Genomic DNA, 60,948 nt, shown 5'->3' on the forward strand with positions numbered 1-60,948 from the left:
CAAGCCAACATCTTACTCCACCCATATTTCAAAAGGTAAAATTTGTAAACTTTGACTAGTAACAATCCAAACTATGAAATGATCAAAGCTACGAGTTTACAACAAGGTTGTTTAAAGAACAGATGCCTAAATTTGACTGTTTCACTATGTTTTATCATCCAACAGAAAAAACAATGTTTAGGTCTTAATCTCAACCGGACTGGGTCAGTTCATGAATCTAAGATTTTATCTCCAGCAATTATTGATAAAAAAAAAATTGTTCCTACATTCACTTCTATAGTTCTATCAAGTGCTAAAACATGTTACAGTATCCAAAAACATACTGTTGTTTTCAATATTGCATAAACTGTTAATTGTCTAAGTTGATCAAAGAACAAACCAATTTCGATGCGATGCAAAAAAAATTAACAATACTAAACAATACAAATATACTGAACTGTCCTGATACTACAATTCCACAAATACTGTCAAACTAAAATTCATAGCGTTTGTAGCCACCACATTAATCAGGACATATATGGAGTATAGATCAGCCACATAAACAAGAGGATACGATGAAGAAAATAAAGGTGTAAAGCAACACGAGTTGAGGAACACCATACCAGAAGCAATTCTCATTAGGATTTCATGAGCCATGAGCATCTACATCAGCCAGCTTAGAACATTAATCACGTTGGTTGTATGATTAACTCATTTTAGCTGAATTTTGGAAACACTTAGCCATTTCTTCCACTCGAAAGCGACAGCTTAAAATTTAAATCAGGCAGCCAACTTATCAGCACTACACCCTGGCTCCACCACACAACAACATCAAGGCGGTCACGACTCGTGCAACGTCACCATCAGGGTCTAACCAACTCCTTCCCAACCTCTTAATGAGTTAATGAGGCTTCAATATAGCTCATCAGATTTGATGGGCACATACGTACAGTACAGTAACACTACAGGGGTGATCAATCCTATCTTCCCAATTAAGTTGATTTGTCTTTCTCCAATGAGGCCCCCCTCCTTGTACAATCTTCCTAAGATAGTAATGTTACTTATTATCTTGTCCATTTCAAAAAGCATCAATAACACCATTTCTTTTATCTCGAAATTGAGTGTTACGAATGTATCATCATTGTCAAAGCAGGACTCTGCTTGAATCCAGATTAGTCCGAGTCTATCAACAAGATAGTAAGAACTAAGAAGCTCATTTTCCTTGGATTTTATGGAAATTTAAAAGCCAGTTCTCAACAAATGGCATAACCCTTGTTAGAATTCTGCTAACCAACAACATTCCCCATGTGGGTACACAAGCATTTTACCCCATGCTGCTCAATTGCTCAAATTTTAGTTCAGGCAATTCATCGAACACTTTGTGGGCATGATTGGGTATAGAAGAATTTACCCCATACTGTTCAATCGTTCAAATTTTAGTTCAGCCAATTCATCAAACACCTTATGGGCATATGAAGTGGGTATAGAAGAATTTTTACACCATACTGTTCGAGCAATTTTAATTCAGCCAATTTATCAAACACCTCGTGGGCATGAATGGGTATAGAAGAACTTTTACACCATACTGTTCGATCGCTCAAATTTTAATTCAGGCAATTCATCGAACACCTTCTAGGCATGAATTGAATATAGAAGCATTTTAACCCAGGCTTTGATTCGCTCAAATTCTGGTTCAGGCAATTTATCGAACACCTTGTGGGCATGAATTGACATGCCGAAAGTAACCACTTAAATTTGTTGTTTCTGGGACAAGAAGAACAACGTGGGGTTCGATATTTCTCTTTCATGGCGTCAAATCCGGTTACTGGGTTGGTGATAGTTTTGACTTTAACTGGTTTTGTACATAGTTGACCAAGCACCGAGAGGCCATGATTGATACTCCGTAGTCCGTACAACATTTGATTGTTTTCGGACTTTTCAACCATAGAGAATGTACTGAACTACTGATGTACAAATCCATTCTATTAATATGATACGGGCAAAATCTGACACCACACGGTAATGAGAGTATATGACACGAGTTGGTTAAAAAACGAGTTAGGATTTACAATATTTTTAATTACACAATTTCACACTAGATAAAAAAAAATTGGGTTAGGGTCAAGGGTACCACATAAATTTAATTAAATGGCCAATGCAACACGACACGATATGTTTTATTAAACATGTTGGATTAGGGTTGAGGTTTTCCAACCTAATCATTTCGACACGAACACAAGTCAACACGTCTGCCAGCTTTAGGCTAGACCATGATAGTCGAACACATAGGGCTTTGAATGGGTCAACTATCTCAGTCAAACCTATCATCTTTAAGGATCATCCTAAGCTGAGGAACTCTATGTCAAAAGTGGCTTGTGTCCAAAATGAGTAAGTGACTCGTATTAATACTGATTATTTTAATATTGGTACTGAATTAATGTGTTATTAATATATTAACATGCTACTAATTAGTATCAATGAGAGTCACTTGTGTTATTGTTACTTCAATACTTAAAAGAGGTTGTATTAGGTGACTTATGTCCAATATGATCACAAGCACTTTATCATTTAGAAACCTTCATCCTAACTCCTCCTCTAGGAACGAACCGTTCTTGTCATGACTCTCACGAAAGGTGGCATCTATATAGAAATGGTTTAGTACTTTAGTGTGTTACCAACTTACCATCGAACTATCGATTCTTAATTAATTTATACCATGTACTTCCTGCGTTCATTTTTACTCGTAACGCTTGTCACTTTCACGCATGTCAATGCAAAACTTTGATCATTAATATATGTAATTCTCTTTAAGAAAAAATTATAAAAAGTTGATATTTTGAAAATACACTTTAAGATGTATCTAACAAGATCCCACATAACTATGTTTTATCTTACATATAAATTACCAACAATAATCAAAGTCGAATATGTGAATAGTGTACAAAGTTCGAACGTTACGAGTATTTCTAAACGGATGAAGTAGTTGGTATAAGCATGTAGGCGATATAGCTAATATTAACAATAGATCACTTGAATGTTAAATATGATCTAGACTATAATAAAAATGATCAATTTGAATGACACCTAACAAAAAGAAAATAAGTATACATGTCGAATTCTCGGCTCTATAATTGTAGATTGTAGTAGTGTCATACTACAAATTGTACAAAGTAGCCCATATTTATTACTCTAGTATACGTAGCAAAACTATCCACGGCAAATTAAAAGAAATCACATGTTAAAGCTAGAGAGGCCCGCTTGTCACGAAGATTTTGATAATAGACCATGTGATCCAATGTAGTAAGCTGTAAAGTTAAGAGTATGTTACGTTGAGGAACGTTAAAGCTTTAGTGGCTTCAATTGACACCAAATCCAACCATTTTTATTATCAGTATATTATATGACAGTATCGAAAACACAAATAAGTTGTATTGATACTTCTTAGTAATGTATTGGTATACTAATTAGTTAGTGTTTCGGACGATGTTTCAGATAGTAGAAATATGGATTAATTAGATTATTATATAACTCGTTTGTCTAATTTAATTTTTACATTATAATATATCTTGCTTTGAGTATGCTTTAATAAATTTTAAGGATTAGTAACTTGTAAAAGTAATGACTAATTAGTGATGGGAGACTATTAAAAAATGATTCAGGCCATGTTTCTAATTATATTGAGTTAATATAATTTTAAACGTATAAGAAATATCAAAATGATTTGTGGCATAGTGCTTAAAATATGTGTTTACCAAATGAGAGGCCATAAGTTCAAAACCTAAAACTATCATTTTTTCATGATCAAGAAAATTACATGAGATGACATATAAAAGTTGACAATATGTGAAGCGACATATGGCGAGATGACATTTTTTTTTTGAAGGTAAGATGAAGTGCCCTACCGAGTCGAAACCCCGCACGGGTCAACCCGCTCGGGTTAGCAGGATAGACACTTTGAGAGTGGGGGGATGATAAGGGGAACCCACCACAAAGTGCCCCTATTGGGGATCGAACCCCCAACCTTTTGGTTGGAAGGTGAAATCTTTTCCACTAGGCCAAGGCATTATATTGCTTGGTACGAGATGACATTTCTTGCCTTGGAGTTTTAACAATAGTATAGATGTCATACTAGTTTCAATACCAATAAAAAGTTAATGTGTACAAATACGAGCCACTCGTGTCCATTATGTCCACATGGACACAAAACACTCGACAGTACTTAGAGTTCCTCATGCTATGTTAGAGCATCTCCAATGGTTGTAGCCTTGTAGGCTTGTAGCTAGGGACTAGCTTGAAATTTATAAAAGTTTCAAGCTAATAGCTAAACCATTAGAGTGCAAATATTAAATTAGTTTGGCCAAGTAAATTAGCTTGTTTAAGCTAATTTGCTTGACAACTAGCTCCCAAAGTTGTCAAATAATTAATTGACAAGTGGGACAAGTGAAACTAATTTAATTAACAAGCTAGTTATTATCCATTATAGCACAAATTAACTAAATAGTAAAATAGCTTAAATTCTTTTGTGACATAATAAGTTAATTGTCAAATTAACTTACTATTGAAGATGCTCTTAGTCACCAATTTACCATACGACACATGTAAAATCGTAATCGATGAGCTGCTCTTAATTTGCTTGTAATGCTTTGAATCTTTGATATTTACGGAATTACGGTATATGCATAACCTACTTCATTTGTTTGTATATAAGGGAAAACATTTTATGTACGTGATACCATTATTTGATTTGTCTAATGGTGAAACTTATTACCTTCTTTTTAAAATGATCTTTATACTTTTTATTTTAATTAGTTTTATAATGCTTTTTATATTTTATTATGTCCATCCACTTTTGTCTTAGTACTTATGCCAATAGTAACTATAAACGAAAATGATAAAAGTCGCAACATGCGACCTTTAAGCCGTGTCACAATGATGACATGACATGCTTAGGTGTTAGATTTAAATTGAAAATTAAAATATTTAACTTATATAACCTATTATACATGTTGTAAAAAAATGTAGGAAAGTCTTAATATTCTAATTTGTTTCCTTCTTTATATCGACTACCTTATGTACATATTTTCATAGTAAAATTATTGCATTGATAGTAAAAATATTCTGATGACAAATATCCTACGTGGCGCCTATATGTACCAATTAAACTCCGACACGTAAGATTGCGACAACTAAATGTTGTCAGAACTTGCAACCTTTATACTAAACTGAATAATAATTGTTACTCATAAATGAGATGTGCCCCATAAACAGAAAAGGAATAGAAATTAGCAACTTACGTGGTATTGTATAAGCAGGGCGTTAGTTCGTGGTGGGGTGGACTCGGATCCCAGGCCGAAAAATTTTATAGTGTATTTTTAATTACGATCCCCCTAAAATATGTGTATGATTGTATAATTACATAGTGTATTGTTTATTTTTTTTCTACCGGGCCCCTCGTAAAATTGTTCAAGATCCGCCACTGTGTATAAGCTTGACTATAAAAGAGATTGAATAGAATATCATGCATAGGTTGGAGGCTTGGAGCAATAACTTGTGCGTATGATGTACTCCGTACAAGTTTAGTGCTCACCTCTAACTCATTGGATTCGGACCAAGTAAGTGTCGGAGTTTTAGTCCACCATCTTTAATTTATATTTGTTGCCTAATATGCCCCGTCTACCCATGCTTAATTATTAGGTGTCTCAGCCATTTTCATGGTCCATTACAATGTTACGTTATCATGGCCCCATCCAGAAAGGCTCCTGAGTCGATTTTCCAACAATCCACCTGCGCCAGCTCGGTTTATTAGTTAGTCGATTCTGACCCGATATCAACCCAGACTTGATACAACTCCGCTTTGAATAAGGGTTGTGCCCGGCAAAATTTTTATCCCATGCATCCGGTCAACCCCGCCTCAACCCAATCCGATATAGCCAATCCATGCACAGCTCAGCACAGCCAAAACTGTAAACCAACCCAAGCAACCCTTAACACATGGCTCATAAAAAAAACTTTACACAATAGGCATCCTTGAGTTCTTAACCAAATGACATTCCCATCAAAAATAGGTTGAGCAAGGGGCCCCAACGGTTCGAAGGGGTTAAGCTCTATTCCAATTAACTTATTTCCTCTTATTTCATGAAAATGATACGCCCATCTATCAAATTAGCAATTGGAAAATTCATTTTTTTTTGTATGGAATCCCGGTAGTCACAATTCACTTAAGAACTGAATGTAAAATGTGCAGAAGAGTTGATAAAGTAGGTCCATGGAGAGATAGAAAGAGAGCAAGTATGAAAACTTGCCGCTTAAGATAGGGAGCAATATCAAATCAACACCCTGAAGAAAAATATTCGAAGATCAAATAGGAACATAGGAGCAGATTGCATATTGTGAGTCTGTACAGACGTACTCAAGTATTCGTTAATTTAACCAATATAATCCTTCAAAAATTGTTTCACACTAATGATCACTAAAAGTTACCGAGGATCCAAAACAGTTTATTTCTTGTACCAGAAATGTTGAACTACATTGACCAGCCCCAGACTCCTCCGATCCGCATGCACCAGGCATGAAAAAATGAGTGGTGTAGGCGTTGGTAGCGCATCACCACTAAGCGGCAACCACTGATGTCATTCTTAGCCTTCTCGCGACATCTTCATGGATGCACAACAGACCAATGTGGATGCACTTTTACGCCTCCTCGCATAAGAACGCATTTTCAATTGCATTATCTACTAATTCCATTGCAATCTCCTCGTTCTAAATCCTACATGCCTACAACGGTCACATATATACTATTTTAGAATGTCTGTACAGTTCGAAAATGTGACAACTAATTCTAGACAAATAGAGCGTGAGGTATTTCAGGAAAAAATAAGTGAAAATCAGGTGAATATATAATGCGGACTCTGAAGAAATGTAAGCCAGAGTTTAGAACTTACACGGTGTAATAGTGACTCTCCATCTTCACTATCTGGTCTACCAGACTTGTTCCTCTGGCCACTTATGATCTCCAACACTATTGTGCCGAAACTTAAAAAATGAGTTGCGCCACAGCAAAGAAAGAGAATAAAAAATACTAACTTTACGTAGTAATGTATAAGCTTGACGAGTACTACGTATGAAATAATGAATGAATAGAACATCATGCATAGGTTGGAGCAATAACGTGTGCGTATGTGGTCACCTCTAACTCATTGGATCCGACCCAAGTAAATTCGGACTTTCAGTCCACCATCTTTAATTATATTTGTTGCTTAATGGCCCGTCTCCTCATGCTTAAGTATTAGGTGGATGAGCCTTTTTTCTATTGGTCCATTACAATGTTAGGTTACCATGGCCCCATCCATAATGGCCCCTCGGGTCAGTTTACCCACAATCCACCTGCACCAGCTCAGTTTATTGGTTAATCGACTCTGACCCGGTATCAACCCATCATGGACTTGACACAACTCTGCTCCAGAGATGGATTGTGTTGCTTGTGCCCGGGCCAAAAATATAACTCATGCTTTCATGCTTCCGGTCAACCCCATCTCAAGACTCTAAACCTAGTCCAACTGAACCAATCCATGCACAACCCAGGCCAGCCCATCCAAAAATGTAAACCAACTCAAGCAGCCCCTTAACACCATGCTGGTAAAAAAAAATTCCACAAGACATCCTTAACTCCTTAAGTCCTTAACCAATTTACATTCCTAACCAAAATATTGGGCTATCAAATTGGTTAATCGGCTGGTTATAGGCTGGGTCTAATCGATTTCGTTATAATTGGATAATGTTTTAATCGGGGTCATTGTACTCATACGAATTGATTGTGCAAAAAAATTTCGTGTCTCTTCACTCTTCAGTATTTGTCGGATGTATGTCGGATAATTCCTTTCATTTATTAAAGAAAAACAGTTTTAAAAAGCAAGGAATTATTAGGGTGTTACAAAGTGGTTTTGCAGAGTATAGCTCTAAGTTGTATTATTTTGTAGTAACTCATATTACAAAGTGATACAATAGAGTGCAAGTTATTGATTCCTAGTTTGATGTTGATGTTAATCGCTATTATGTAAAAAAAATTAATTTGTCATTAATGTAAATTTTTCTTATAGTATACCAAAGGGAACAATCACCAAGTAAAACACGATGTTCATGAACAATGACACGACCATGCATAGGTCGTATATCTTCTCATTGCTCTGCATCTTAATTGGAGTAATGCACTATCTTGAATAGGTCGCGCAAGTTAGGCAGAACAACGTGAAGGAAATAATGCCCTTGGTCCAAGTATGCATTTAATGTTAAGTCTAATAAATGCGGTTCAGTATTAATTAACAAGTTAATAATTCAGTGAGATCAAGTGAGCTGAATGCCTAGTTAGAGGCCGCTTCAGTTCAAGTGGAATTAATGATATTAATCCACAGCTTACTCTTGACTGAACCCGTAGGGTCACACAAATAGTACGTAAACGGATCAAGTATTTAATGGCATTAAATACTCCATCTATGAATATTCGGAATCGACGGATGTTGGATTCAGGGGGAGCTAAGATCGTCAAAGGCAAGTAAATGAATACTCCGGAAACGATGATATTGCCGGAAACAGAAATATGGATCGTATCGGAAATATAAATATTATCCAAGTCGTAGATGTTGCCGGAAACGGAAACATGGTACGTATCGGAAAATATTATCGGAAATGGAAATATTGCCGGAATCGGAAATATTGCCGGAAACGGAAATATTGTCAGAATCGGAAATATTATCGGAATCGGAAAATAATTCCGGAAACGGAAATATTAAATATTTGTTCGAAACGGAAATTAAATCCAGAACCGGAAATGATAAATATTGTTCGTATCGGAAATGAATTCCTGAATCGGGAATTTAATCGGAAGCGCATCGTACGAATTAGCATCGGACGAGACTTGCTAGACGAAGGCCCAACACGAAGCCAGGCCCGCGTCCAGCAAGCCCAAGCGCCCAACACACACGCTGCCAAAGCCTCACCAGGCCCAGCGCAAGGCCAGGCCCAGCAAGGCATGGCGCACGCGCTCGTGGGCTGCGAGCTACGCATGCTCGTGTGGGCTGCAAGGCCTGCGCGGGTCGTGTGGTAGGCTCGTGTTCGTACGACGTTTGTGTTCGATACGAATCCTAAATCTATTAGAATTCGTTCTATGATTAAATCCTAATCCTAATAGATAGAATTAGTTTAAATAGAGTTTTAATAGAATTCTAAATTAAACTAATTGGTATCCTAATAGGATTCTAAATCCTTTTCCATGACTCTATAAATATGTGCCTAGGTTCACAATTTATGGACACGAATTCAAGTATTCAAAGCTAAGATTTTTAAGCAAAAATTCAACCAAAACACTTGCCCTATTAGCCGAAAATAAGTAGTACCTTAAGAGCGATTCTAGTTGGTCAATCTTAAGGCGGATCCGGACGTGCTGTGGACTTTCTACGAAGGGACGACACTTGGAGTCCTAAAGACTTGTTCTTGTTCGGTTCGGGCGCAGCTAGGGAGGGCACGCTACAAAGTGTATGCATCCTAGACTAATTATATGATTATGTGCAATTAATATGATTCCTGGCATATAGGTTTTTCCGCATGATTTATGTTGTTCATATGTATCATAACCTAACAGTGGTATCACGAGCCTCTTATTAATTGCATGATCAATTAATTGCTTAACATGGTTAAATTTTACAAATTTGCAAAGAATTAAAAGGGGTGATTAATTTTCGTAATTGTTAATTAATTGCAAATTGCGTTTATTTAATTATATGTACGCAGGTTTTCGGCAGTTTACTCGTTACTCAACCAAATCGAGTGATTTTTATGTCAATTCCGCATGTAAAAGGCATTCTAAAATTTTGACAAAAAAATTATTTTTTTGCCGAACCCGGAATTCCCAAATTCGAAGCCTAACTATGACTTTTCGGAGGTTTTAGTTTTTCGAACGCAAAAGTTTGTAATTTTAAGATGTTAAATTGAATATTTGCGATTCTTGTTGTTAAATCTTGAATTTTGATTGACCTACTGTATATGTTTAACAATTTTGAATGCCTAGCTTGTTAATTATACAACCTAATTTGTAATTATAATTAATTTGTTGAAATTCGAATAATTTAGAATTTGTTTTGATTTTCATAATTAATTGACGATTTAATTAGGTATCCATGATTAAAAACCACCATAAAAATTGTTAACTTGTGATAAATTTTAAATTTTTATGACCTAGATTTGAATCCATGTTAATCGGAAATTAATTTATTAATAAATTTTCGATTTTTAGCCCTAAAATTATGAAATTAATATGATTTATTAATTTGTCGTTAATTTTAGATTAAAAATTTTAAATTTTTATGAAAATCGCTCATGAATGTTGCACGCACAAAGCAATGGTCGCTACGTGTTACCCTAAAGGGGTGTTGTATAGTGCGGGCACGCGACGACGAGCAAGGGAGCTCGTCGCCCGTGCGGTACGAATGCAGCGAGCAACATAGCATGGCGCGCGCGCGAGGCATAGGTGCTGGCCGTGTGTGCTATGCGATGGGCGAGGGCGACGATGCAAGGCACGAGCGACGAGCAAGACGCGTGTGGGCAGCGATGGTGCTGCGCCACAGCGCGCCTGGCTCGCCCAAGCAAAGCAGCAGCAGACGCGACACAACACAGGGCTGCGCGCAGCGTGGCCAGCAATGGCTGCGTGTGCGTGTGGCGTGTGGCTGCGTGTGGCGTATGGCTGCGTGTGCCTTGTGCAACGATCGATCGAACGGGGTGCACAACCTCGTGGCTTGATGAGGCTTGGGCGCAAGCCCAAGTGCTTCGTCTTGCGACGATTGATACGTTTTGATTTTAATTTGAGATTTTCAGTTCGGAAATAATTTTAATTAACTTTAAAATTAATAATTTAAATTGTTTTCTCGGAATTTAATTTTGAATATTATAATTATTATAAATTTTAATTTATACTAATTATTTTACTAAAATTAAACCTTGAATTAATTTAAATTCGTTTAATTCAACTGAAAACAAATTAAATGGATTCGATTATAATTTTATATGAGCTTTAAATTTTAATTAAAATTGTATGTTTCCGGTTAGACTAGAAATACATTTTCATGTTTAAAATTAGTAAAGCATATAAAGTTATTGGTTTAAGTGGGAGCATTTTTAGTCATAAACTCTTGATTAGGTCTACAATCCTTTAAGGTTAAAACAACTTGATTAGAATTAATAAGGACTGAATAATTGGTAGATTATTGGTGCCCTTGATTAATTGCTGCAAATATTTATGTGATGCATAACAATGTGTTTTACTAACCAACTATGTGGGCCATTCATGATAATGAATGGGTGAATGGTATATATTGTATATGTACTGTTTTGCAGGTTATTGAAAGTGACTAGTATGGCTCAAATAGGATAGAAAATATGGTCTGCGTACTATTAATTTGAATGTAATATTGGTCTAAAGTACCAAATTTTATTTCTTTTAAATATGGTCTGCGTACCATCAAATAGTTGTAATTAGTTTTAATTATAGCTGATCCTATTTGATGAAAATGGCGCCTCCCATGGTGAAATTCAAGATGGAGTTTCCAATCCATTTTCAAGACGGACTTTGAAGTTGAAGCTTCAAGATGAAGTCGGGCCATACTAGATCACATTTATCTTATGCATGTTTTAAGTTATTTATTGCTCTTAAATATGTCTTAATTATGCATGAGATTATGGCTTGATTATGTTGCATGATTAAGGATTTTAGTTCACTTAAAATCTAACCAACATAGTAAGAGCCTTAAGTTCCAAACTTAAAAATTGAGTTAAAAGATGCTATGCCAAAATAACACTTACTTGGATAACCTTTACATCAATCTTAGTAATAGTTTTCCGCCATAGCAAGGTGTTACTAATTGATCCTAAAGGGGTAAGGTACACAAATAATTGTGAGTACATGTTAGTTTTGGTGAAACTCAACGATATAAGTAAGGAGTCCTTTTATGTCGTGGCAAAATTGATAGGTTTACCTAATAAGTTCTTAGACGTACCTATTAACCAAGAGTAGTTTCTAGACTATTAGCAAAAGGCTTTTGCTTACCTAAAAGATTTTAGAATTGAGTCTAAATACATAATGTGCTTAATTCTTCAATGGTTTTAGGGTCTTGGAATCATTTTATTCACACCTGCCGGAACAATAGATTCGAATAAAATGCCAATAACTTGTTTAAATTGCATGATTGCTTTAATTTTCAAGTTATTACTCATGATAAATGTTTAGACTTTGCATGCTTCAATGTATGTTTTAATTATTGTTTCTAATTAAATATCTTGCACTGCAGTAAATCCTTTTAGAAAGGTAACAGTAAATTTCCTTGATTGGTAGTGAATCCAAGAACGATTCACGGAAATGAGAGAAAATGAGCAATTTAAAATGTACGTTTCTTATAGCGACTTTTCTGGTTGTTTTCGAATATCAAAGTCGAATGGAAAACCAATTGGTGCTTGTGAATTCAAAATACAATGTAGTTTTGAGATCATAAAGCATTGAGTTTAAACGCTCAGCTTTACCAATGGCTAACAACCTAACATCTTTGTCCATTTAATTCTCGAATGAGTCTAGTCCCTAGACATTCGAATAGATCGATGCTTAGAGAACTTTAGAAGCTTCTGGTAAGATCATCTAGTTGAAACAGAATATTCAACATAAACAAAATGGTAAGAACTTTGTTTGAGTGACATTGGACATGTCTAACAAAGTATAAAAGTCAACACTAAAGAATTCAATTCTTAAGACTATAAGAAAGGGTACAAGAAATAGGAAAACAAGGAACAAATGAAAGGAATTTTGATTCCGTTTCTACCTATAAGTTTATGTTTAAAGAGAAGTGACCTAGCAATCAACCTTCCTTGGTATCATATACCACTTGAGGTTCTTACTTCGGTAATAACTCAAACAATGGAAGCTAGGCTACACTAATGGCCTACAAGTGGGAAATGAAGCATGGCAATGCTACATTAGTTGTAGGGTCATCTAGTTTGTTTTAAGTCATTTCAAAGGCTGGAACTTAATGGCTATTTTGTTCCACAATCAACATACCTAAATTTCTGTTTTCAACAAAGAAAGACTCACATTCAGAAGAACAAAAACAATGTTTGTTTGTTTATTTGAATGAAATGGTCATTTACGGGATAAGTCAATATGCTTAATTAAAACAAACAACTATTTAACAATAAAAATTTTACTAGGTTCAAATCAATCTCTTGATTTGAGTTCCACTAATCTCTGGCATTGTTGCTTAGGCCATGTCAACAAGTTAACACTCAAAAGCTCTATTTTGATGGACTTTTGAAAGTTGATTGATTTCTAGATCAATTCAAGGCAAGCTAGTCTTACTTGTTGAAAGTAACAAAAGATATGAACTATTGTTAGAACGCCTAGACAATAGAGTTCAAAGCTAAAGAATGGTTTTATGACTTTATTATTTCACCTAGATTTGAGTGAATATTGGTTTATTTACTCAAAGTGATATAAGTTTGAATCTGTTTGGCTAGTTGAAAGATTCAGAAGTATAAAACCCACTTGGCAAGAAATCATAAAGATCTAGGTTAGATCATGTTGATGATTACTTAAGTCAAGAATGATCATCAATGATTGTGTGTTGTAATTTCACGATCTAGCTCCTTAAGATATGGCATATCTACATTGGAATAATCGAAGTCAATTAGTACTTGATTCTATCAATGATGAATCATAAAGATTTTTCCTATAATTTCTAAAACAAAATGCTCAAATACCACCAAACTAAACCAAATTCGTCAAAGCTATTGAAAAGTAATTTCAGAATATCTTTTCATAATATATATCTAAAGAGTTCCTAAACTCAGTGGGAGCTTAGTGTTTGTTATTCGACAAACTAAGGCCCAAGTATAGATATATGTTTCATTGTGATTTATTCAAATGAGACACAAGGGTATTGTTTCTACCACGAATTTTTGAGAACATAATGTTTGTTTGCTCGAAATAATGTCCTTTTGGAGATTCGTTTCCAAAATGACAAGTAGGAGAAAATAGACCTCGAAAGTCTTCGAGGCGAACAACAAACATAAACGGACATTCCAGAGGCTTTTCGAAGTTCTTTAGAAAATCCGAACACGTATTCTTTAAGAACTTTAGAAGTGGCTTTAAAGAATAGACATCTCTTAGAAGACTTTACAAGTGCTTCAAGGAGAACAAAATATTCAAAGGACTTTCAAGTGGCTATTGATATTCTATTGTTTGATGTTCTATACTCAAGTAGGCATAGAGTTCAAGTCACTGAAACTATGAGATTCTTCTATTAGATAGTGAAGAAACATAGAGATCAGGTCAATGAAACTATGAGATTCTTCTATTAGATAGTGAAGAAACCTACAACTTGCAGTCTTACTATTATCACGTAGATTAATGAGTTTGTGACTTGTAAGAAAGCTATGAAGAAACCCAGATTCCCTAAAATGGTTAGAGGCCATATATAGACTCAATGTTTTAGATGGTTAAAAGCCATAAAACATAACCAATGTTTTGATGACAAAATTGAAATTTTGTTGATTTGCAAGAATGATTTACTTCTATTGGTTGCAAATTGGTTTTAAGGATAAAAACCATAAAACATGAAATTGTGTTCACACACAAAGCTAGATTAGCTGCTAAAGGTTACAAGCAAATTCACGGCGTGGATTGTGTTGAAACCTCATGCATAATCGTAATGCTCAAGTCTATAATTCAAGCAATGATTGCATATTGGTACATATGGCAATTGGATGACAAAACGTATTCCTCAATCAAATGTTGGAAGAAACTATGTACATGGCATGTCATAGGATTTGTGGATCCAAATAAATACTTGAAAAGAAAAGCTAGCTTATGAAATCTAAGTACAGATTTAAGCAAACAATTGGGAATTGGAAATGTATTTTAGTGAAACTAATAAGTATTTTAGTTTCATAAAATGTACATGACTCTTATAGATATATAAGAAGTTTAATGGGAGTATGTAAAACTTAATTGGTCCTATGTGTATCACACACGTATCTCTCTATTGTGAAACAACATTCAAATGCTAATGACTTAGATTTGAAATTATTCATCAATGATGGACCATGGCGAAACTTAGTACATACTGGGTATTAAGATCTATTTACAAAGATCTTATGATATTGTTTTAGATTAAGTAATGGCATTTACTAAATCAAACACAAAAGACTCCATTGGAGATATTCGACCCATATGAATAAATCTAAGTAAAGGATGTTTGAACTATGTATAAGCATTTACTAAGTTAAACATCAAAGGATCCAAGTGAGATTCTTAAACCTATATTATATGTCAAAGAATTTAGCTGGGTTCAGTATCTACTGAAATTGAATGAGCTAAAGTTACATGAATATAATTCAATTAGGAATTATTCTGCAAAAGAATTTATCATGTATGATATAATATGAGGATCGCCAAAAATGTATCGTATGACTTTAGGCATGACGAACATATACCAATCTCTATTGATCTAAGTAAAGATCAACTAGATTGAGATCAAGAAAAACTTATGGTACTTGAAAAGGTACATAAAAGTAGTTCTTGATTCAAGGAAATAAAGATATGCTAAATATTGATGCTACACGCATAAACACTGGCAAAGGATCAAGAAAGATCCCTTGGAGTTAACCATTGATAAAGACGAGCTAAAGAGCATCGTGTTTTGAAATGGCAACATGGATTGGAGACCATGGGTTGTTGCGTGGGAAATTAAAATAATAATTTCTATGTTCTAAGATATAGTTGGAAAGTCTTCCACATGTCTATGAACTGCTTGGATATGTAAATCCAAACAAAGCATCACTGACAACCTATACAATTGAAGTAAAAGTACTTATTGCCTAAGAAGCAATGAAACAGAGTTGTTTACATAAAGAGTTCTTCACTGAACTTGGGTAGATCACATGTCTGTTGACTTAATGGTTCTTCATTGGAAAATGTGTAGAACCACTATTGAAGTAAGAAAGACTAGATCACACAATAAACAAACTCTCTTATCATCCTATCTCAAAGAACATTCGATGAAAAGGATATTAAGATTGGCAAAGCATGATAACTAAACCTATGCAACAAGTGAGAGGCAACACTCACATTGTAGCACTGGAAATCAAGCATAGCTTTGAATTCCATGAACTGTTTTAAAAATCAGTTTGAGGCCCATGGTTGTAAAACATTAGGGGTTGAACATTTATCAAATGTGAAATGTATTTTCATATTCCATTTAATCTTGGTTTAGTATTAAATGATGAGTCCCTTCAATTTGACGATATATTCAAGATAGACTGTCAGGACCAGTCCTGTGACTAAGAAATGTCTATCAAGTGAACTTGAATGTCAAAAGTTTAAAAAGGTCCCTGGTTGGAGTTTTCTATAAAGATGGACGCATAGAAAACGTTAGACGACTAGAATGCAAGATGACTAGTAGTTCTGTTTCTTGAACTATGTGGACATGGCAATGTCGTAATCATTTGCATAGATACTTACTTTGGGAAGACTAGTATCGGACAGACCTATGAAACTTTACTGTAAGAGATGAAAATCTGTCATAAGTAAATTTCATTAAAATTATTAGATACTAATCCTCTATACCTATGTGGTTTGAGATTACTTGTTTGAGAAATGCTTACTTTGACGTTGTCAACCGTCGCACCGTAAAAGGAGGCTAATAAGGCAACGCTCAGGTAATCACCTATTAAACGAAGTCTAATCTCAAGATCGCAAGATTAGGATTGTCATCCCATAAATCGGGATGAGATGCTAAAAGTTGTACAAGGCCACTCGGAGAGCTAGAAACTGTAAAATGCATGGCCGTGCTCAGATGAATCATAGGCTATGATTATCTGTTTATTTGACCAGTTGAACTCTGAAACCGAGAAACACCTCTGGACATAATAAGGATGACAACTCTTACCTTATGTTCAAGAGCAAGCATCGAGCGACAAAGGAATTAGGAAATGCACACTTGTCCCTAAGGACAAGTGGGAAACTGAAGGAAATAATGCCCTTGGTCCAAGTATGCATTTAATGTTAAGTCTAATAAATGCGGTTCAGTATTAATTAACAAGTTAATAATTCAATGAGATCAAGTGAGCTGAATGCCTAGCTAGAGGGCGTTTTAGTTCAAGTGGAATTAATGATATTAATCCACAACTTACTCTTGACTGAACCCGTAGGGTCACACAAATAGTACGTAAACGGATCAAGTATTTAATGGCATTAAATACTCCATCTATGAATATTCGGAATCGAGGGATCTTGGTTTCAGTGGCAGCTAAGATCGTCAAAGGCAAGTAAATGAATACTCCGAAAACGATGATATTGCCGGAAACGGAAATATGGATCGTATCGGAAATATAAATATTATCCAAGTCGTAGATGTTGCCGGAAACGGAAACATGGTATGTATCGGAAAATATTATCGGAAATGGAAATATTGCCGGAATCGGAAATATTGCCGGAAACGGAAATATTGTCAGAATCGGAAATATTATCGGAATCGGAAAATAATTCTGGAAACGGAAATATTAAATATTTGTTCGAAACGGAAATTAATTCCGGAATCGGAAATGTTAAATATTGTTCGTATCGGAAATGAATTCCAGAATCGGGAATTTAATCGGAAGCGCATCGTACGAATTAGCATCGGACGAGACTTGCTAGACGAAGGCCCAACACGAAGCCAGGCCCGCGTCCAGCAAGCCCAAGCGCCCAACACACACGCTGCCAAAGCCTCGCCAGGCCAGGCCCAGCAAGGCATGGCGCGCGCGCTCGTGGGCTGCGAGCTACGCATGCTCGTGTCGGCTGCAAGGCATGCGCGAGTCGTGTGGTAGGCTCGTGGTCGTAAAACGTTTGTGTTCGATACGAATCCTAAATCTATTAGAATTCGTTCTATGATTAAATCCAAATCCTAATAGATAGAATTAGTTTAAATAGAGTTTTAATAGAATTCTAAATTAAACTAATTGGTATCCTAATAGGATTCTAAATCCTTTTCCATGACTCTATAAATATGTGCCTAGGTTCACAATTTATGGACACGAATTCAAGTATTCAAAGCTAAGATTTTTAAGCAAAAATTCAGCCAAAACACTTGCCCTATTAGCCAAAAATAAGTAGTACCTTAAGGGCGATTCTAGTTGGTCAATCTTAAGGCGGATCCGGACGTGCTGTGGACTTTCTACGGAGGGACGACACTTAGAGTCCTTAAGACTTGTTCTTGTTCGGTTCGGGCGCAGCTAGGGAGGGCACGCTACAAAGTGTATGCATCCTAGACTAATTATATGATTATGTGCAATTAATATGATTCCTGGCATATAGGTTTTTCCGCATGATTTATGTTGTTCATATGTATCATAACCTAACACAACGGTACATCCATATGCTCTAAACTCACTTGGTTCCTAATAATATGATCGTGCATAGATTGTGCCTCGGGTTGCATTCCTTCTCCTTTGGGCCATGACTTGCTACTTTGGGTCCGTCTTAGCATTTGGCCCTTGGACTGGGTTGGAGCTTTCTTCTTCTAAGGAGCTCCAAGTATGATCATTGTGAATAACTTGTAATGACGAGGGAAGGAAACTGAGGGTATCGGGGATAATCTTGATCCTCCGAACTAGGGACATTTTTCTCTTTTGGATTAGCTGGATCCTATTTCCGTCACGTTACTTTGTTTGGTATTATGAAAATACAGGAGTGACGAGCCCTCCTTAGAAAAATAAGTAAAGAAAGAAAGACAAAGAAATAGGATATGCTCAAAATGCAAACTTAACAACTAAATTACTCTATTATACGCGTAAATTCAATTCAAATTTCCCTAATCATGTGCAAATAACGAGTACATCAAACAATGTTAGCAATATGTTATAACGTTAAAATCAATATAAAAGTATCCTTTCCACGTGACAACCCTACAAATGTATGAAGTATTCCATCCGTCCCGGAATACTCACCCCGTTTTTCTTATAAAATCGTCCAGAATATTTGCCCTGTTTCTATAAATGACATGCTTTTTCTAATTTTATATTGTTTCTTTCATTTACCTAAGGTCCTGTATTCCTATTATCTAAAAAACATTAAAAAAATCACCCCACTCTCCACCATCCTCAAAAAGTTCACACATTTCTCACTAACTATATTTAAAAAAAGCTATTATCAACTACCACCTAATTAAATAATAAGGCCTTGTTCTTTTCAACTTATAGGACCTTATTTTCAGGTCCTATAAGTTCAGATAAGTTCGGATAAATAGCAATAAGTTTCAATAAGGTCATATAAGTTCCAGTAAGGTTCTATAAGTTCCAATAAGTTCCAATAAGGTCATATAAGTTCCAATAAGGTCGTATAAGTTTCAATAAGGTCGTATAAGTTTCTATAAGTTCTTAAATAAAATATGTAATATTATGATTATGTGTGTTGTTATATTAAATACATCATATTTATGTTATTATATTAAAATTCTTTGTGATCACTAATTGAAGTTAATAATTATCAATTATTTGTAAGTATTAATTAATATGTTATTATTAATTATAATCAATATAACTTTAAGGGAAAAACTTACTTTAAAATATTACGTGTACATCACAAATCAATTGACGATCTTTTTGGTGAGACATACAACAAATAACATGTACGTAGTAGTAATCACAACGTTTTGCAACAATGCTCGTAAATATTTAGAGGTAACATATTTTGTTTCTTAATAATAATGATAGTTATATATCTTATTAATTGATTGCTTCAATCATCAGCGTATAAATTTTGGATAATTACTTTCAATATACTAATGGTTAAAAGTTTAGTAATAATCTAATAAACTTTAAATAAAGTCTAATAAGATTTAATAAGATCTTATAAGGTCCTATAAGGTCTTATAAGGTCCAATAAGGTCGTATAAGTTCCTATAAGGTCCAATAAGGTCGTATAAGGTCCTATAAGTACCAACAAGGTCCTATAAGTTCCAATAAGGTCCTATAAGTTCCTATAAGTTAAATAAGGTCCTATAAGTTCAGATAAGTTCCTATAAGTACAGATAAGTTCAGATAAGTTTAGATAAGATAAGTTCAGATAAGTTCGGGCCTTATAAGTTGAAGAGAACACACCCTAAGTCAACTCTAAGTCAACTCTAACTCAACTAAATTGTCTTAAACTATATGTCGGTCAAATAAATACGAGTATTCCGGGAAGAAGTGATTAACTCTTATCCCAAACCTTTAAAATACATGAAATCGGAGTCCTATGCTTGTAAATAGCCATATGGGTGACAAAAACATGAAATTCACTATTCATAAGTAATGAATTTTGCAAACCTTCCCTTTAAAGACTCTATATTGATGTTGCAAGCATCTAAGTTCAAGCCTCCTTACTTGCATTTTTTCCCTACTTCTTTTACTTTGATTTTCTTTTTCTTTTTCTTATTTTCTTCATATTATTATTTTTTCTTCTGAATGCCTCCCTTTGTCCTCTTTCTTTCCGTCACTTCTCCTTGGCCAAATTTCCCCTTCATGCTTTCTCTCTTATATTTCTTCATCAAAAAACATTCTTGTCTATTTATGTAGATGAATTCAACCCTAACATATTTAACGTAGCTATTGATGAATCATGTAATTCTTGTCTAATTGATTTTTTTTTTGGCTAAGCTCATTTTCACGGGGGTTTTCCCCCTCATTGCTCTGCTTATTTGCTAATTTTGTTTTGGCTATTGATTTCAATGTCTTGGGGACCACGCAACGCGAGCGGTCCAACAATTAGTTTAACAAACAAATTAAAGGAAGTATGTTACTAGTTCGAATCTTCTTCCCCCATCTATAATTTATACTTGACTCGGTAGCTCATTCGCACTAATATTTTACTCCTCTGTATTGGCTCTAATTACTACTTCCGCCCATAGTTTTTAGGAGCCCCCAATTATTTATTAATTTTTATTTTCCTACGACCCCACTTAAATCATAAATAATTTAATTTTAGTAACTTTTACACCCCTCTTATTTCTTTTTATATTTCTTTATTTTCATCAACCCGCTTATATCATTATTATATCAAATTCAACTATGCTTTGTTGATACTTACCAGTCAAAAGATACGGAGGGAGTATACTACAAAGTCCACGAACCCCATACTCCCGCCTTTTGATTTTCTTCGAGCATCAATACCTACTGTTTAAAAAACATAACCAGCATCATTTCAATGACACGTAAGCAACACCATTTTGAGGGCACATGTCACAACTTTATTAATCTTTCTATTTATTTGTTGTTATGAAAAATAATGGTTATTCATTATTTCACTTTATTGCCATTAGTTATTATGTAGTATAGTACCAATCTCCGTCTCTTTAATTTACTAGAATTGTACTACCAAAAAGTAAGATCGATACTCAACTTGATTATGCCTAAACAACTGTCCTCGATCTACTTCATCTTCCCTATTCTTCACATTCCCATTAACTCTCCAACCTTAATTATTTTCAATCTTAATTTAATTCAATCCCCAAATCTTTTCCCCTTCTCATGTATCATTTATTCAAAATAACCTCACACTAATAGACTTTTTGACTAATCTGTTTTGAAACGATAGGTTGATTACAGGGTGTTTTAAATCAACATTAGGATTGTTCATTTTCATGTATACAATTCAAGCTTAATACCACACCCCCCCTTCTCTCTCTAAGCACGTTCTTCTTGATTTTTCTTAAGCACGTGGGAAGTACATTGTTTATTTTCTTGCTTAATTAGTTTCAATTCATTTTGCAGAGAAGGAGAATATTAATTAAAATGTATGATTCCCATGCAAATAATTAAGGTGGGTAAATCGTTATTGATATTTTGAGACTATTAGGTGGGTTTTATTTGTATATTTTTTGTTATTAGGGAACTTACAATTAGTTTTAGTTCAATAGTTAGACTTTGTTAAGCATTTCCCTTAATTGGATAACATGAGCATAGTCGTAAATTATAACATCTGTAAATTTATTTGATCTTGGTATAAATGATATATTATTAGTGGTAATATGTGATTTAAAGTAAATTTATGTTCCAAGAGAGATAAATATAAGTAGAAAAATGTAATAATTAAAAAAGATAAGACAAGATAGGTCATAAAAATTTATTATTATCATTTAATTTAAACACATACTAACACTTGTTTAAAAACAAACCAATTGCTTGTTGGTTCAGTGGTGATTGAAGCTGAACTTGGTAGGGAGAACTCGTGTTCGATCCCCCGCAACAACAATTGGGAGGGGACTGGAATCTATCGACCCAGAATTCGCTCCGAATCCGGATTAACCTTAAAGGTGAACCGGTTGCTAACACCAAAAAAAAAATTGTTTAAAAACAACATAATTTCTAAATTTCATTAGAGCATCTTCAATGGTAAGCTAATTTGACAATTAGCTTGTTATGCCACATAAGATTTCAAGCTATTTCATTGTCTAGCTAATTTTTGCACCAATGGCTAGCAACTAGCTTGTTATTTATATTGGTCCCATTTGACCCACTTGTCAATTAATTAATTGGCAACATTTGGTAGCTAGTTGTCAAGTAAATTAGCTTGTTTAAGCTAATTTGCTTTGCCAAGCTAATTTATTATTTTCACTCCAATGGTCTAGCTATTAGCTTGAAACTTTTATAAATTTCAAGCTAGTCCCTATCTACAACCATTGGAGATGCTCTTACACAACCCAAAAAACTAATTGCATTTACAATACTAGACAATAGTCGCGGACTCGCGGTGTCGCCCTGCATGCTCTAATGGTCATCCTCAAAGATTGCACAAAGTTCTTTCACTACTTCAATTTCAAGAGGAAAGAGATAAATACAGTCTCCAATTATCTAATTTTGTTCGTTGAATAAAAAATTGGGGTTTTTGCTCATTTTCCAACTATCCACCACGCATCAATTGTTCTTGAGGACTTGGGTAATCCACCACTTTCTCTCTCCTATTTTTTTAATTTGTTTGTCGATTTATGTGCCTCTTTTTGCCAGTTTGTGAAATTGTGGGTTGCAATTTTCATAAAATTCTTTGTATGTTTTATCTAAGAAAAAAGATTGTAAAATGGTGGAATTTTAAGAGAAAATGCCAGAATGGTTATGAATTTTGCTTAATTTATTGCGATGCTATTATTTTACTACTCCGTAGTAGTTAATTTGAGTTGAGATTGTTACATCCTTACGTAAATAAGGCCATGTTCGCCAAAATTACCGGTTAGCGGGTAGCGGGCGGTGGGTAGCGGGCGGTGGGTAGCGGTTATCAATTGAGTAACGGTTAGCGGTTAGAGGAGTGAGTAGCAGTGAATAGTAACGGGTAATGGTTAGTTGTCAAAAAGTAGCGGTTGATATTGTAAAATACTCAAAAAGTAGAATATTGTTTTGTACTCCCTCCGTCCCGGAATACTTGACCTGTTTTCTTTATCGGGCCGTCCCTTAATACTTGACCTGTTTCTAAAAATGGAAATATTCTAACAATATTATGAAGTATTATTTCTCACTCCATCCCTATTAACCCACTTACCCCCTACTCCATACAAAAAATAATTAAAAATTCAACCCCTACTCTCCCCCAACCCCACCTCTTAACCCACCTCCCACTAACTACATTAAAATAATACCCCACTATCAACTACTACCTATTAAATTAAATAAGTCAATTCAAGTTTCTTAAACTCTGTGCCGGTCAAACCGGGTCGAGTATTCCGGAACGGAGGGAGTACTTTACTATTAATTTGTCAAACACTACCCGCTACTAATTTTAACGGTCTAAAACTACCCAAGCGCTACCTCTACCCCTAATCGCCACCTAAACCGCAACTTTGCCAAACACTTGTAACTTTTACAGTTAGCTTATTGACTAGGTCAAAATGCTACCCGTTACCTCAAACACCAACACCGAACACGCCCTAAGTCGTTTCTGTATGTCAAGATTTAGTGAAGATGTGAAAATCACATATTCAAATTTTCAAATGTAAGCGCCTTTCATTTTGGTGCTTTGAGATTTGACATAATTCCAGTTCAATGCCCGTTTGTTTTCCCAATTCGGCAAGGTTCCAAAAGAAAAAACTACCAAAACCACGAAAATCGAATCAATCCCTTTTATTTTTATTCATGTTGTTGTCTTAAAACCCTAGAAAATGGGGAACAATGTCAATAAAACCGATGTGGACTCATTTTTTTAAAAAATTTTTGGAGCGAAACGTAACATACGAAACAATAACAACAAAACACGATCACTTAAGTCGAATGTTTGATTGCGGGCACTAATGTGAATTGTTTTTAATTGCTCCAAAATGGAATCATTGAGATAGAGGGCATCGGAGTGGGGATTGTGCCGAACCTCATTACATCAAAGTGGAAGTTATCTTTGTTTTCCTCTCACCGTTTTCATCATCTACTGTTTTACTTTTACACTTTAGGAGTTCATTTTTTTGGGTTCAATTTACTAATAAATAAGCTCCCGAAGATATGAATATCGTAGCATACCTTCACCCTATAAACTTAGTTGCCCTCTTTTTAGTATTTATATGCTGATTAATCACTGGTCATGTTACTGAGTATTCATCTAATTACTGCTTATGATTGGTCCTGAAGCTAATGGGAAAAGAGCTAGTGTAATTGTACATTTGTACTTTACCCATTACTTCCACTTAACCAATGACCACTACCTGACATCATTAACTGGCGGTATTTGATTTTGTGGTTTGTTGGATAATTCTTACGATTCAAAGCTTCTAAATCCCATTTCCTTAAGGTTCGTAGGATGTCTCTTGGCAATTTGAGTTTTCTTGACAAGTGCAAGGGCCAAGAGATTGGATTTTTACGGACATTTTATCAGAAAACTGCCTACACTTCATATGACATCTGCCTGAATTTAAGAACTTAAAACTATAGCATATAATCTAGGCTAGAATTTGACTGTTCTTCCATGTTGTTTACTTATATGTTTAAGGCTGGTTAAAGGGAAAACGGAATTGAAGCCCATATTCCTCCTCAGTTCTCAATACTTTTTTGCATTTTTGCTTTTGATTGTGTAGCACTTGGTTTTTGATGATTGTCACATATGTAGATATGCTGCATGATGTTAAAGTTTAGGAAATTGGTCTTTGTATGTCTTGCACTTGGATTATGGGAAGCTCCTTTAGAACTGTTTCTCCTATTTTCTTTTCTTCTAAGATTGTAAATTAGTTTTTGTTCATGCATCGCCTCATATTGACTACTGTAAATCAAAGGTTTTAACACAAACTTCGATGAGAAACCAGAAAAGTTGTAGATGGTTTATGATTTTCTATTGCTGATAACACACTGCGAAGTCGGTGGCAATTTATTTTTCCAGAAAACACTGTTGATAAATGCTCTAGCTTCTGCAATTATCATTACTACCACCTCTCTGAAAAACCAGATGACTACATATATCAAGCTATCAGGTGTCAAGTGCAAACCAAGGACTGAGAGGATAACCTCTTTTTTTTGTTTTTGTTCTGGGAGGGGGACCTTAGTTTAGTCTCTCCAGAACTTCAGTAATGACTGCATGAATGAAAAGTGTGCTTTTGTTTGTTCCACATGGAGCATTTCCTCGCTGTGCTTCCGAAGCCATCAGACTTAACCACCCTAAAGATCAGTTTCTGTTGTTGGACAGGCTTTCTTAAGTGTCATTGTGGTAACTGATCTGTCGTTTAGGCCAGTAACCAGTGACAATGTGGCATTATATCTTCCCTTCTTTTTTTGTATATTTTTCTGACGCTGTTGTCTAATTGTCTTACTCAAGGGGGAAAAAAGGATTAATCTATAATCAACCCATGCCTTTTCCTCTGGAGCTATGTAATATATACATCTGATAAACATGGAATAATTCTGGAAAGTAAGCATGATTTATGTGCAAGAATGATAAGATGAAAATGATGTTGTGCATTGTATGGGTTATATGTATAACCCAAGCAATTTATTGCTGTTGCTTTGTTATTTATGCATCTTCTTGAAACTTGATTTGCTGTGGCATCCTCTACAGACAATTCTAACAAATGGTCATATTTGATAGAACTAGTCCATCACTTTACATGGTGAATCATTCAATACTTCCCTTCAGGAATAGAATTGGCACACCATTAAATTTACTCGGTTGGTGGGTGTACTTGGAAGATTGAATAAAAAAACTAAATGAAAAGGGAGGAGGATAAGATGAGATGTAGTTGGCCTGGGTAACCTGAAGTTCTTTTTTTCAGAGGATAAACTACTTAGTGTTAGGTTATTATTGGAGAGTTGAGTTTTTGGGGGAGTAACATGTTCAATTTAAATCCCTCATTCAAAGTACATAAAAGTACCTTTTTGTTTATAATGTTCTTGCATCACATAAGCATTGTCTCTTCGGTGACATCTGATAAAATTGGAACGATACAGAGAAGATTAGCATGGCCCCTGTGCAAGGATGACACGCACAAATCGAGAAATGGTCCAAATTTTTTCGAGCTTTTGAGTTTGATGTTTTTCCATGTGCAAAGCTTTTGGTTCCAGGTTATTGGAGCAGTGGCTTTACTCTCAATACTTTTAATGATACTTTCTTGTACATATTTGTTTCCAGTATACTCGTATCTATCGGTCTATCCAACGGTTTCCTGGTGGGAACAGACAATCTAACTCTTTTCTTTTAATTACCAGTGAGTGCAGTACTGCAGTGGGCCAGTTGTACTATCAGTGATGAACGTTGAAGAGAATGAGGCAGGGATATGGGAGAATAGCATGGCTTTTGCACAGAGATGATGCAAAAAACTTGAGAAATAGTTTCGAATATCAGATTTTGGTCCCTCCTTGTCTTGTCTCCTCTTTGTGTGAGTTTCTTTTCCCCACTAGTGGAAAAGTGTTCATTTGCATCGCTGAATTTGCGTCGCACTTATAAATTCGGGACGCAATTGAAAAATTTTAGTCTAAAACTTTATCATTGTGTCGCAGTTTTATAGATCTGCGACGCAAATGACTGTTCCAAGCATCACATAGTCATCTGCGTCGCAGATTTACAAACCTGCGACGCAATGAATTGAAATTTGGGTCGCAGATTTGTAAATGTGCGATGCAATGACTCAACTTCTAAAATTCTCATAACTGCGTGCGTTCACCCTAAATCGAGAACCCTAAATTAAAAATTCCTCCATCGCTCACTCTCTCACCGTCGTTCACCCTCCTCCTCCTCTCACTGCCGTATGTTCTTCCTCCTCCTCCACCCTGCCGCGTTCACCCTCCTCCTGCATCTTAGTGCTCATGGTCAAGGTCGGGAAAGGCTCAGCTCCGTGACGCAAGTACGAAAGGGTTATGTGCAGTTCAAAGCTTCCTCTCACCATACCATCCACCGCACTACTCTGCTCGCCGGTAGATCCCGCTTCTCGCCGCCGCTACCACCTACTTGCCTCTGCCATAGGTCAGAGGTTGTCGTCCTCCCTTTCGGCCGACCAAATCTTCTGTTACTCCTCTTTTCTTTCTCAAGGTTGGTTTACTTTAATTCTCCCGCTTTGATTGGTCATTAAATTGAATTTCCTTTAATTAGTTGAGCCTAGTAAGTTTATTGTGCAGAAAATTTAGGCTAATTTTTCCAATTATTAGATGGAACGAATTGAATTAGGGTTTTGATATTTGTGCTTTTATGTAAATTGCGTGTAAAATTAAATCTAGCTGGAGAAGACGACTTTGCTTAATTTGAGGTCCTGGTTCTTATAAATTTAGGGTTATGTTAGTTATCAAATGTTGTTAACAATTTGGGATTTTTTATAGTTTGTGCCGATTTATATTATTGAAATGCTAGTTTTTTGGACGGAAATCTTTATTCTTGATCTGAAATGTACGTGTCGATGTATATTGGTCTTTGATTATAATTTCTCTGTGATTTTTTGTAGTGATATTGAGATTTTTTGAGTTTCTGTGGTGAATGTAAGTTGCTAATGGTCATTGTGTTGTGCCTTTAATGCTAATTCTACTGTTTTATAATAATTATGTTTGTTTTGGTTTTGTTTTGTTTGCGGAAGAACACGTTTCATGAAAATTACATTAGCATTGGTGCTATAAAATTATGAACCTTTGTTTGGAAACTGATTTAAGTGTTTTTTGCTTGAAAATTTCCCTAATCAACTCAGGGTAAGTTTCGTAATACTTTTTGATTTTTCATAAAGTTTGCTTTAGCTTTGAATCTCTAGGGTTAACTTTAAAATTTAACGCTTAGATTTTGCCGCTGAGTCTTGCTCAATGGGCTTGGGGAATGGGAGTGGTCGAGTGGAGTGGAGCTGCTATCCTGCCATCAGAACATTCATATATTATGTTAGTTATCAAATGTTGTTAACAATTTGGAATTTTTTCGCTTGACTAATTGTCTTAAAGAGTAACTGATGTGGTTATTTGGTGCCTGTATATCAGTATCTGTTTGTTAGATTTTCTTCTAAGGATGTTGTGAAAATATGAAGCAGCAATCTGAATAATATGTTTCTTTTCATTCTTTAACTAGATAGGCTATAAGGATGAAGGCAGCATGTGCGACAGTGTTCTGCAACAGGAGCCTTTGCTTTTCCGGCTTGAACAAGGGCGATCTTGCACTCACTGATGCACAGTTGTGTATTAGCCTGAGACCATATTGGTTTAAGGGATATTACCGTGCAGGAGTAGCTTGGAAGATGCTGAAGGCCTGATCATGTTTATATGATCATGTTTAAATATCTAATTTTTGAATTAAGTTCTGATTTTTTCGTCTAAATGTATTGTGATGGCTTTTCTTGTCTCTATCTGGTGCTACAAGTCTTGGTCGGTCTCTATTTGTGTTAATTAATTTCTGATTTCTATAGCATGTGCAGACCGCCGTAACCGTTGCAAAGTTCTATGTGTGAATTGAGATCCAAGGTATTTTGTTTCTCCCTCTTCTCATATTAGGTTTGGTGGTTGTTTCGATTATTATTGAGTTAAATTCTTGTCTTTCGTTGTTTTCTTGCAACTTCAAGGTATTCATTTTTCTGTTCCTGACAAACATTGATATGGTCATCAATCACACTAATAATAATTTAATTTGCATACCTCAATTAATAATTGTTTTCTGCCAAGCTATTTTCTTCTTTCGTTTTATTTGTTGTCTTTAAATTTCTTACCTAAATTCACCAAATCAAATGATACTGCATTAAGCTTGAGGGATTTACATTCTTATCATATTCTTTGTGAAGCCTAAAGAACTAGTCCTAAATTATAACTCCGTCTTTTTTTGGGTAAGAAGAACGACTCTACTAGACCCGGACTTTTTCACAGGTGAACGTCCCATTATCTTAGATGATTGCCTTATGAAATTTTCAACACAAGTACACAACTATATGTTAGAGTCTAAAGTCTCAATCCCATACCTTTTTGTCTTTTCCTAGACTAGAAGAATGTCTCAATCCCAGAGTTCTCTAAAGCTTTCAATCTTGGACCTCTCCAAAACACCAATTCCATCTTCTTTGTCCTCTCTTTTGGAATCCTGTAAAGAATGGGGTTTCTTTCAGATCATAAATCATGGAATATCATAAGAACTTTACAGCAAGTTATCCTTGTTTTCGAGACAAATTTGCAGCCTTCCTTCTGAGACAAAACTCAAGCTTTGGGGGCTTTTAAATGTTTGATTTTTGTCTTTGAGATTAATCACTATCATGGTACAAAAACTGGATTTATGTGCATGCATTAATGCTTCTTTGAACTTACGCCTAGACCTAGGAAAGATATAGAGTGTTGTAGTTAATTTTTATGTTTAACTGTAAGTAATTTCCCTGCTCTTAAAAATGGATGCCTTATTTCAGCTTATGCATCTTTTATTTAGTATTTGTTGCATTTGTGGTATCTCAGACTATAGACTTTTCATATTCTAATTTCTACATGCTTCAATTTCCTTCCATTGTTTTTTCTAGGATTTTACTGTGGAACAAGATAGTGTCAGACCAGCTGATGGTTGGAAGGCTTACTATGCAGCTACAAGAGCAATTGTGAATATTAATGCAGAGTTTTTTAGCATTCTCAGGGAAAGATCACTTCCAACAATGAGTCGTTTCTGGCGTAATGCAGACTATGTGAAGTGCATTCATTCTTCAGGGGAGCTTTTTACTGGGTATGATGCCTTGTTTTTGTTTATTGTAATTTTGATGTACGTGGTATGAGTGCATTTGGTGTTATAATCCCCCACCGCATTCTTCTAAGATGCTTTTTAGTTCACTTGAAGAAATAACATTTGAGGAAAATTCATACAATTGGATGCAGCTTGTCAACTGAACACTAATAGGCTTGTACTCTATGCACATGTCATTGTACATATGTTTATGAGAACTGATTATGTATTACTGTCAATTGCTGGAACTGATTATGCATTACTGTCAATTGATTTTCCTGGAACTTTAGTTGCTTAGAACTTGTATGAGCCTTTTTGCCTACGAAATTCTGAGTGTGGGCATTAGGGTGAGTTTGTTTAAAAAGCAACTGGAACTATGAGGAAACATGAAAGTATTATAGTAGATTTACGACACACAAGTCACCCAGCTTTTAAGCTGCAGGTGGCTTGTTTTGCTGGACAGAGATGATGTCTGCCACGCTGCACTCTTACACTATCCCTACACTGTCCCTCCCATGCTGTAACTTTTTTTGTCGCAAATGCAGACCTTGGCTCCAAGTGATATTGATATGAAGCAAGCTCTGGAGTTGCTGACTTGTTAAAAGATATGATGCCGTTGCTGACTTGTAGGATCAGTTAAAACTTTTGACACTTGTTTTTTAGGGTGTTTTGATTTTGGCTTTATTTTGGTATGTATTGCAAGATATTATTTGCACCCCTATGTTATGAGTATTTTTGTTAATTCATGAACTATAGTTAATTAAAATTAAGAAATGAGCTGCACATTTTATACTTTATGCACTATATAGCATAAAATATAAAACGTGTAGCTCAATTTTTTTTAAATAAAAACAGTCATTTGCGTCGCATGTTTAGCTAAACTGCGACGCAAATGACCTTTTTTTTAACATGCTGAAAAGTCATTTGCGTCGCACTTTAGCTAATGTGCGACGCAAATGACCTTTTTTTTAACATGCTGAAAAGTCATTTGCGTCGCACTTTAGCTAATGTGCGACGCAAATGACTTTTCAGCATGTTAAAAAAAGGTCATTTGCGTCGCAGGTTAGCTAATCTGCGACGCAAATGACTCTTATTTGCGTCGCCCAAATGTGCGACGCAAATGACTTTTTTCATTTGCGTCGCAGCCAGTTACGTCGCACCAATGTGCGACGCAAATGGGCTTAAATGACCGACGCAAATGACTGTTTTTCCACTAGTGCCCTTTACTATGATTGAAGTTTGTTTTCTAAATAACTCCGTCACTTACATATTTCTGCTCTTTAAACTCGTATCAAGTGCTTAAAATTGTCACTACTTATGACATGGTTTCACCAGGGACTATACTCTTGTTGAGTATTATGATGCCTTAGAGGCTGCTGCAAGGTTGCTACGTATTAGTTACTACATGTTTACTTACAAAAGCTTATTAGTCTGTTTTCTGTGATTGAGTTGGTGCTCAAATCAAAGTTTACCTGTAAAATAAATTTTGCTCTTTTGCTCCAAAACGAAAAACAAGCTTTATGTGAGGGGAGAAAATAAATCGAAATAATGAAAAGCATGCCTTTCTGTCGTTTTGCTAAGACCCAGTATATACCTATACTTATTCTTATCAGATAACAGTTCTTGAAATTGATCTTTGATAAACAAACAGATGTAGAGTTGATAGTCTTTTATAAGAATCTTGCACTTGGCTTATGGGAAGCTCCTTTAAGGAACTCCCTCCAAAAATAAACGTGTGCCACTTAATGCAGCGAGCACACTTATACTTTAGTAAAAGGCAAAAGAATAGTTCGCTCTGTTGTGCTTACTGCGTGACTACGTGATGAGGATAATAACAGACTTTCTTGACTGATGTGGGAGTTTTCTGCCTTTCCCTTATATCTTATTGTGAAATTTTAGCTACAGATCATATTTTTTGTGTAGTACTCCGTATTCCCTTAAACTAAGAGATTTCTTCACTCGATGTGTTAAGGGGAATGATTCTACAAGGTGACAATGCCTTTTGTTGGATGTTGCTTCTTAGAAATGTTATTGAACATAGTTTTTTTGATAGAAGATTTGTTTCTGAACTTCTTGGTTGTACACTTGAGTTTCTGCTTAATAGGAACATGAAATACATTTGGGCCATTAGGGCCGAAAGTGGCGGATAAAGAGATTCCTCTGGCCCTCTAAATAGAAAGAGTCTGTGCAATCATTGTGTTGAGAAAATGACACCAGAATATGGAGCTTTAAAATAGTACAATTAACCTCTGGTCTCTCAAATTGATATGTCAGAACATATGTATTGCTTACAGATTTACAGTATTGCTAAAAATATGGATTAATGGACAGTCAATGTTCACAGAATTACAAAACCTAATGGAGCCTATAAAATTTGGCACATGCAGGAGCAACTTGATAACTTTAATCAAATTTTTTGCAGGTAGAATACTTATTGTGACAAATATTAACTGAATTGGACAGGGGCCGCGCGAACACAGGCCCCCACTATCACAAATTATGACGTACACTCTTCCTCTTGGGAAGATGTTAGGCAGGCACCCCTCCAAAGTGCAATGGAGGCCACCTACCTAGGCCATGAGCCTAGTTGATCGCACATTGACCTCGTCCAGGTAAGTATCTTTCAATAAATTCCATGCTTTCAATTTACGGATTTTTCATGAAATACCCCCGAATTTTGGCGTAATTCACCAAATGCCCCTCGACTTTCAGAAATTCACCAAATGCCCCTCACAAATGACTTAATACCCAAAATACCCTTACTAATGATGCGCCGTTAGTCCTCCGTTAACCTAATTTTCAAATTCACCAAATACCCCTATTTTAATACTTATTTCACCAAATACCCTTATTCAGAAACTTAATTCACCAAATACCAATAACTTAAAATTACTCATTTTGATGCTCAACGGCTAGTTTTTGTGTTTGAAAATTAGCCGTTGCTTATTGTTTGCTTATAAATACTCTTTTTCTGACGGTTTATTGTAGTTTTCCTATTATTTTGTTAATTTCATATCATTTTTGTCATGAGTTTTCTTTCAAAATCATCATCCACACCCAATGAGTCCACATATTTAAGAGTCCCAAATAAATTTTGTTATCATGGGAGAAAATTTGACATCCGAATATCTGATACAACACTCAATCTGAAGCTCCGGTACAACACTAAAACATAAAACACTCCTAAAATACCTCAAAACGTCGCAACTCTTCAAGAAAATAGCTACTTCTTTTGTACCTTATTCTTTATGTGACCAATTAATTATATTTACCATGCAATCGGAAGGTATTCCTTTTTCAATATGGGAAATATCTTTAACATATGCAAACAGATTAAAAATAAAGCTCTTATTAATTTTATTCTAACGCATATGTTCCAGCTACCTCGGCTTCTATTGCTTCCATGCCACATATTTAACGTTAACTCCCTTTTGTCTCCTGTCTCTACTGCCTCCAAACATCTTTCTTCAATCTCCTAACTTTCTCTCAACCTTACAGTCGAGGCATAAAGGTTTTCCCACTTTTCTTTTGAGCTAGGTCCTATTGACATGGTCAGATTTATGGACAAATGTCTATTTTTGGATTTGAGGGAACAAGAAAAAAAAAATGAAACTAAGGTATGTTCCAAAGCTCATGAACCAGTGAAAAAACATGAATCTTGGCACAAAGATTTGCCTCCAAACTCAAGATTTTCACATCATGAATCCAAGTTGAAATCGAGGCTGTGATAAAAATGTATGTGTTATTGAACTTGATTTCTTAGTTTCTTTACCATTCGGACAATAAGAAAATTAAGGTGTTAGCTTTAGATTGAATTACTTCAGCTTCACTTACATAAGATCCCTTTGAAAATGGGGTTTTTTGGCCTTTTGCTCAGCTAAAGTGCATTGTCTTTACTGGATGAGGCCTGAACTTATTGGATCATAATTGAAACTTACTGAGTGTTGTATCGGAGCCTCAGATGGAAATTTCCTCCCATAATATTAGAAATTGTTTGGGACTCTTACATATGTGGATTCATGGGTGTGGATGATGATTTTGAAAGAAAACTCATGACAAAAATGATATGAAATTAACAAAACAATAGAAAAACTACAATAAATAGTCAGAAAAGGGGTTTTTATAAGCAAACAATAAGCAACGGCTAATTTTCAAACATAAAAACTAGCCGCTGAGCATCAAAATGGGTAATTTTAAGTTATGTGTATTTGGTGAATTAAGTTTCAGAATAGGGGTATTATATGAAATAAGTTATAAAATAGGGGTATTTGGTGAATTTAAAAATTAGGCTAACGGAGGACTAACGGCGCGTCATTAGTAAGGGTATTTTGGGTATTAAGTCATTTGTGAGGGGCATTTGGTGAATTTCTGAAAGTCGAGGGGCATTTGGTGAATTACGCCATAATTCGGGGGTATTTCATGAAAAATCCGTTCAATTTATATCTATGTTGCTCTTCTCATTTCCTTTATTTTGATGTTGTGGGACAAAAACCAAATATCATATGGTGTAAACCCTAAGACAACCCTCTAAATGACTGAATGTAACAATCAAATACTTCCTCTGATCTCTTTTAGTTAACACATTTATTTTATCACGTTCGCCAATGCAATATATCAATCATTAATATCTTTAAATATCAATGGTAAAAACTATAAAAACCTAATATTATAGATCTATACAGCGAAACAATTGTAACAAGACTCACAATACTACATTCTTCTTAAGTATAAATCACAATTGATAGTCAAAGTATATTATATGAATAGTGTCAAAAGTCAAAATGTGTCAACTAAAAAAGAACGGAGGAAGTAGGTTGCACTTTAAATTCACTTTATGTGATATATGGTCTAGGTAGCACTGATACGGATACGGATACGGGAACGAATACGGGTACGGGGACGAAAAACGGCAAAACGAAAATTTCTAAAAACGGGTACGGCTTGGATTCGGGAAAAATATATATATATATATATATATATGGAGGGATCCGGTAAGAACACCTCCTTATGTAAGAACACTTCTTACGGTAAGAACACTTTTACACTCTCCATGTTCTAAATTTGTTCAACCATGTTCAAAATTTTCAAGCTCATGTTCTAAATTTATTCAACCATGTTCTAAATTTATTCAACGATGTTCTAAATTTGTTCAACCATGTTCTAAATTTATTCAACCATGTTCTAAATTTATTCAACCATGTTCTAAATTTATCGAACGATGTTCTAAATTTATTCAACGATGTTCTAAATTTGTTCAACCATGTTCTAAATTTAGTCAAGTATGTTCTAATTTTATTCAACCATGTTCTAAATTTTTAAGCTCATGTTCTAAATTTATTCGACGATGTTCTAAATTTGTTCGACAATGTTCTAAAAATGTTCAACCATGTTCTAAATTTATTCGACGATGTTCTAAATTTGTTTAACCATATTCTAAATTTATTCAACCATGTTCTAAATTTATTCAAGCATGTTCTAAATTTAGAACAAGTCAACACATATACTTATATAAATGTTCTAAATTTTTAATCCCATGTTCTAAATTTATTCAAGCATATTCTAAATTTGTTCAACCATATTCTAAATTTGTTCAACCATGTTCTAAATTTATTCAACAATGTTCTAAATTTATTCAACCATGTTCTAATTTTATTCAACCATGTTCTAAATTTTCAAGCTCATGTTCTAAATTAATTCAAGCATTTTCTAAAATTATTCAACCATGTTCTCAATTTTCAAGCTCATGTTATAAATTTATTCAACCATGTTCTAAATTTATCCAACAATGTTCTAAATTTAGAACATGGAACCTAGTCAACACATATACATATATACTTGTTCTGAAATTTCAAGCTCGTGTTCTAAATTAATTCAAGCATGTTCTAAAATTATTAAATATTTTATAAATTTATTCAACCATGTTCAAAATCCAATCAAGCATGTTCTAAATTAATTCAAGCATGTTCTAAAATTATTAAACATGTTATAAATTTATTCAACCATGTTCTAACTTTATTCAACCGTCTTTCAAAATTTAGAATAGAGAACCTAGTCAACACATATACATGTTAATTTCCAAGCTCATGTTCTAAATTGATTCAAGCGTGTTCTAAAATTATTCAAGCATGTTCTAAAATTATTCAAGCATGTTCTAAATTTATTCAACCGTGTTCTACATTTATTTAAACATGTTTAAAATTCATTCATACATGTTCTAAATTTATTCAAACATTTTCTAAATTTGTTCAACGGTATTCTAACTTTCATTAAACATTTGAAATGATGGAATTGGCCCAAATGACCTGTTTGGCAACTAAAAGAATTTTCATTTGGATTTGGCCCAAATCCAAACCTAGACAAGATCTGTTTAGTCCTTTCTTTTTAAGTTGTATTTATTTTGGGAGTACTCATTGTGAGGATTGGTGTGTATGTTAAGCGAAGCAAGAGTTGCGACTGTATTTTCAGAATTGGAGTCATTACTCATATACTTGTTCCACTCTTATTTACGGAGTAGTTCACACATTTCTTTAGTCACGGTTCCCAATGCACGTTTTTTATCACTAATATCTATCATTATGCAAAAGATGAAATTATAAAAAGTTGATATTTTGAAAATATGTATAAAAACGAGTTTAACAAGATCACATATGACTGTATTTTACCTTACGCATAAATAAAAAAATCCGGTCAAAGGATGGTGTTTGAATAGTTCTAAAGTCAAACCGTGTCAACTAAATAAGAATGGAGGAAATCTTTGTGTACCTTTTAGTCTTGATAGTTTGACCTTACTATTATTGGAACTTACTACTCATACGTCACTATGGTTTCTAGCCTTTTGGGTTATTCAAACTATGGAGTACTTTTTGCTAGTGTCTTGACGTTCAGTTTTTTTTTTTTAAACTTACTAAATCTTCACGTAACAAAAAATATGTGTCCTTTAAATTCTCGTAATAGGTGTATGATACGAGTTTAAAAACTCGTTATATAAACAAGGATAGTTGATTAACAAGGTAGACCTTTAACTCGTTGATCGTGAATGCAAGACAAGACCTATTGACTCACAATCAGTTCTTTGAATAGGAAACGCGTCCAAAGCAAAGAAAAAAAGCTGAATTACAAACTATAATTCGAAATGTAACAAACAAGTGTTTTAATCATCCAGTTGGTTGTTTATTCCAATCAAGAAGCTGACTATAAATAGCCAAAAACCAACAGCTACAAGAGCTTTAAACGGCTAATTAAGAGCCATTTAAGAGCCTTTAAAACTGGCAGTTACAAGCTCTAAAGCCTCCTAATTCAGTCACTAAATTGGAGGTTACAAAGGCTTAAAACTCTCCTTACAAACAGCAATAATCAAAGCTAAGTAATGACTGAATTTAAATTGGGGATTTAAACAAATATCCCTTTATTAAACCGACTTTAACCAAAGCAATTAAAAATAATAAGTGCGTACAATCTGTTTAAACAAGCGGACCAATGTGATTAAACGGACCAGTTTGATTAACGTACCACCTTGATAATAAGGACCATATAACGAGCTCACTCAATCCAAGTCACCATGCACACAAAATGAGCCTTTGAACCCAAATCAGTTTTGGTTCCAATTGCTAGCATAAGACTATCACTTTCATCCATAACCGTATCAGTGTACGGATCCCCTATCAATTTATCATTGTTGGAATCTACAAAATTCTTAAAATTGAGAAAAAGGTTGCAAAGATGAACATAGATGAGAGCCTCGTCATATCATTGATAGTCATATCCTAGTGCAGTAGTGTTAATTCAAAATAATGGTACACATATTAACATGAAATAAATAACCGAAGAAAAGCCCATATACAAAATTCCACAAAATGTGTCAATTAATTTCAACATGAGTATATCTTAAATATTCGCACAATAAAAAATACTATTTAGTAGTTGGCGTGAGCATTTGTGTCTCCGCAAAGTAGCAAAGGTCGAATCTTCATACCCTTGAACATTTAACTGCAACCCTAGCTCTTAATAATTTGATCATCAATTGTAAGATAAATATAAGCAATTTGGCAAATGTTTTATACTTCAAGTTGAGTACCTAAATTATCACAAGTCATGCAAGAAATTACTATCTAAGTTGTGATATTGTAAAAAATCAGAATAAACAATAGAGAATAAACATGAAAATCATTTCCCCGAAGTAACCCAACTAAAGAATAACTTAACCACCTCATTTGATATATATATCTAACTATCTAAGCATATATATGAAGGAAATAATGCCCTTGGTCCAAATATGCATTCAATGTTAAGTCTAATAAATGCGGTTCAGTATTAATTAACAAGTTAATAATTCAGTGAGATCAAGTGAGCTGAATGCCTAGCTAGAGGCCGCTTCAGTTCAAGTGGAATTAATGATATTAATCCACAGCTTACTCTTGACTGAACCCGTAGGGTCACACAAATAGTACGTAAACGGATCAAGTATTTAATGGCATTAAATACTCCATCTATGGATATTCGGAATCGACGGATCTTGGTTTCAGTGGGAGCTGAGATCGTCACAGGCAAGAAAAGAATACTCCGGAAACGATGATATTGCCGGAAACGGAAATATGGATCGTATCGGAAATATAAATATTATCCAAGACGTAGATGTTGCCGGAAACGGAAACATGGTACGTATCGGAAAAAATTATCGGAAATGGAAATATTGCCGGAAACGGAAATATTGCCGGAAACGGAAATATTGCCAGAATCGGAAATATTATCGGAATCGGAAAATAATTCCGGAAACGGAAATATTAAATATTTGTTCGAAACGGAAATTAATTCCGGAATCGGAAATATTAAATATTGTTCGTATCGGAAATGAATTCCGGAATCGAGAATTTAATCGGAAGCGTACCGTACGAATTAGCATCGGACGAGGCCTGCCAGACAAAGGCCCAGCACGAAGCCGGGCCATCGCCCAGCAAGCCAAGCGCAACAACCACACGCCAAGCATACGACCAGGCCCAGCGCAAAAGCCAGGCCCAGCCGTAGCTTGGGCGCGCACGCGGACAAGGCTGCGACAGTGGGCCTTGCGCTGTGCGCTCGGCGTGGGGCCGCAAGGCCTGCGTGCGGGCGTGCGGTGCTTGTGCGCCACTCGTGTGTGTTACTCGGAATCCTAAGGCTACCGGGATTCGTAATATGATTAAATCTAATCCTAATAGATAAACTTTGTTTAATTAGAATCCTAGTAGGGTTATAATTAAATAGATTTGTATTCTAATAGGATTATAATTCCTTTCCATAAACTCTATAAATAAGTGCCTAGGGTCACATATTTACAACGAGTTTTCAAGTATTCAAAGTGAGTTTTTGAGAGAAAAATTCAGTCACACATCTTGCCTAAAAGTGCCGAAAATTAATAGTACCTTAAGGGCGATTCTAGTTGGTCAATCTTAAGGCGGATCCGGACGTGCTGTGGACTATCTACGGAAGGACGACACTTGGAGTCCTAAAGACTTGTTCTTGTTCGGTTCGGGCGCAGCTAGGGAAGGCACGCAACAAAGAGTATGCATCTAAACTATGCTAAATGATTATGTGTAAATAATATGTATTCCTGGCTTAATGGTTGTTTCCGCATGATTTATGAATTGTCATATGTATCATAACCTAACAGTGGTATCACGAGCCTCTTATTATTTTCATAATCTAAATTGCATGAACATGGTTAAATATTACAAATTTGTAAGAATTAAAAGGGGTGATTAATTTTCGTAATTGTTAATTAATTGCAAATTGCGTTTATTTAATTATTCGTACGCAGTTTTTCGGCAGTTTCTTCGTTACTCATCCAAATCGAGTGATTTTTGTGTCAATTCCGCATGTAAAAGGCATTCTAAAATTTTGACAAAAGTAGTATTTTTCGGCCCAACCCAGAATTCTCAAATTCGAAGCCTAACTATGACTTTTCGAAGGTTTTAGTTTTTCGAATGCAAAATTTCGTAAATTTAAGATGTTAAATTAAATATTTGTGATTCTTGTTGATAAATCTTGAATTTTTGATTGACCCACTGTATATGTTTAACAAGTTTGAATGCCTAGCCTTGTTAATTATGCAATCTAATTTGTAATTATGATTAATTTGTTGAAAATTAGAATAATTTAGAATTAATTTGATTTTCATAATTAATTATAATTTAATTAGATACCTATGATTAAAAATCACCATAAAAATTGTAAATTTATGATAAATTTTGAATTTTTATGACCTAGACTTGAATCCATGTTAATCGGAAATCAATTGAATAATAAATTTTCGATTTTTCGCCCTAAAATTATGAAATTAATATTATTTATTAATTTGTCATTAATTTTAAATATAAATTTTTAAATTTTATGCGATTCGCTCATATAACTTGCACGCACAAAGCAATGGACGCTACGTGTTACCCTTAAGGGGTGTTGTATAGTGCGGGCATGTGACGACGAGCAAGGGAGCTCGTCGCCCATGCGGCACGAATGCAATGAGCAAGGCCATGGTGCACGAGCACAAAGCAGCAGCCCTGCCTTGCGTCGTGGGCTATGAGCAATGGACGAATGGGCATGGGCGAAGGCAAGGCACGGCAGTCGCGTGTGGGCAGCAAGCGAGCTGCGCCACTACGCGCACTGCCTCGCGCAAGCGCGCGCAGCCTCGCGCACAGCGAGCGCAAGCTCGCGTTCCACGAGTGCTGCGCCCAGCGTCGATGCCTCGCGCAGCGAGCGCTGGCGAGCGCGCACAGCGAGCGCTGGAGAGCGCGCGCAGCGAGCGCTAGCTCGCGTGCATCGAGCGCGCGCAGCGAGCGCTAGCTCGCGTGCATCGAGCGCGCGCAGCGAGCGCTAGCTCGCGTGCATCGAGCGCGCGCAGCGAGCGCTAGCTCGCGTGCATCGAGCGCCGGCGTGCGCGCAGCGAGCACCAGCTCGCGCGATGGCTTGCGAAGGATAGCAGCAGCAGCTATGCGACGCAGCGCATGGGCTGTGCGCACATGGCCAGCGATGGCTGTGTGCGTGTGGCCCATGGGCGTGCGATGCGTGAGGTGGTTGCGTTGCGATTAGATCGTTTTGAAATTTTAATTTGAAATTTTCAGTTTACGTAATTTTAATTAATTTTAAAATTAATAATTTAAATTATTTTCTTGGATTTTAATTTTGAATATTGTAATTATAATAAATTTTATTTATTCTAATTATTTTACTAAAATTAAAATCATGAATTAATTTAAATACGACTGAAATTAAATTAAACTTTTTGGATTCAATTATAAATTTATATGAGCTTTAAATTTTAATTAAATTTGTATGTTTCCGGTTAGACTAGAAATACATTTTTATGTTTAAAATTAGTAAAGCATATGAATTTATTGGTTTAAGTGGGAGCGCTTTTAGTCATAAACTCTTGATTAGGTCTACAAATCCTTAAGGTTAAAACAACTTGATTAGAATTAATAAGGACTGAATAATTGGTAGATTATTGGTGCCCTTGATTAATTGATGCAAATGTTTACGTAATGCATAATGTGTTTTACTAACCAGCTATGTGGGCCATTCATGATAATGAATGGGTGAATGGTATATATTGTATATGTACTGTTTTGCCGGTTATGAAGTGACTAGTATGGCCCAAATAGGATAGAAAATATGGTTTGCGTACCATTAATTTGAATGTAATTGGTCTAAAGTACCAAAGTTGTTTTTCAATTCAAATATGGTCTGCGTACCATCAAATAGTTGTAATTAGTTTTAATTATAGCTTATCCTATTTGAAGAAAATGGTGCCTCCCACGGAGATTTTCAAGACGGACTTTGAAGTTAAAGCTTCAAGATGAAGTCGGGCCATACTAGATCACATTTATCTTATGCATGTTTTAAGTTATTTATTGCTTTAAATATGTCTTAATTATGCATGAGATTATGGCTTGATTATGTTGCATGATTAAGGATTTTAGTTCACTTAAAATCTAACCAACATAGTAAGAGCCTTAAGTTCCAAACTTAAAAATTGAGTTAAAAGGTGCCATGCCAAAATATACACTTGCTTGGATATCCTTTACATCAACCTAGTAATAGTTTTCGCTCAGCGAGGTGTTACTTATTGGTCCTAAAGGGGCAAGGTACACAAATAATTGTGAGTACATGTTAGTTTTGGTGAAACTCAACGATATAAGTAAGGAGTCCTTTTATGTCGTGGCAAAATCGATAGGTTTACCTAATAAGTTCTTAGACGTACCTATCAACCAAGAGTAGTTTCTAGACTATTAGCAAAAGGCTTTTGCTTACCTAAAATGTTTTAGAATTGAGTCGACAAACTGTGCTTAATTCTTCAATGGTTTTAGGGTCTTGGAATCATTTTATTCACACCTGCCGGAACACATAATTCGAATAAAATGCTAATGACTTGTTTAAATTGCATGATTGCTTTCATTTTCAAGTTATTATTCATGATAAATGTTTAGACTTGGCATGCTTCAATGTATGTTTTAATTATTGTTTATAATTAAATATCTTGCACTGCAATAAATCCTTTTAGAAAGGTAACAGTAAATTTCCTCGATTGGTAGTGAATCCAAGAACGATTCACGAAAATGAGAGAAAATGAACAGTTTAAAATGTACGTTTCTTTTAGCGACTTTTATGGTTGTTTTCGAATATCAAAATCGAATGGCAAACCAATTGGTGCTTGTGAATTCAAAATACAATGTAGTTTTGAGATCATAAAGCATTGAGTTTAAACGCTCAGCTTTACCAATGGTTAACAACCTAAAATCTTTTTTTTCATTTAATTCTCGAATGCGTCTAGTCCTTAGACATTTGAATAGATCGATACTTAGAGAACTTTAGAAGCTTCTGGTAAGATCATCTAGTTGAAACAAAATATTCAACATAAATTAAAATGGTAAAGAACCTTGTTGATGACATTAGACATGTCTAACAAAGTATAAAAGTCAACACTAAAGAATTCAATTCTTAAGAAAGGGTACAAGAAATAGGACACAAAGGAACAAATGGAAGGAATTTACGATTCTGTTTCTACCTATAAGTTTATGTTTAAAGAGAAGTGTCCTAGCAATCAAACTTCCTTGGTATCATATACCGCTTGAGGTTCTTACTTCGGTAATAACTCAAACAATGGAAGCTAGGCTACACTAATGGCCTACAAATGGGAAATGAAGCATGGCAATGCTACATTAGTTGTAGGGTCATCTAGTTTGTTTTAAGTCCTTTCAAGGCTGGAACTAAATGGCTATTTTGTTCCATAATCAACATACCTAAATTTCTGTTTTCAAACACAGAAAGACTCACATTCAAGAAAAACAAAAACAACCTTTGTTTGTTTATTTGAATGAAATGGTCATTTACGGGTTGAGTCAATATGCTTGATTAAAACAAACAACTCTTTAACAATAAGAACTTTACTAGATTCAAATCAACCCCTTGATTTGAGTTCCACTAATCTTTGGCATTGTTGCTTAGACCATATCAACAAGTTAACATTCAAAAGCTCTATTTTGATGGACTTTTGAAAGTTGATTGATTTCTAGATCATTTAAGACAACTAGTCTTACTTGTTGAAAGTAACAAAAGATATGAACTATTGTTAGAACGCCTAGACAATAGAGTTCAAAGCTAAAGAAAGATTTTATGACTTTATTATTTCACATGAATTTGAGTGAATATAGGTTTATTTACTCAAATGTGATATAAGTTGAATTTGTTTGGCTAGTTCAAAGATTCAAAAGTATAAAATCCACTTGGCAAGAAATCATAAAGATCTAGGTTAGATCATGTTGATGATTACTTGAGACCAAATATGATCATCCATGATTCTGTGTTGTAATTTCACAATCTAGGTCCATAAGATATGGCATATCTTAGTTGGAATAATCGAAGTCAATTAGTACTTGATTCGATTAATGATGAATCATAAAGACTTTTCCTATAATTTCTAAAACAAAATGCTCAAATACCACCAAACTAAACCAAATTCGTCAAAGCTATTGAAAAGTAATTTCAGAATATCTTTTCATAATATATCTAAAGAGTTCCTAAACTCAGTGGGAGCTTAGTGTTTGTTATTCAACAAACTAAGGCCCAAGTCTAGATATATGTTTCATTGTGATTTATTCAAATGAGACACAAAGGTATTGTTTCTACCACGAATTTTAGAGAACATAATGTTTGTTTGCTCGAAATAATGTCCTTTTGGAGATTCGTTTCCAAAATGACAAGTGGGAGAAAATAGACCTCGAAAGTCTTCGAGGCGAACAACAAACATAAACGGACATTCCGGAGGCTTTTCGAAGTGCTTCAGAAAACCCGAACTTATTCTTTAAGGACTTTAGAAGTGGCTTTAAAGAATAGACTTCTCTTAGAAGACTTTACAAGTGCTTCAAGGAGAACAGAATATTCAAAGGACTTTCAAGTGGCTATTGATATTCTGTTGTTTGATGTTCTATACCGAAGTAGGCATAGAGTTCAAATCACTGAAACTATGAGATTCTTCTATAGTGAAGAAACATGGAGTTCAGGTCACTGAAACTATGCAATTTTTCTATTAGATAGTGAAGAAACCTACAACTTGCAGTCAAACTATTATCATGTAGATTAATGAGTTTGTGACCTGTAAGAAAGCTATGACGAAACCCAGATTCCCTAAAATGGTTAGAGGCCATATATAGACTCAAATGTTTTAAATGGTTAGAGGCCATAAAACATACTCAATGTTTTGATGACAAAATTGAAATTTTGTTGATTTGCAAGAATAGTTTCACACCTATTGGTTGCAAGTTTGTTTTAAGGATAAAAACCATCAAACATGAAATTGTGTTCACACACAAAGCTAGATTAGTTGCTAAAGGTTACAAGCAAATTCACGGCGTGGATTGTGTTGAAACCTCATGCATAATCGTAATGCTCAAGTCTATAAATCAAGCAATGATTGCATATTGGTACATATGGCAATTGGATGACAAAACAATTCCTCAATAAAATGTTGGGATAAACTATGTACATGGTATGTCATAGGATTTGTGGATCCAAATAAATGCTTGAAAAGGAAAGCTAGTTTATAAAATCTAAGTACAGATTTAAGCAAGCAATTGGGAATTATAACTATATTTTAGTGAAGCTAATAAGTATTTTAGTTTCATAAAATGTACATGATTCTTATAGATATATAAGAAGTTTAGTGGGAGTACGTAAAACTTAATTGGTCCTATGTGTATCACACATATCTCTCTATTGTGAAATAACATTCAAATGCTAATGACTTAGATTTGAAATTATTCATCAATGATGGACCATGGCGAAACTTAGTACATACTGGGTATTAAGATCTATTTACAAAGATCTTATAATATTGTTTTGGATCAAGTAATGGCATTTACTAAATCAAACACGAAATACTCCATTGGAGATATTCGACCCATGTGAATAAATCAGTAAAAGATGTCTGAACTATGTATAAGCGTTTACTAAGTTAAACATCAAAGGATCTAAGTAAGATTCTTAACCTATATTATATGTCAAAGAATTTAGCTAGATTTAGTATCTACTGAAACTAGATGAGCTAAACTTACATGAATAGAATTCAATTGGGAATTATTCTGCAAAAGAATTTATCATGTATGATGTAATATGAGGATCGCCAAAAACGTATCGTATGGCTTTAGGCATAACGAACATATACCAAACTCTATTGATCTAAGTGAAGATCAACTAGATTGAGATCAAGAAAAACTTATGGTACTTGAAAAGGTACATAGGAATAGTTCTTGATTCAAAGAAATAAAGATATGCTAAATATTGATGCTACACGCATAAACACTGGCAAAGGATCAAGCAAGACCCTTTGGAGTTAACCATTGACAAGGACGAGCTAAAAAGCATCGTGTTTTGAAATGGCAACATGGATCGAAGACCATGAGTTGTTGCGTGGGAAATTAAAATAATAATTTCTATGTTCTAAGATATAGTTGGAGAGTCTTCCACATATCTGTGAACTGCTTGGATAAGTAGATCCAAACAAAGCATCACTAGCAACCTATACAGTTGAAGTAAAAGTAATTATTGCCTAAGAAGCAATAAAATAGAGTTGTTTATATGAGTTCTTCATTGAACTTGGGAAGATCACATGTCTGTTGACTTAATGGTTCTTCATTGCAAAATGCGTAGAACCACTAATGTAGCAAGAAAGACTAGATCACAAAATAAACATACTCAAAAGTTCTTATCATCATATCTCGAAGAACATTCGATGAAAATGATGTTAAGATTGGCAAAGCGTGATAACTAAACCTATGCAACAAGTGAGAAGCAACACTCACGTTGTAGCACTGGAAATCAAGCATAGCTTTGAATTCCATGAAATGTTTTAAAGATGGGTTCGAGGCCCATGGTTGTAAAACAATGGGGTTGAACATTTATCATATATGAAATGTATTTTCATATTCCATTTAATCTTGGTTTAGTATTAAATGATGAGTCCCTTCAATTTGACGATATATTCAAGATAGACTGTCAGGACCAGTCCTGTGACTAAGAAATGTCTATCAAGTGAACTTGAATGTCAAAGGTTAAAAATGGTCCCTGGTCGGAGTTTTCTATAAAATTGGACGCATAGAAAACGTTAGACGATTAGAATGCAAGATGACTAGTAGTTCTGTTTCTTGAACTATGTGGACATGGCAATGTCATAATCATTTGCATAGATACTTACTTTGGGAAGACTAGTATAGGAACAAACCTACGAAACTTTACTGTAAGAGATGAAAATCTGTCATAAGTAAATTTCATTAAAATTATTAGACACTAAATCCTCAATACCTGAGTGATTTGAGACACTTGTTTGAGAACTGGTTGCTTTGACGTTGACCAACCTTCGCACCGTAAAAGGAGGCTATAAAGGCAACGCTCAGGTAATCACCTATCAAACGAAGTCTAATCTCAAGATCGCAAGATTGGGATTGTCCTCCCATAAATCGGGATGAGATGCTTAAAAGTTGTACAAGGCCACTCGGAGAGCTAGAAACTGTGAAATGCATGGCCGTGCTCGGATGAATCATAGGCTATGATTATCCGTTTATTTGATCAGTTGAACTCTGAAACCGAGAAACACCTCTGGACATAATAAGGATGACAACTCTTACCTTATGTTCAAGAGCAAGCATCGAGCGACGAAGGAATTAGTAAATGCACACTTGTCCCTAAGGACAAGTGGGAGACTGAAGGAAATAATGCCCTTGGTCCAAGTATGCATTCAATGTTAAGTCTAATAAATGCGGTTCAGTATTAATTAACAAGTTAATAATTCAGTGAGATCAAGTGAGCTGAATGCCTAGCTAGAGGCCGCTTCAGTTCAAGTGGAATTAATGATATTAATCCACAGCTTACTCTTGACTGAACCCGTAGGGTCACACAAATAGTACGTAAACGGATCAAGTATTTAATGGCATTAAATACTCCATCTATGGATATTCGGAATCGACGGATCTTGGTTTCAGTGGGAGCTGAGATCGTCACAGGCAAGAAAAGAATACTCCGGAAACGATGATATTGCCGGAAACGGAAATATGGATCGTATCGGAAATATAAATATTATCCAAGACGTAGATGTTGCCGGAAACGGAAACATGGTACGTATCGGAAAATATTATCGGAAATGGAAATATTGCCGGAATCGGAAATATTGCCGGAAACGGAAATATTGTCAGAATCGGAAATATTATCGGAATCGGAAAATAATTCCGGAAACGGAAATATTAAATATTTGTTCGAAACGGAAATTAATTCCGGAATCGGAAATATTAAATATTGTTCGTATCGGAAATCAATTCCAGAATCGAGAATTTAATCGGAAGCGTATCGTACGAATTATCATCGGACGAGGCCTGCCAGACGAAGGCCCAGCATGAAGCCGGGCCATCGCCCAGCAAGCCAAGCGCAACAACCACACGCCAAGCATACGACCAGGCCCAGCGCAAAAGCCAGGCCCAGCCGTAGCTTGGGCGCGCGCGCGGACAAGGCTGCGACAGTGGGCCTTGCGCTGTGCGCTCGGCGTGGGGCCGCAAGGCCTGCGTGCGGCGTGCGGTGCTTGTGCGCCACTCGTGTGTGTTACTCGGAATCCTAAGGCTACCGGGATTCGTAATATGATTAAATCTAATCCTAATAGATAAACTTTGTTTAATTAGAATCCTAGTAGGGTTATAATTAAATAGATTTGTATTCTAATAGGATTATAATTCCTTTCCATAAACTCTATAAATAAGTGCCTAGGGTCACATATTTACAACGAGTTTTCAAGTATTCAAAGTGAGTTTTTGAGAGAAAAATTCAGTCACACATCTTGCCTAAAAGTGCCGAAAATTAATAGTACCTTAAGGGCGATTCTAGTTGGTCAATCTTAAGGCGGATCCGGACGTGCTGTGGACTATCTACGGAGGGACGACACTTGGAGTCCTAAAGACTTGTTCTTGTTCGGTTCGGGCGCAGCTAGGGAAGGCACGCAACAAAGAGTATGCATCTAAACTATGCTAAATGATTATGTGTAAATAATATGTATTCCTGGCTTAATGGTTGTTTCCGCATGATTTATGAATTGTCATATGTATCATAACCTAACAATATATTCCATCGTGTGACTAAACATGACATGATTAACGATCAAATATACACATTTAAACTAAAGTTATACACAGTAGTTCAAAGACAAATCATGAACGTTCTTCAAAATCATTAGATATCGTGGCCAAATCCTTACGTTTTCAAGTTGAATATAAGCATTCATGATAATCCTCTCAATAATGGCAACATTTCCTTTTCATATGTCTATTATGCAAGAGGCACACAGTAACCATGCTTTACTCAAGGAAAACTACCGCCGAACCTGTCGCTCGACCTTTTCATTGTGGGTCATGTAGTGAAGTTTTTGTAACATAATAGTAGTTCGTATTAATGAATATGAAAGATTGAATCAAGATTAAGAAGTATGATTCTCAAATAGAGTGGACATTAGAAAGAAATATAGAAAAGAAAACAATTAGATTTCATAAAACATAAGTAAACATAAAATTTCTGTGGAAGATGACTTTCATATACAGAAATCTCACAATTTCAAGAAACTTCAAATTATAAATTTGTCCATTTTCATGGTTTTGTGCATTTAAAATGATGTAGTTTTTCGAGGCAATCTTGTTAACTATAGGATAATGTATGTCTAAGCCGATAAGTCCATTATGGTATTGTGCTGTAGTTTTAATTAGAAGTTTTTTCTTAAGTTAATTTACGTACCTTTTCGTTGATTTATGGAATTCTCCAGTTTGGTGCCTACTTGTTCTGTAATGGTATTTTGAAATCACTAACTCAATCTATGTTGTTCATATAATTGGTTTCGAATTCAAAGCCTTTAGCTCGTTGTCTCTTACATATGTGTTAGATCATTGTCCGAAATATGGGGTGTTATGCAACTGAATTCACATGGTATTTGAGACTGAAAGATGTTGTATTAACATTTCGGGCACGTGATGCATTCGTTTACTTCCGCTTGTTCCTTTACAGGGCCAAACAAAAACTGTTCAAGTACGACCCTTATCAAGACAAATCTGGGGAGGTTCCAATGTAAGCACCCTTACTCTTAAGTGATAATTCTGATAAACCTTTCTTCATTGTTCAAGATGGAACTTTTGAAATGTTCCTGTGTAGCTATCGTTACCCTTAAAATTGTTTATGTGTGATAAACCTTGCTCCATTTATTCTCCAAATCCACAAGATTCCATGACTTCTGGATTTATTGTTAATACATTATTTCATCCATGTACTCCAAAGTCCAAATATCAGAATAATAATACTGAGTTCCTGAAGTGCATGTGGACAAAATCCCCAAAATAAGGAGTTGTACCACATTGAAAATATAAAAGTAGACTACAGTAACTACAGGAAATAAAAGCCAAGAATTGAGATCTAACAAATCATACCTTTCTCGGCCTTTTGGCTAAGATCAAGTGTAGTATCTGTTCTTATCAGTTTAATATCTGATACGTGGACCAATGGTTCACAACGATATTAAATTTATTTTTTAAGGGGGAAGTCCCATCACAGTAGCTTGCTGCTGGGGTCTTCAAGCGTCGCCCATGTGTTGCACTATTGCACGGGCCTGGCGCACCCCACTTATTCAATATCAACATTCTTAAAAAAAAGAGTTTTACAGGACATGTAATTTCTACTTGGATAGCATAACTTTTTTAGAATAGTACTCCACTTCGTATCTTAAATATGTTAAAAGTTTTAGGGACCGTTTTTAGAAGCTTCTGTTCTTTTCCATGTTTGATTACAAGAGTATATTTTTATATATTGTATTTGCAATGTTTTATGGCTCCAAATGAAAAAATTAGATGTCTTATTAATCACGGAAAATTTTATATTTAAGATGGTTTTCGTTTAGTAAACCTATCATAACCAAGTCAATATTTGGAATCAAGCGAGTTAACTAGAAGTAAACATTTTGATGGCATAACTTTAAGGAACTCTTCATCTTATACTCGTAGTTGTTGAGGAAATTTTAGTCCCCTTTAGAAGGTTCAGTTCCACATTTCTACTCCATCACAAATTTTTATTTAAACTTGGCAATTTATAATTTGGATAAATTGTTTTTTACCACCAAAAAAAATCGAAAAATTGTTTTTTACCACCTAAAAAACTAAAACTTGTATTTTACCACCTAAAAAAAATTTAAAACTTGTTTTTTACCACCTGAAAAATGGAAAAATAGATGAAAATGTTATGTGGTGAGCCACAATAACGATAATACTTCTAATATGTTCTATTTTCCCACAATTTCATGTATTTAACTCTTTTCTCTTCCCCCGCTTCCTTATATTCCATGAATTTACATAAATTTTCACCACCATTAATTCATAAAATTGACAAAATTTAGTAAAAGTAAAGAGCGAAGGTGATAGAGTTAAAAAAAATCACACAAGGAGTGTAAACAATTGGATGAAAATTGAATTAGGTAATCATACATAAAAGTTTCATCCATTTTTTCATTTTCAGGCGGTAAAAAACAAGTTTTAATATATTTTTTTAGGTGGTAAAATACAAGTTTTAAATTTTTAGGTGGTAAAAAACAATTTTTCGATTTTTTTAGGTGGTAAAAAACAATTTGTCCTTATAATTTTATGATTTTTTCAAAGCGTTCAATTGCATCTTTTGCTGTATCTATTTCTGGTTATGACATACATTTACAATCAGCAAAAAAAGAACAACATCGGTATTACTGTTGGTGTACTTACTGGGAATCATTAATACCTATTCGATTCTTATTATTGTTAGGTTGTAGGTATTGTGTGCTTGCAGAATTGAGTACATTTGCACCAATATATCTTAATATTTCAGCCCCCATATTGGTTAAGTTTTATTTATTGTCACACTCGTCAAAGTATTCTCTCTTTGGAGACATCTGATAAATTTGGAACAGTGCGGAGAAGGTAGCATGGCCCTCCGAGCAAGAATGACACGCTCGCGAGAAATGGTTTATTCCTCTATGCAAAATTTTTAATTAGCCAATAATACAAAAGTTGTAGCACTTTTCTAATTGTGCTGCTAATTATGCAAAGACATCTATTGAGAGAATCAACTCACGAGTAGTAAGTGGTTAAGTGGTTGATTTATGAATGCTAAGCTGAAACATTTTCATTTTACACAAACTAAGAAATGTTTTGCTTGCTATCTTAATGTGTTGATTCTACTTTGAAAAAATGTCATTTGTTTGATGTTGCTTCACAATTATGTAGCTGGACGTTTTGGTTGCGCATTTGAGATGTTGTGCTGAATATGAACTTGAATTACTTTAATGGTGGATAAAGAGATTAATCTGAGCCTGTGGATAGCAACACTATAATCAATCTACTTGAATGGCAACGTTTGACTAATCTTTGTGTTGATCTCCAATTATAGTATTTATACCCATATGAAGTAAGAACATATAACACCAACTAATGTTCCATGCCAAAGAGATTAGACTAGTAAATGAACAACATAATGGACCCACACCTATTTTATAAATGTATGTAAGATTTTAAAAGTTAGGAGAACTATCTACTTGTAAAAGGATATGTTGTGAGTGGTTCTATAAGGGTTAGCGCAATTTGGACTATACATCCGGGTGCACAGTGCTCATTGTGCACCCTCATGAACATTCATTGAGAATATAATGAACATGGAGAATGATTTCAATGTACATGTACTAGTGAATTATTTAAACTATATGTTCATTGGCTATGTTCTTTGGGTATGAACAAAATGTTTTTTGTGTTTGAACTATATGTATAAATCATATTTTGGAAGGTTAGTGTTTAGCTTTATCATCCTAATAGGTTTAGGGGGCTTAGCGCATATTTATCAAACACCAAGAGTTTACACTTCAACCCGATAAAATACAATCTTTTATCTCTCCCCAAAACCAAACCCAACAACAACAATATTTAACAACATTTATTAAACACCATCTCTAAACTGTCACTTTGTTATTAAAGTACCAATCTCCAAAATGTCACTTTGCATTTCAAAAATAATAAACATTATTGTTTGGTTCCCCATCTGCCACATGTCAAGTTTTCCATGCATGAAATTTGGTTTTCCATTTTCTTAAATGGTTTCACTATCTATCTTTTCCTTTCTCTCTCATCTCTCTTCCTATTTTATTTTATTATTATTATTTATTCAATTCTCTCTCTTAAACACCAAAAGTTGGTATTTGATAAATATTCTCATAGGTAGTATGGAGTTTATAAACAGGAGTTTTGAAGCTCATTGTTAGTTGTGTGTGTGCGCAACCAATTGTACGTGAGAGTGTCCAACTTGTGTAATGTATCGTTTTGATTAAAGTAATATTCTGTGCATGCTCTAGTGAGGGATTTTGAAGAACTCTGTTGATAGATTGATTTCCTAGCTTCTACATTACTCCTACCTCTCTGAATAATCAGACGACTTCACGTACCAGAGGAAGACCAATTCTTTCATTTAAGGTCGCGTGTGGGTAATGGGTTCATAATGAAACTTTTAGAACCTTTTGTTGAGTGCAAATCAAGGACTAAGACTCTAAGAGGATACCCTAGTAATATGTTTGGTTTAAATTTTAAAGGGAAAGGGAGGGGAGGAAGCAGGAAGGAGTTGGCTTGCTAATTCTTTCCAGTTCAATTCCATTCCCCCATTTTATAACAAGGTAGAATAGATCCTGATTTCTCCTTTCCTTCCTAAATTCTTCATCCAAACACACTGGACACATTAAATCTACATCTTATCTTCATCTGTCATTGTAATGTTGTTGATTGCCATTTTGTGAACATGATGCCAAGAAGATAATACTTGTTGCTTCTGCCTTGCTTCAGTACATTATGGGAAATCTTCTGCAGTTAGTCACCCACATTGGCAGGTCAAATAAAGCGTTGAAATGATCAGAAAATAAATAGAGGTATGTGAAACTGCACAAATCATACCTTTCTCGGCCTTTTGGCTAAGATCAAGTGTAGTATCTGTTCTTATCAGTTTAATATCTGATACGTGGACCAATGGTCCACAACGATATTAAATTTATTTTTTAAGGGGGAAGTCCCACCACAGTAGCTTGCTGCTGGGGTGTTCAAGTGTCGCCCATGCGTTGCACTATTGCACGAGCCTGGCGTACCCCACTAATCCATCATTCTAAAGAGTTCATTATGCAATATAAATTTTACCTGTCCAAGCAAAATAATCATACTGATAGATTGTTTGAAATGTAAAATTTAATTTGATGGATTTTGGAATGGGAAGCTATTTGATTGATTTCTTTTGTTAGACCATGTGTCCTCTAATATCCTACACAAGGCTTGTCCGAAGTGTAAAATTCCCGAAATTTTTGCTTATCTTGGTCACAACAGTTGGGGAAATAAATAAAGAACTTGCACTTGGCTTGTTAGAATCTCCTTGAAGGAACCCATTAAAATGTATGCTATTTTATGCGGCGAGCAGATGGACATAGAGATTTCTCTGGTGCTCAGGATAGCAAGTGTAGAGCGGCTAGAGCCTACTTGAATGCCATAGTTCATTCAGTCTGTATTGGAAATAATGACACCAAAACCTGGAGGTTTAAGATGACACAGTTTAACAAGTGATCTCCAATTGCACTATATGTGGTATTTCTAGAATTCAATGGATTCAATTGAAGTGGACACTTTTGCATGGACAACATTGTTTAGGAACAGTGATGAACTGCAAAATTAGAGAACAGATAGAGCTCTTCATTGTTTCTCCTCACATACATGCTAATATGCTACGATTGCGAGTGATAAGAGGAAAAACTATTTATTTGTATACTAGTGTTTGGTATGTTTCCTTTGCATGAGCTCTTTGAGGTTATGAATGGAATGCGTTAGCCCAACTTTTGTTTCTAAGTACATTTATGGGATATATTGCTATTAACTTACACATTGATATGAAGATAGAGGGAAGAAGAGGGTTAAATGTGATTGGTAACAGGAGAAAAAACAACGATTGAAGATCACTACTAGCTTTCGAGAGGCTTCTTCCCTCCCGAATTGCAAAAGGAAGCTCAAATAAACTCTTAGTTATATTTGTAGACAATTCTTTTCCTTTCCTTCTCGCTCTCACCGCTAACTAATTGTCTGCTGCTTCCTCATACAGAATCATAAAGTCATATCCCTTAGTTCCCTCCCTTAGGTCAGTTCCTCCTTGCAGAGAGTTGTCTTCTTGGTGGAGACTGCACGGTCTATGCCTCTTGGGGCCATATTGTCCTTGTCTGATGTACAACATAGTTAACAAAGCAAAGTTCCAGTCAACTCTTTTGTCTTTTATTGATGTGCTTTGTTACATTTTTTGATAGAAAAATTATTTTCTTTTTCAAGGCAGGATAATAGGTAAGGTAGGAACATATGGTATTGAAATCTTCCTGTTTATTGCTATTGACAAAGATTTCACTTGGCAGAAAGAAGGGACTTTCACTTTTTTGGATTTTGATTGGTTGTAAGTACAAGTATATGCTAAGAATAGCATTTCAATATTTCATACTTACGCTCATCTTGAACTGAAATTGGTGTGGGATCCTTCCCCGAAAATTCTGACGTATTGTCATGTTTCTACAACAGGTCCAGCACGTCAAATGGCGATCATCTATACTTAAAAAGTGCCAAAATTTGAAGATATTAAGTCAGGCGGGACACTAGGTAAACCTTTTTGCTCAACTTTCAATGTTGTCATGGAAGAAGTAGAGACTTGGCAAAGTATTTACTGAGGTTATTTTAGATATATGCAAACCTTCGGAAGCTACTCAGCTTATAGTGGACCTAAAAGACTGCATAAGAAATTAGATGTGGTTGGCCTTGGCACTGTGAGATGTTTAATCGAGTTTATGAGCTGCAACAAGTTGAGTATTAAGTCCCACATTGAAAATATATGTAAATATATCCTTATTTATAAAGCTCTTGCTTCCTCTAAGTATTGTCTCTTCGGAGACATCTGATAAAATTGGAACGATACAGAGAAGATTAGCATGGCCCCTGGGCAAGGATGACACGCACAAATCGAGAAATGGTCCAAATTCTTTTGGTCTTTTTTGCCCCTCCTAAAATCTGAATTTCAGTATGCTGTTTTACAGGAAAAATTGTTCTTATGGGTTGTTGTAATCTCCTTGGAGGAACTACCTTTTAAAAGTATATAAATGTCACTTATTACAGCTGTTACACAATATTCTTTACTAAAGATAAAAGAATAGTTCGCTTTGTGATTACTGTGTGGTTGTGAGGAGTAACTAATGAGGCACAGGAATTAGTATCATGTTATAGCTTGAATCTTTCTTTTTTTATGATGCTTGCTTTTGAAAAAACATTATTTATGTCTCTTTTGGTTATACCCATGTGATTAAGAAGGCATAAGACTTAGTCATATGTTAGCCTTGTGCTTAAGGCACATCTGTTGTAGCTAGCCTTGTGATCAGAAGGCATAAGGCTTAGTCTCTGTTGTAGCCTTATGATTATGTCTGGTACACTGGTACTTTTAGTTGCTGGGTGATTTTTGAGTTTAGGGCCTAGGGGTTAAGATCGATGTTCTCCCTCCACATGTGGACGTAGCTAAACCACATAAGTTTTTATGTTGTTTGCAATTCCTACGTTGCCCGCTACAAGCCTACAACATCTACAGTTCTAATTAAATGAAGATTAGGCTTCATATCGGGTATTTTGATATAGTAATACTTATCTGTATGGTTAGAAGTTAATTAAACCTTTTGCAAGTGCTTGATGATACATGACATAGATCTTTTATTGTGGCCGAATGCCGATGCTTAATGGCAATATATTTTCTGTCCCTAGTTTTTGTTCCATCCATCATTTTTAATAGTATTTAACTTCAACAAAGAAATGTAAGGAGATTCTGAAATGCATATAAGACATTTCTTTTTTTAAAAAAAAATTTAGAATCTCAGTGATTGATGTTGTTGAAAAATTATCTCCCTTGGTGCCCTACTTACTGCTGCTGCTTTCCTTACTCCTTAGATAGTTAGATTTAACTTCTTTCTTATGTCTAACTGCAACCTTTATTTTTCTTTGGAATTTTTCCTTTTCGTAGTTATCATCCACGTATCATATTTTGACTGTCTCACTTGGAGAACTGATAGTTGAAGCTGGAATGTCCGGAAAGATAGAGGTATGTAAGTTCTCTGTGAAGCACACTTACCTGGTTTTCTCATTGGCCTGGCTATAAAATCAAGTGTAGTAATTGTTATTCTGTATCAGTTTAATATGTGTGTTGTCACAGTTATAATTACATAAATTGTTTAACTATTTCATGGGCTTGGTTGACCCCTTCTAAGTCAGGCACCTTCTGATGTTAGAAGTGAATTTCTTGGTGGTCTTTTGTAGGCCTATGTCATTTGATGTGTATGTTGTATTCAACTGTGGTAGTTGACGGGGATCACGAAATACTTAATGTCCTAAGTACTTAACAACTTTCACAGTGAAAACATGTACACAAAGAGCTTCGAATTACTTGTACTCATAACATATTCTCTCAATATAATATATTCCTTCTCTCTGCAGTTCTAACCAAACTGTTCTACACATGTGTGTTTGATGTTTGATTGAAATTTTAAACCGTATAAGGTGTTAAAATCCGTCAAATTATCAGAAAAGGCGGCTTCCTGTGTCGCAAATTTACTGTCAGGCGATCCACCTGTGGCGTTACGTGCAGCAAAATCCATAGTGTTCATCAGAACTGTAACGCCCGACCTCTAATTCAAGTATTAAAGCATAATTAACAGCGGAATTAACTTAATTTGGTCGGGACATTACCTGCCGTAACTCCCTCTTGGGAATTACAAGGCAACCATCAATCATAAGCTTTTAAAACTCCAAATTAATATAATAATTTTTTATATTACTAAAATAAAAGTACATAACTTACTAATAGTCTTTAATTAAAATTATTAAAACTTTAAGCATAAACTAGGTGGAAATTATTGAAGTGAAATTCCTCACCACTACTCGTTTTCATCGTTCCCCATAGAATAAGTAAAATATTTAATAAAGCATCATATTTAATTCATCCATAACTTTTTAATTAACATGCTAGTTGTCGGCAAGTACGAACCGTGAAGGAATTCTCCACTGGGCCTGGGCCCATAAGAGCTTGGGCTCATCATCGAACTGTAACATGGGGCCTGGGCCCTAAGCCTGGGCTCATAAACCATGGGAGCCTGGGCTCGTAATCCATGGGTGGACAGGTGTCCGTGGGTACATGCATGACCGGTAGATAGGAAGATAGTAGTTTATATACTGCCAGACAAACCAGGTCTTTCACTTTCATTTATCATGTTGTATGTAATTTTACTAAGCCTTGGATTTAGTATTTCAGTTGAAATATCATAATTCTTTTAGCTCATAAAACATCATTTTGATCCTGGGATCAATAAAATATCATTTCTTTCATGGCATCGCATAAACATCATTTTATGAGAAAACTCAACCAAATCATATTATAAAGAATAATTCAAACAAATCATAATTCATTCCCACAATCCGTAAAACATGTTGAAACATTAATTCATAAATCCAATCGTAACGTCATAATTTCATAAATCATATTTATAAGGGGATTGCGGGTACTAGCAATAGCCGTTACCTCAACCGTAGTTCTGTACTTCCCGTTTGATGGATCGTTCTTCATGAGCTCCGAGTCCAATTTCTTTCAAAATATTAAATTATTAAATTAGTACTACAACGATAAATAATCTAAAATCAATATTTTATAAATGATAAATTTTATAAGTGATGAATTTATAATTAACGAATTTTAATAAAAAAGTATATTTTCGAAGTTTAATGAAAATATTATTAATCGAAATATATTTTATATTCATAAGCCGATTTTCATGAAAATATCACTTAAGTTCCTTTTTTGGTAAATTCAAGCTAGTAATTTATTTTAGTAAAGTCGATAATTAAACCTGAAAAAAACAATAAACCATTTTATTAGTAAATAATTATATAATAAGAATTATTAAAACATAAAAATAATAGATTAGAAAATTTGAAAATATAATTAGCTTTTAACTCACCCAAAAGGCCAAATGAATATGGCCCAACTTTTAATATGGGTTTGGGAAATTAGAAATCAAAGTTTCACAATTGAAACTGATTTCTTGATTCTGGAAAAAGGAGACACAAACAGGGGAAGGGGCCAAAACAGGGAAGGGAGCACGAAGAGCAGGGGGGAAAGGTGGCCGGCTGGGCGGCGCCGCACCGAGAACCGCGCCTAGAGGCGATGGTGATGCTGGTGGTTGTTCGCGACGGCGCGAGGAGGAAGGGGTGCGCGAACAGGGGAGGCGCGAAGGGGAGGAGAGAGATGGGGGAGGAATAAGGTGGCTGGGCTGGGCGGTGGAGGTTGGATGAGCAGCGCAGAAGGGTTGCGCCGATGGTGGTCGGTGGTGGGACGTGGCGTGGGTGGTGCTGCGAAGCGGGGAAAGGGGAGAGACAGGGGAGGTTCGAGGGGGGGGGGCGTTTTCTGCTTGGTTCTGGGCAGAGTCAAGGTGGCTCGACGAGGGATTTTGGGGCGGAGATTGGTTCAAAGGATGGTGAGGGTGGTCGAGAGTGGTGTTGCTGCGTGGGTGGTGCAGCAAGGGGAAAGAAAAGAGGGAGGCAGGGGAGTTCGACCGAGGAGAGCAAGGGGGAGTACGGTGGGGTATGGTGGGTGTGGCGGTGGTTCTAGGTGGTCGGGCGATGCGGGGTGGTTGTAGCGAGGTTAGATGATGGTGGTAGTGGTGGTTGAGGTGGTTGTTGTTGGTGGTGTTTGATGTGGTGGTCGAATGAGAGAGGCAAGGGGTAAGATTTTCAGTTTTTATTTTTGGTAATTGATTTTGGTTGAGGAAATGGGTGAAAATTTGTGTCTGGTAATAAGGTGAAGTAGAGTGAAGAAGAAGGAGCATTGCTTGGGGTCCAAGGAGTGAACTTGGACAGAATTGAGGGAAGGTGAGAAGGAAGGAATTCCTTCCTGGTTGTACGTGGAGAGCAAGGGAAGACAGCAAAATGGAATTTTGGTTCCTTGAGGGTATTTTCGTAATTTCACAATATTAGGCAAAAATCCAGAAATTGTTGTAATTTTCAGAAATTTATAAAAATAGAAATGTTTAATTAAAATCAAGTTTTGAAATAATTCTTTATAAAAATACCGTTTAACGAAAAATAAATTTATTTTCCGAATAAAATAAGAACGTTTCGAAATTATCAGAAATCCGAAAATAATAAAGATTTAAAACGGTCGTTAAGCTCGTATATTAAATTGTTTAAATATGAAAGTTAAATCAAGCAATCGATATTAAAAATCCAAGTGAAATAAAATTTCATTAGTTAAAATAAAGTTCGAAATTAGGATTTAAAACGATTTTAGCTAAATAAAAATAATTAAGCATAATTAATCAAGTTTTAAAAATTCGGGGTATTACAAGAACATTCACAAAACCTGTTAGATTGCTAGTAAATTTAGACATGGCAAATGGGTTGTTTGAATCGGATTTGGATCAGGCCATTTAGGGTCGCTTTTACTTCGCTTCGGGTATGGGTCGGGTCCAATCGGGTTTTCAGGTTTATTTATTTTTTTTGATAGTCGGATCGGGTCTGATTTTGTTCAGGACTTTGGGTTAATATCGGATCGATTCATATCGGTTCAGGTTTTTTTTGGCTTAGATTGGATTTTTCGAGTTTCGAGTTGTAATAGGTTATTTAACTTTAGATTTGACTGTGAATGATAAAAAATATTCAATGATTAGTATCACGTAACAATATTTCTTACAAAATAATAACATTGATTCCCCGAATTCTCCTCTTGTGCTTCCAGGTTCTCACACCTCGCTTCAATCTAGATCTTCAAGTTCGTATCATTCTCCAGGCATGGGATCTTCAAGTCCCAATGAGGAATTGACTTCAGATCGTAGTCAAGTGGAGGAGATCATTAATAAACATTTTAAAGAGTTGTATAGGGAGTTCCATCCATACCTTACACTTGTAATTATGGTGAGCAGTTCACAGGTGTCCTAAATGAAGAAGCATTCTAGTTATTCATATCATTCGGGTTGATTGTGAGTAGTTCGTTATGTTTCGAACACGTTGAATAAGTATTTCTTTTAAGTAGTTTTAGGTATTTGAGGTTTTGAGGATTTTGAATCAATGTTTTGATGGGTCTTTAATGGTTCCAAGTTGTTTGGACTTTAAGACTTTGCAAAGCATGTTAATTTGTAGTAGTTAAGTTTCGTTGTAAAATTCTGATAAAAGCCTTAACCCTTT

The 60,948-nt window shown here is 35.2% G+C and overlaps 6 non-coding genes across 6 annotated transcripts; 4 read left to right on the forward strand and 2 right to left on the reverse strand.

Annotated features, from left to right (window-relative positions):
* The first annotated feature begins 26,391 nt into the window (after window positions 1-26,391).
* On the forward strand, window positions 26,392-26,494 carry LOC130464443 (U6 spliceosomal RNA). Its single transcript, XR_008924857.1, has one exon. It is a non-coding gene; the product is annotated as a U6 spliceosomal RNA (small nuclear RNA).
* Window positions 26,495-31,826: 5,332 nt separating this feature from the next.
* Window positions 31,827-31,944, reverse strand: LOC130464774 (U5 spliceosomal RNA). Its single transcript, XR_008925124.1, has one exon. It is a non-coding gene; the product is annotated as a U5 spliceosomal RNA (small nuclear RNA).
* Window positions 31,945-32,587: 643 nt separating this feature from the next.
* LOC130464538 (U1 spliceosomal RNA) lies at window positions 32,588-32,747 on the reverse strand. Its single transcript, XR_008924939.1, has one exon. It is a non-coding gene; the product is annotated as a U1 spliceosomal RNA (small nuclear RNA).
* Window positions 32,748-50,093: 17,346 nt separating this feature from the next.
* On the forward strand, window positions 50,094-50,290 carry LOC130464614 (U2 spliceosomal RNA). The gene has a single exon (XR_008924992.1). It is a non-coding gene; the product is annotated as a U2 spliceosomal RNA (small nuclear RNA).
* A 3,325-nt stretch (window positions 50,291-53,615) lies between these two features.
* Window positions 53,616-53,812, forward strand: LOC130464670 (U2 spliceosomal RNA). Its single transcript, XR_008925032.1, has one exon. It is a non-coding gene; the product is annotated as a U2 spliceosomal RNA (small nuclear RNA).
* A 1,805-nt stretch (window positions 53,813-55,617) lies between these two features.
* LOC130464445 (U6 spliceosomal RNA) lies at window positions 55,618-55,720 on the forward strand. Its single transcript, XR_008924859.1, has one exon. It is a non-coding gene; the product is annotated as a U6 spliceosomal RNA (small nuclear RNA).
* The last annotated feature ends 5,228 nt before the right edge of the window (window positions 55,721-60,948 follow it).

The sequence above is a fragment of the Spinacia oleracea genome, chromosome 6 (assembly GCF_020520425.1).
Source record: "Spinacia oleracea cultivar Varoflay chromosome 6, BTI_SOV_V1, whole genome shotgun sequence".
Taxonomy (NCBI): domain Eukaryota; kingdom Viridiplantae; phylum Streptophyta; class Magnoliopsida; order Caryophyllales; family Amaranthaceae; genus Spinacia; species Spinacia oleracea.